Source organism: Diabrotica virgifera, chromosome 6 (genome assembly GCF_917563875.1).
Source record: "Diabrotica virgifera virgifera chromosome 6, PGI_DIABVI_V3a".
Classification (NCBI taxonomy): domain Eukaryota; kingdom Metazoa; phylum Arthropoda; class Insecta; order Coleoptera; family Chrysomelidae; genus Diabrotica; species Diabrotica virgifera.
The window spans coordinates 196,647,817-196,719,905 of record NC_065448.1 but is presented as its reverse complement, the minus strand read 5'-3'; positions in this window follow the sequence as shown (position 1 = coordinate 196,719,905).

Here is a 72,089-nt window from a genome sequence, read left to right as displayed (position 1 = left end):
TTTCGATTCTGAAATTAACATTACAATAAAATTAAAATGTTTTATACAGGCGCTTGAAGCATGTAGGCTAAATTATATGCATACAGTGCCTCCATAAATGGACCAAGAGCTAGCAACGTCGGGAAAAAATTATATATTTTAAGACAACTGGTTCTTTAATATATTATTTCCTATGCTTCCTTGAACACCGTACCGGCCATCTGCTGATACAGGTTGCGTTCATTACTTCGCATCACATTTTGTACAGGTAGACATATCGAATAATTTAAAATTATTGTAAGACGAAAAATATTTTGTCATTACTTTTTAAACATTATTAGAAATATGAACTATAATTGCCAGACATTTTTGTGGTTTAAAAAGTAATGACAAAAAAATGTTTCGTCCTAAAATAATTTAAATTCAATATACTTGATTGATGAGTGTGATAAAGCTCAGTAGATCCGCTATAATAGTAATATGTAGATAGCAATAAAAGTTGATAACAAAAATTGTAGCCAACTTGCAGCTTTACATTAGGGAATTAGTTAGAATGTTACAGGGTGTTCGACAACATAGTGGCAAACCAAACTTTTGTTTTTTTAAATGGAACACCCTATATTTTATTTTATAGTCGAAATTCTCTTAACTTTCCCATCACAAAAATATAAAGGTTTGTTATGTTATATAGGGCTTTTACAAAGTTATAACCAATTTTTTATGAAAAACGTAACAAGTTCAGCTCCCTGTGTAAATAAAAATAAGCACAACAGCAATGGTTTATTGGTGCTATATTTTTTGTTGATTGTCAAAATTTATAAAAATTGTTGATATTGCTCATTTTCCTTATCGAATACAGGGTGAGTAAAAACGCAAATACATTCTTTTCTCAGAAATTTTAAATGGAACACCCTGTATTTTATATCACCATCGAAAAGTATCATGACCGTACTTTAATTTTTGTATAATATTCCCCATGCCTAAATTTGTTAGTTTTCGAGATATTTTCATTTTTCTATTTAAAATTACTGAGAAAATAATGTACTTGCGTTTTGACTCATCCTGCCATTTTCAATCAACCATTTTTATAAATTTCGAAAATCAACAAAAAAATATGGCACCAATAAACCATTGCTGTTGTGCTTATTTTTATTTACACAGGGAGCTGAACTTATTACGATTTTCGTAGAACATTGGTTTTAACTTTGTAAATACCCTGTATAACATAACAAACTTTTATATTTTTGTGATGGTGAAATTAACAGGATTTCGAATATAAAATAAAACATAGGGTGTTCCATTAAAAAAAATATAAGTTTGGTCTGCCACTATGATATCGAACACCCTGTAACATTCTAACTAATTTTGTAATGTGAAGCTCAAAGTTGGCTACCAGTTTTGTTATTAACTTTTATTGCTATCTATTATTATAGCGGATCTACTAAGCTTTATCGCACTAATCAATCACCCTGATTTTTTATTTACCTTTACAGGTGTGCTGCGCAGTAATGAACGCAACCTGTATCAGCAGATATTTGGCCGGTACGGTGTTCGAGGAAGCATAGGGAACAATATATGAATGAATTAGCTGTCTTAAAATAGTTTCTCGAAAACGTTGCTAGCTCTTAGACCAAAAGTAACGCATATATTCATTATTTCGTAAACCGGCGACTTTAAGGAAAAATCCCGAAAAAGGTCGATTTTTATTTTTAAATTACGATTTTTTGGCATATATATCATACTAGTGACGTCATCCATCCGGGCGTGATGAAATAATTGATGATTTTTTTAAATGAGAATAGGGGTCATGTGATAGCTCATTTGAAAGGATATTTAATTATATATTCACTAATATAAACGTTAACATAGTTGTTTATACAGGGTATTTAAAAAATTTGTTTAAATTAAATTAATAGACAAAAAAAATAAATATGAACCTATGCAATTTGTATAATTATGAATAGATTTTACTGCTGTCAGAAAACAGAAAAATGTTTTATTTAAAAAATAAACATTGATTTTCGCTTAAATGTAATGTTCAAATTTCCAAGAGGCAGGTTGGTGGCAGCTTTAACATTGAATTTAAGCGAAAAGCAATATTTATTTGTCAAATAAACATGTTTTTCCTGTTTTCTGACAACCTTACAAAGTATTCTGGATTAAATAAATTACATACATTCTTCTTTTTGCCTCAATTAATTTAATTAAAAAAATTGTTTGAACACCCTGTATAAATAATTATCTTCATGTTTATACTAGTGAATAGAGAATTGATTACCCTTTCAAATTAGCTATCACATGACTCCTATTCTCATTTAAAAAATCATCGATTACGTCATCAAGCCCAGACGGGTGAAGTCACTATAATAAAATTCTTTCATTCAATTTTAAAAATATTATTTTTTCTATGGATGCTATACAATGTGAAACTTCTCTCACTACTTACATACATTCAAAACTAACAATTTCTCAGGCTGTGAGAAAAGTCGGCCATTGCAGTGAGAAATATTTTTTCTCACGGGTTCCATACGTAGAATCGCGGTTTCCATGGTAATATGCACAATACAAACACAAATATTTTTGTCAAGTAAAATGTGTCAAATCAAAACTTACCAGGAATTACCTTTCAAAACTGTTCAAATACAACTGGTAACTATAATTTTAAACAAACAAAATTATATTAATAAATAAATATTAAGAATATCAAATACCTACATATGTGTATAATACCTATGTATTTTATTTCAATTTTGGTATATAATGTACATAAAAGCACCTAAATTATTTAATTTTGAAGTTTGAACTCTTAACAAAAACGCATCCATAGAAAAAGTAGAGTGTACAACACGTGAGAAAACGACATATTTCTCCCTCGCTTGATTTGCAACAAAGTTCTGCGCTCGTGAGAAATATGTCTTTTTTCTCTCTTGTTGTACAATATACTATTGTTTAACTTTTTTTATCGACGTATAATATGGAATTATATTTATATTTCACAATATTTTGTTTACTGTAAATAACTGATCCCTACTCTAAATTATTAAAACACTATTGATTATAATTAACAGCAAAAAAATGTACTACGAAGTAATATAAGCATTGAATTTAATTTGGGCTTTAATTAAAATATGAACGCTTTTTGCTTATATTAACTCGGAATACCGAATCTCCAAATTTTAATCATGTGGTTGAGAAGAGCTTATGTTTTGGTAAAGCGTATCGTGGAAGCGAGCATAGTGTAATCTTTATTTAGTTTTATTAATGTTAATGTCCAGAAAGCCACTGCGCATCCGCTAAGAAAAATATTCTGATTCGGATTTTTTGCACAATGTTACTCAAAAAGGACCCCTTTTACAAATTTGCATGTTGCCAGGTACAAAAAGTGGTCAAAAATTTTTTAAACGTTCTTTTTTTTTTGTTTTTTCCTAAAATTATTTCTTTTGCATGGAAAAAAGTTTTTTAGGTTTTTTGGACCATTCCAAACAGAAAAGATCTTTGGTGATTTTTCTGTAAAAATGATAGTTTTTGACATATAAGCGATAAAAAATTGAAAAATTGCGAAATCAGCCATTTTTAACCCTCAAAAACTATGTGAAAAACTCAAAATTTGAATATTGCCAAGATAGGTAGATATTATTTAAACATCGATTGATGAAATCCCGAACAGTTTTTGCAATACAATATTCAAAACTCCTTTGTTTTTTAATTGCCAATCAAGCGTGCGCGACACTATTTTCCACCGACAGTATGATGCAAATGAAAGGAATAAATTCGTTATTTCGTAAACCGGTGACTTTAAGGAAAAATCCCGAAATAGGTCGATTTTTATTTTTAAGTTATGATATTGTGGCATATATGGTATACTAGTGACGTCATCCATCTGGACGTGATGACGTAATCGATGATTTTTTTAAATGAGAATAGGCGTCGTGTTCTAGCTAATTTGAAAGGTTCTTCAATTTTCTATTCAGTAATATAAATATTTACATAATTATTTATACAGGGTGTCCAAAAAATTTTTATTAAATTAAATTATTTGACAAAATAAGAAGTAAAAGGACACCCTGTATAAATAATTCTGTAAATGTTTACATTACTGAATAGAGAATTGAACAACCTTTCAAATGAGCTACCACACGACTCCTATTCTCATTTAAAAAAATCATCGACTACGTCATCACGCCCAGATGGATGACGTCACTAGTGTACCATATATGCCACAATATCATAACTTAAAAATAAAAATCGACCTGTTTCGGGATTTTTCCTTAAAGTCGCCGGTTTACGAAATAACGAATTTATTCCTTTCATTTGCACCATACTGTCGGTGGAAAATAGTGTCGCGCACGCTTGATTAGCAATTAAAAAACAGAGGAGTTTTGAATATTGTATTGCAAAAAACTCTTCGGGATTTCATCAATCGATGTTTAAAAAATATCTACCTACCTTGGCAACATTCAAATTTTCAGTTTTTCACATAGTTTTTGAGTGTTAAAAATGGCCGATTTCGCAATTTTTCAATTTTTCATCGCTTATATATGTCAAAAACTATAATTTTTAGAGAAAAGTCACTAAAGACCTTTTCTGTTTGGAATGATCCAAAAAACCTAAAAAAACTTTTTCCATGCAAAAAAAAATAATTTTAGGAAAAAAACAAAAAAAAAATCGTTCAAAAAATTTTTTACCACCTTTTGGTCCTGGTAACATGCAAATTTGTCAGAAGGAGTCCTTTGTGAGTAAGATTGTGCAAAAAATCCGAATCAGAATATTTTTCCTAGCGGATGCGCAGTGGCTTTCTGAACTAATGGAAACTACACAGTAACTCCGCCTGGAATGACTGTTGGGTGGATCGAGTAGCTTGACGGTCATTCTTGCCGGTCCCAAGCCCGGAAAAAGGAGGAGGGTTAGGTCGTAGGGCCAGCAACCCTACACCCGTAAAAAAAATAAACAAAAATGCTAAAACACCCAGAAATTGGCCTCTGAAATGGGACTGTTTTAATCAAAGACGAACACGGCAACAAAAATGGACATTGGATATTTTGGACTTTGATGACTAAGATCAAGATGACTTAAGCTATATGATACGGAAGCTAAATGAACATTACCAACAGGCAGGATTAGTAATAAATATGGACAAGTCAGAATACTTCATAGTGGGAAACGAAGACATTGAAAACCTACCATTGGAACAAGGACATATTGTTGGTGTGAAACAATGCAAATATTTGGGAGCTATATTTAACAAACGAGGAAATAGTGAAGATGAAATACAACACAGAATCAATAAAGGTAGAAGCATCACTAGATCCCTCAATTCAATTTTATGGGACAAAGATACCAGGAAGGAAACAAATAGAAGAATATATGAAAGTATAATGAAGAGCTCTACAATCTAAGGTGCAGAAGTTTGAGACATAAGTGCAAGAAATAAAAAGAAGCTACTTACTACAGAAATGGACTTTTTGAGGAGAAGTCGTCAGGTCTCAAGATTAGAACTCGTAGGAAATGAAACAATTAGAGAAATGAAGGTGGAAAAAATATAATAGACGATATTGAAAGGAGACAGCTGACATGGTTCGGTCACGTTAAAAGAATGAATGAGACTCGCTGGTCGAGAAAAATATTAGAGTGGGTCCCACCGGAGAGAAGAAAAAGAGGACGACCACGGAGAAGCTGGAGGGACAATATTCAGGAGGCAATGGATTCGAGGCAATTTGATGAAGATATGTGTTAGATAGAAAAAGTTGGAAGCTGGGTATGGAGAGGCGGCGACAGCCGTAGAAATCCATTATATTTATAAACTACATAGTAATATTTTCTGATGCTTAGTGTGTGTTGATGATGTAATGATAGCAAAAAAGTCAGAAAGAGGTTTAGAGTAAAAATTGAAACAGTAAAGATGAGCACTTGAAAAGGCCTATAATTTAAAAGGCTTAAAAAAGTAGTACGTATAGGAGAAACTAGAGTATCTGCAATGTTCATTTAAAGATAAAGTTATAATAATTTTTAAGCAGATTTATGCAGTACGGTTAGTGCATGTATAAAATAGAAGGGGGCAAGTGGTGAGAGGTGTTGTGTCACAGAAATATTCTATATTCTAAGAACAATAAATGCATGTAATAAAAATGAGAAAGCTTAGATGAATAAGTGGAGTGGCAAAAAAGAAAACAATTAATAATTATTATACATACTCCTTAAAATGGGATATGTTAGATGTACTGCAGCCGGTATAACCGGCAGCTAGCAAATAGATGAAAATATTTTCATTTAATACGTAGTTCACCATTTAAAACTTCTTAATTCCAATTTTCATGATTCAGTTACTTTTAGTTCTCGAGATATTTCTAATCTGCCTCACCCTATACAACATTGGCCAGATACTGGAGAGTTGGTTAATATTTATAATACCAAAACACGCGAAAGCTAAGTCTTACTACATTAATTAATTTTATAATAGTGTTACTTTTCTTCATCAGATAGTTGAAATGCTATCGTAAATTTCTTAGATTAATGTTCTAAGCCAAATTAATAAGTAATAAGTTTTTATTTTCAGAAAACAGTACAACTCTGTCTAAAACCCAATAAAAGGAGAAAACCGATAGGTTTGTTTGAAAACAGAACCTCTGTTTATTTTATACCATCTTTTACATTTACTTTAAAGACCGTTTTGTCCTAGATAATGTCCCTCATAATAATAAAATATACGAAATCGATTCTACATAGGGTTGTGTATTCCATAAAAAATTTTCCAGATTTCAATGCTATCAGAATTCTCAATAAAAATACTCGTGAATAACATTATCATACTTCTCACGTCAAATCCTTGAATTGCCAACATATTGGCATTTTGATAGGGTAAGTTTTTGGCTATTTGTGAATAAGGAAAATATAACCAACATCTTAAGGCAGACACAGATTGGGGAAAGTTGTGTAGGTTTTAGTTTCTAGTGTAAGTAGGTATAAAGAAATTATTTCGAATGTACAGTTGTTGTAGATTAGTGGAGTCAATGAAGGTTTTCACCTCCGATTTCGTTGAACCTCCATCGATTTTCATGAAAATTGGTAAGTATGTAGAGGATACCTCAAGAAACAAAGGTGACATGGTGCCAACTTGCGCTTTTGCCCTGGGGGGGGGATGCCACCCCTTCTCGGGGGTGGAAATTATTTTATTAAAAATAATACCACTAATCGATAGAGGGACAAATTATAAGTAAAATTTGTTATATAAAGTTATTTCAATAGATCAATAGTTTTTGAGTTATTAAAGATCAAAAGTTTTTTTTTTCCTGAAAAAAATCCATGTTTTGAAGCAGTTTTTCATAAATAACTCAAAAACCATAAGTTTCTTCAAAAAAGTTGTTATTACCAAAATCGAAGATAATATAAAAATAAATAAGCTCCTTATTCGAAAAATCCTTTATTACATATACAAAGTGAGTTATATGCAATTGAATGTATATTTTTTTCCGCGAGTACTCAAATCTTAGTATTCAAGCTTAAATAACAGGAAAACGATGCACTTTGTTAAATATAGATATTAAACATTTTAATAAAGTACTTAAAGGTAACTATCAAAAAGCTATATAAGAAGTCGATAGCATCAAAATTAAGCAAGTTATGAAGGAAATAAGAGGACCCTTTCAGATTTTTTAGGGAAGAATGAAAAATGAAACATACGTCATTTCCACAAAAATTAAAATTTATAGTAACCCATTTAAAACTTTATTTATTTTAACATGAGTAATAACTTCACCAATTTTGACCGGTTTAGAATGCATATTTTAAAAAAAAAAATACGATTAAAAAAAATTAGAACTTTTCAAATTTTCGTGAATTTCATTTTCTTTTGATAATAACTCCAAAAATACTCGATATACTTAAAAAATGGTAGAGGACAAAATTTTAGTTTTAACTTTATTTAAGCTTTTTCTTTTTTTAATATTTTTTTACGACAAAAAATAACCGAGATAGAAACATTTAAAACCTAAATTTTACTGCGAGAACCATGTAACCGGGGCCCTTTCACCTTGTATTTAAAAAAAAATAAAGGATTTAGAAAATTATGTTTAATACAGTGTTATAGAACTTTTACTTAGCTTTGTAATGGTTTTTGGATAAATCTCATATTTCAAAATTTAACGGAGTTATTTTAAAAAAACCAATAACATTTTCTTTGAAAAAATTTTATAGCGGAGATTTTGTATGTATACAGGTTGTGGGAAGTCCAATTAGTCGTTTGTTGTAGGAGTTACAAGAAAAGTTTATTTAGGTGAGATTGGGGCATAGATAATATCAGAATTTAAATACATTTCCAAATATACAGGGCCACCCATATTGACAGGGTGAAACAAAATTATCTTTTGTTTAATGGAACACCCTGTATATTTTTACATTTTTGGATTCTCCTCTATGTTTTATTTCTTAAAACATCAGGTTTTGTGATGTTATACGAAGTAGTTTAAAAGATAATTACGTTTTTATTTTCAAATTTCATAGCAATATTCACCCCCTGTATAATTGTAGTGATTTGAGATCAGAAAATCAATTTATGTTCAAGTGATTTTTAATATAATCTATTATTGTTAAAAATTATTAATCTAGCAAAACGTTTAATTTTAGCTAATACAGGGTTGGTCGAAACTGAATGAGTGTTTTCTCAAAGTTTGAGAGAATGAGTTTTCTCAAACGGAGCAGCCTGTAATGTCTGTAATGAGCATTGTAATGAAATGCTATTGTATGGTACTTTATTATTTCCCACCCTGTCAGTGAGAACTGAATTTATTTTTGAAATCCCTAACTTTATGTCTTTAATTATTTTAAATATTGTAAACGATTAAAAAACAATCAAATTAAATTGAAATGAATAACCAGTGTATATCTTCCACATTTACTTCATATTTAACGTAGCCTGTACCATAACATTGCACAGATTATTATCCCTGTATAGCAACGATATACCATGAATGTGAATTCATACTTGAGAAATGTCCTATATCCAGTCTCACAAAAAAAAGGGATTCGTCAAACATAACATATATGCAGACAAAATCAGCCAAAGTGATTTGCGATATCTAATTAAAGGCCCTACCAAGTTGGTTTTGTTGAATATAGCATGGAAGCACGACGTTACTTTAGTGATAAGCGTATTTTTCGTAGTAGCTATAGTATGTTGTTTTATATTATGTATTACCTATATTAAATTAGTTTTAGTATGTTTCGTTTATCTAAAAAAATGTAAAACAAACAAAAATTCTGTTTTTCTTGTAGTTGTTTTTTCGTATAGATATTGTTTTATATTGTAGTAAATTGAATTTAGTTTTAGTATGTTCCGTTTGTTTGTAGAATTATATTTAATTAGATTTGCTTTAATTACTAAAATAAATAAATTTTCAATTATATTTTATGTATTTGTGGAAAAGGAAACCTAGCATTAGCGGCCACATTTCTATAACGGCCAATTGTTTTCTATTTTTAGTGGCCGTTATTGTCAGGTTTTACTGTACCAATAATATTTTATTAAATTATGAAATATTATTTAAATAAAAAATTTATAAACTTGATAAAAGAAAGTTTGCTTAGAATTTTCTCCTCTATCTAATTATGGGGTTATTTTTAATAAAATAGTGTTCACCCATGAGAAGGGGTAACATCCACCCCCAGGATAAAAGCGCAAGTTAGTACCACATCATTTTTGTTTCTTGAGGTATCCTCTAACTACTTACCAATTTTCATGAAAATTGATGGAGGTTCAACGAAATCAGGGGTGAAAACCTTCAGTGACTGCCTTTTTGGAAATATAAAAGATGAATTTTTTTCGTGATTGTCGATTTGCTAATTTTTTGATTTTTGGTTGCTATAAGGTTTAAAAAATTAATAAAAATTATAAATCATGCACATAAATGTAAAAAAATATTTATTTTACTTAATTAAACGAGATTGCTTGAGCCAGAATGCTGAAATCTGCATTTTTATCATTAAAAAAAAAGGTGGATTTCACCCATAAAATGCAGAAAGCGCAACTTGGTGCCATATCACTTTTGTTTTTTGAAGTATCCTCTAACTAATCAACAATTTTCATGAAAATCGATGAAGGTTCAAAGAAATCGTGAGTGAAAACATTCAGTGACTACACTTTCAGAAATATAGAAGAATAAGGTTTTCGTGATTTTCGACTTGTTAATTTTCGAATTTTTGGTTGCTATAAGGTTTGAAAAATTAAAAAAAAATGTAATTCATGCACATAAATATAAAAAAAATATTTATTTTTCTTAATCAAACGAGATTACTTGCGCCATAATGCGGAAATCTGCATTTTTTACAATTTAAAAAGTAGGGGTGTATTACACCCCTAAAATGCAAAAGCGCAAGTTGATGCTATATATCTTCTATTGCTTGAGGTATCCTCTAACTACTTACCGATTTTCATGAAAATCGATGAAGTTTCAACAAAATAGAAAGTGAAAACTTACAGTGACTGCACTTTCAGAAATCTAAAAAATAATTTTTAAAAAAGAGGTGTATTTCACCCCTAAAATGCAAAAAGCGCAAGTTGGCACTATGTCACCTTTGTTCCTTGAGGTATCCTTTAACCACTCACCAATTTTTATGAAAATCGAGGGAGGTTCAACGAAATCTGAGGTAATAACTCATATCCACCTTCATTGACTCCACTAGATGCATTTAATGATATTTTCTAAAATAAATAGAAAATAAAAAGAAAAGGCTGCATTGCATCACCGATACTATTTCATCTATATGGAGAGAGTATAGGTACCATAAGAAAAGTCTTGCATGAATAATAAAAGGTTGCAAAAATTTGCTAGAGCAAATTTTAACAAAAAGGCACAAATGCTCTGCACAAGAGATTTGAAGTTGGAGCTAAGAGTTAGGTTGGTTAGGTGCTACGTTTTCTCGACTGTTTTATGGAAGGTAAGCTTGGAACTTGAATGCAACATCAATGAAAAAACTAGAACCATTCGAGCTGTGGATGTACAGGAGAATTCTAAAAATATCGTGGACAGAACACGTCACAAACAAAGAGGTTCTGAGAAAGATGAATAAAAAATGGAAATCTGGAAATAGTTTGAAAATCTGTGTCGGATCTGGTTTCTTGCCATTTTTTATATAATTTTCCCTTCTCTTTTATTTTTCCTTTTACTTCATCTGACCACCACCAAGTCTCTTTATCCTCTATCTTTTTCCTGACGTTTTCCCAAGTATTTCAATAGCAGTCTCTGTAATACTACTGGCCATTTTTATCCAAATTGTCTTAGGGCTTCCTTTTATGTTCCGACATATTTTGTCTACTATTCTTTCCCTGAATAGGCCTTCCTTCTCATATTTCAGCATCCGTCACTTGATTTTTTGTAGTCCTCTCCGAAATTTTGATTTAGCTTCCCTTTAACTTTTTTTCCCTTTGGGAGAGATACAATTGATTATGCAAGGAAAAAGTCAAAGAAAAAGAAGCATAGGGTGACGCAGAATATCATGGCTGCACAACCTGAGAGAATGGTACGGATGTACATCAAATGAACTTTTCAGAGCAGCCGTCTCTAAAGTCTGAATAGCTAGGATGATTGTTGACCTCCGTCGCGGAGATGGCACTTGAAGAAGAAGAACATACTTGACACATAGCGAGAAGAGCAGAGACATAAAAAAATGATCACCGAGTTTAAAATAAAAATGGTAAACGTTTACCAGCAATCCCTTCCACACGCTGAGTGTATTAAATCAGAGTAATTATTGGCCATTGTCAACAAACAAAAATAATACTGTGAGGGTAATAATGAAACAATCGGTTGAATGGAACACACCTCTATACATGGTTTTTGTTGATTTCGAACGTGCCTTTGACAGCCTATCTCATGCTGCTATATGGAAAATTTTAGAGCTAAGAAACATTCCACATAAAATAATTTCGATTATAAAGTCGCTGTACACTGAGGCGACGTGCAGCGTGAGACATAATGGGATCAACAGTGACGAATTTGACGTACTTACTGGAGTCAGACAGGGATGTGTGCTTTCCCCGTTTCTGTTTAACATAGCTCTAGACTATATTCTCTCCAAACTAGACTTCGACACAAAAGGGATACGATGGACGTTAACCACACGCCTAAGTGATCTGGAATACGCCGACGATATCTGCCTGTTAGGACAAAGGTTCCAGGATGTGGCCGACCAATTGGAAACACTATCCACTGAGGCCAATAAAATAGGTTTAAAATCAATATTAGTAAAACCAAATCCATGAGAATAAACGCAAGGAACAACACGCTATTTAATATTGACAACATGCAGATTGAAAATGTGGAAAACTTCACGTACCTTGGAAGTGTCATAACAGAAAGCGGAGGTACAGAAAACGATATTCGTATGAGGATACGAAAAGCTCAACAAGCATTCAGCATGCTTAACCCTGTTTGGAGGTCTGGAGCATATACTACAAAGACAAAGATCCGAATATTCCAGTCAAATGTTATATCTGTTCTACTCTATAGATGTGAAACCTGGAAAGTGACAAAATCCCTTACAGACAAATTGCAGGTCTTTGTTAACAAATGTCTACGAAGAATTGTGCGTATTTTCTGGCCAAACACCATTAGAAACGAAGATCTGCTACACCTGACCCAACAAAATAGGGTAGAAAATGAAATAAAATCCAGAAAGTGGGGGTGGATAGGTCACATACTCCGAAAAGATAGTTCCAGTATTGCAAAAACTGCCCTAGAGTGGAATCCCCAAGGAAAAAGAAAAAGAGGTCGCCCAGCACAAACTTGGAGAAGATCCATCATGGACGAGATAAGAAGTCAAGGAAAGTCTTGGAATGAGGTGAAGGCCCTAGCGCAAAATAGAACCCGATGGCGCGTTTTCACTGAAGCTCTATGCTCCACTTAGGAGTTCAAGAACATTATATATACAACAAACAAAAAAAAAGTATCCTATATTTTTGCGGTTAGATTTAAATTAACTATAATTGCTGTAAGTTTACTGTAGAGTGCTTCTTGCGCTCTCTAAATGAGCTGAAGTGTAAGGCGGCTTTGGCTTCGTGTTGCAACGAGATGAAAATGATTATTCATTTTTATTTCTATTAGTATTACTCCTATATGAATATGTAGAGTTCCATTTTCGTTGGTATTTTTCTCCGCTGGGCAGATGGGATGTGGATTGCAAATTATAGAATCCTCTCATCTTCCTTGCTCCAGCATCCGCTTGACTTGCATTTTTAGAAGCCATGGAGGTGTAACCAGAAAATGGTCCGAATAAAGTTTTTAATTTAATATTGTTTTATATTTTATTACGTTGAAAATTTTGACTTGTAACTGTAATTATATTTATCAATCGACAATAATTTAGCTAATTGAACCAACCTCAGTGATAATTAGATAAACAATTTCCCAAAAATCTATCTTTCAAAGTTAAACCATTTTTCAATTCCACTGACACCGCTATATAATAAATTGTACCTGAAAGACGTCTTGTTTATTTTAGCTAATAGCTTCATCTATCATAAATAAAAGGGTAGTGTTACGTTATAAGCATTTATTGATTTTTTAAGTGACTTGACGGTTACTGGGTTAGGGCGTGATAATATAAAATCCTTTTTAGCCGCTTTCTAGAGGTAAAAAATTTTCAGCTTCATACGAGTTATCGACGGTCTAATAATAATTGATTTGCAAAATGTTGATGGTGGTCTAGAAACTAATCTTAAGGTGATGTGTAAATAATTTTTTTGTCTAGTTACATCAGCGTTTCTCAACCTTTTACCCTTTGCGACCCAATCTTCCATAATTATTTTCTCCGCGCCCCCCCTAGTTCAATAATTTTGACAAAAAAACAATAAAATCTTACTTTTTAGTATTAAGTGCTCTTTATGATTATAACTCCTATTCAGTGTTCATGTGTATTTTATTTTATATTTTGTCAGATGTTTGTTTTGCTTTGATTTTAGTAAATTAGTTAATGATGTTGGTGTATTTTTTTATATGTTCACGCCCCCCCATTACAAAAAGCGCGCCCCCCTAGGGGGCGCGCCCCACAGGTTGAGAATCACTGAGTTACATACTACCATTAATATCCTATTTTAAATTTTAGTTTATCTTAGTTTATCTACATACTGCTAGCCGTATATCTGAATTAAGTATTTTTTATGGGAAATAAGCCACAATTTTACTAAAAAATGAATTTATTAACGTTTCGAAGCCCTAATCGGGTTTCTTTGTCAAAATAAAAAATACTATTAAAATAAACAAAAATGTTGTTGCTAAGTAAAAAAATTCTTCTATAATTTATTTAATCTGACTCATTTATATTGGCAGTTCAGACGTATATTATACATTTTAAAGTAGAAGATTTTAAAATGATATTGCCAATATTTATGAGTTGCGTTCCTGTAACGACTTTACTAAAAGATAGTTCATTCATTCGATTACATGAAATCAATCCCAACTCAAGAATATCCAAGAAGAGGCTCTAATTATGCTAAATGACACCAATTGTGTCGCAAATACCTCGGTAGAATGCAGTAGGATGTGGTTACCCATACTGAAAGAGGAAGTCAATAGAAAGAAAATACCACGATTAGTAAGTCAATAACATATCGAGTTAGTACAAATTTTATATTTTAGTATTACTTATTGTATATCTATGTATTATTAATATTATTTATAGTTTAAACATATTAAAGTCAGAATTTGGTATTAGTTTTTTGAAGGTAAATTAAATGTAAGACCAAATACTTACGATGTCGGGATAGTGTCACGAGGTTTTTTCCTGGTTTTCCCTCGTGATTTACTATGGAATCTCTAACGCGAGAATTTTACTGTCATCGTTGCATTTGGTTGTCTTTTTAAAGACAGATCACATGCTATGATTTTCTTGCGACGGATATTCTTGAGTTGGGATTGATTTCATGTAATCGAATGAACTATATTTTAGTAAAGTCGTCCCAGGAACGCAACTCATAAATATTGGCAATATCATTTCAAAGTCTTCTACTTTAAAATGTATAATATACGTCTGAATTGCCAATATAAATGAGTCAGATTAAATAAATTATAGAAGAATTTTTTTACTTAGCAACAACATTTTTGTTTATTTTAATAGTATTTTGTATTTTGACAACGAAACCCGATTTGGACTTCGAAACGTTAATAAATTCATTTTTTAGTAAAATTGTGGCTTATTTCCCATAAAAAATACTTAATTATAAAAATGCCACAAGAAAATAGCTTCAGAACAACGTATATCTGAATATTATCTGAATATACTATCAATTGATAATTATTGCTGTTTTATATGGGTCAATCCATGCCAAGTGGTCCAATATAGATTAAGCTGGTTGCTTGACTTTTTTTAATATTTTTTATTTTTCTATCTTATAAACTTCTGTCTATAGATAGTACAAAATCGCATTTATTGTATTAAAAAAAAAATATTTTGCCGATCACGTCCATTTTTGTTAAAGCGGATCGATAATTTTCACGGAAAACATGGATTCGCGCTTTAGCCAATATTTTCACTCACGTTTGTCCTAGAACAATAAATGAAAAAACAAACTTGTTAGAAAAGTATGTTCTAAAAAAACGGACTGTAGCATTATTTAATTTCAAACTACCCTTAAAACCTTAAATGAACCTCAAAATTTGGCATAAATGCATAGCATAAGGCAAGCCAATAATGGTTTGTAATTTTTTTTTGAAATAGATATACGTACATACTTTAAATAAAAAAAATTTGAGCTTTAAGATTTGAGTAAATATTTTCAAAAAAAAAAAACTCAAAAATGTAATTTTTTGCAAAATCTCAAAGTTTAACCCTTTATATCGCTGATGGGCACGGATGAAAAAATTTGAAATTTGGCTGAATGTTACGCCCTAGCAAGTAGAATAAGGAGTAAAAATTTGGAGTTGCAGACGTACGTCATACAGGAGTTACAGCCCTGAAAAAATGACAGGGGGAACACCCTGTATAATTCGTAAATCATTTTTTGTTCGACTATAGCGCCATCTATCAACAGCTAGAATAAATGTCAGAAATGACTGTAATCACGGAAGTACGTTTTTTATGTCACTTCCAACTTAATGCGCTAGAAAGGAATCGAAAAAACTGTGACGCACTGAAAAGTGCCTATGAGAAAGGGATTACTACTGTCAGAAAATAGAAAAGATGTTTATTTCACAAATAAACATATCTTTTCGGTTAAATTAAATCACAAGCAGCCTCCCACCTACATCTAGACAGTTTGAACATTTAATTTAAGCAAAAAAGCAATATTTATTTGCCAAATAATAATTTTTTTTCTATTTTCTGACAGCAATAAAATGTATTTTGAGTTATCCTTCCGATGACCAACCTTTTTTTGTTACACGGATGACCAAGGGGGGAAAATGACCCCAGGTCAAAAATGACAAAAATGAAGTCTTTTTTATGGCATGGACTTTATGTCATTCAGCCAGTCACAACATGAGTATTAGTGTCATGTGTAGTGTGTATGTTGAGTAGGTGTCTTGTTACTTTGCAAAGTCGACGTCATTAGCGTAAAACTACTTGGAATTACACATAATAGACGGTATTTTACTAAACATCAACTTCAGAATATATTTTATATTCGTAAAATATAGGGAATTTTTTTTATTTCAAAATATGAGGATATCTAGAATGATATTAAAGTCAAATAAAAAAATAATGAGTTAAAAATTAAAAATACTTTTGAATTTATTAAAGAAAAACATACGCTGTGGTCACAATTTCCCCCGCTTGGTCATCCGAAGGTTAAATAAATTACATACATTCTTCTTTTTGTCAATTAATTTAATTCAAAAATTATTTTTTTGGCCACTCTGTAGAAATAATGATATTATTGTTTATATTATTAAACAGAGAATTGAACACTCTTTCAAATGAGATAACATACGACCCTTATTCCAATTTAAAAAAATCGTCGATTACGTCATCACGCCCAGATGGATGATGTCACTATATACTATATGTATGAAATATATATAAAAAATTGTAATTTAAAAATAAAAATCGACCTGTTTCGGCATTTCCTTAAAATCTAATAACTGCCAAATATCGACGTGGACTCTTTTCTTTGACCCACCCTGTATAAATTTGTATTAATTGTGAAATCTGGTGAAAAAAGATTAATTTTTATTTCATTAGACAGTTTATTGGAATTTTAATTACCCTGCCCGCAAACGCTCAAATTTTTACCATTTTGATTTTTGGCCATTTTTTCAGGCCTGTAACTCCTATATGACGTAAGTCTGCAACTCCAAATTTTTACTTCTTATTCTACTATCTAGGGGCTAACATTCGCCAAATTTCAAATTTTTTCATCCGTGCTTATCAGAGATATACGGGGAAAAACTTTGAGATTTTGCAAAAAATTACATTTTTGTGATTTTTTTTGAAGAAATTTACTTGCCTCAAATCTTAAACTTTTTTATTTAAAGTATGTACGTGTATCTTTTTCAGAAAAAAAAATTACAAACCATTATTGGCTTGCCTTATGCTGTTAAAAAAATACTGAAAATGACATTTTATCAGTTTACCTACATAGACAAAAATGGAGAAAATTATATTTTATACAATTTTGATCTCTAAAGTTTTTTTGGTAAAATCACTAGTTAAAGTCTTCGGTTCGTTTTTGTTTGTATTATGGCTTGCTGCTGATGACGTCAGCGTCTACGGTTCGTTAATTGATTATGTCTAGTTAGGCTTGTTATAGGCGTAGGTTCCTCAATGTTGATTGTGTAATATTTAATTCTCTCTATTTTTGTTTAATTAACTTTATTCATTTATGTTGTAAAGTTCATAATACATAATATAATTCAATTACTATACTTAGTTACTATTTTCATCTAACTCGGAAAATATAGACCGGACGAAAATATTTGGAAGTAAGACATTGTAGAATGTCACAATAGCAACAATTTAATTTTTACAATTTTATCGAAGCGCTTAAAATGACCAACACATTGAACAAAAACAATTCCTATATAACCATTTCCCGCAAGGTCTTACGTTTGCGATTTTTCCGCAGTCGTATATATTATCAGTTACTCGTTTTACCCTAAGGTGTACGAGAATTACTCCCAGGGTTACCCCTAAGAGATTACACTTAAATTTCATGTACAAATTTTCCCCACTTTTTTTGTCTCTTGCTAATATTTTTGCTTCCGTCCACGTTTTTCCTCTCTTCTTAAGTGTGTCTCCAATCACGTCATCCCATGTTTTCCTTTCCGCAGTCGTACGACCTCAAATATTGATTTTAGCAAATAAAAAAGATGACAGCACAAAAAATTGTAAAAAAGAAATTGTAGAAAATGGCATTTGCAACAATGTCAGTCCGTGCTATTTCAATCGAAAAGTTGAAAATTGTGGAGATATTGAGCAAAAACGGCTCTTTACAACGGTCTTTAAAATCAAGATGGCGGCTAACGCAATTGCGCAATTCAGTCGCGATTTTAAATTTAAACTACAATTGACCCCCCCCCTCCAAGGATAGAACACAGAATAAATACCCACACAGAAGCGAAACTCCTGCCGAAAACGGTAATATAATTTTCATGCTCATATGTCAACGTAACTGGTGTAACCTCACTTTTGCGACTGACGTGACAGTTGTTTATAGTTAAATTTTATATTTATATATGTTTTATTTTATATTTTATTTATATTTTATAGTTAAATTTTATATTTCATATTTAATTAATAACAACTTGTCAAAAATATTACCTAATTTGGAATGGTCTATTCCTTAGAACATCAAGTTCTATTCTGTAACTGGTGCACAAGGTCAAATATTTCGGTCCCAACAAAATCAATGGAAACGACAGTCAGATCCGCTTCTGTGTGGATATATATTCTGTGGTTAGAATAACATAATTTCTGGCAGCTTGCCATGTAAGGTTAGGCCTTTTTTTCGTCTAAACCGACTGTACTTAACTTACGTGCATAGAAATTGGCCCACTTAAAAATCTGATCATTTTTGATATCTCATATTTCCTAAACCTGTTGGCCGATTTAAGTGACTTTTTGAACATGTTATAGCCTGATTCTTTATCAATACCATTGTAATAATATTGTTGCTAAACAGGTAAATTTTTATTGTATACCGGGTGTACCAATCAAACTGTGTTTTTTTCTCAAAGTTTGCATCACCCTGTGGAATATTCTAGCATTTATAAAATACTGAAATTAAAACACAACTATAGCATCAGGTTTTCTTAACATTCTGCTTTTTGGTTCATTCGTTTATGTTGGATAATAAAAAAGTTAGATACTTTAACAACTAGACATGTTCTTCATCAATACACGGTGTTTTTAAATAAGTGCGACAAACTTTAAGCGGTAATTCTGCATGAAAAAATAATGACAGTTGGCTTTATAAACGTATGTCCGCAAATGTTTCGTTTCCGAGATACGGGATGTTGATTTTTTTCTTACAAACTGACGATTTATTTATTGTTTTAAAACCAGTTGAGATATGCAAATGAAATTGGTAGGTTTTAAGAGCTAGTTATTGGTGATTTTTTGACATAAAATTAAGAATTTTATATTCACCATTAGCGTGCATACGGGTAATATGATCGGTCATATTACACGTATGCGCGCTAATGATGAATATTAAATTCTAAATTGTATGTCAAAAAATGTACAATACCTACGTCTTAAAACCCACTTAATTTCATTGGCATATCTCAACCAGTTTTAAAGCAATAAAATAAATCGTCAGTTTGTAAGAATAAATTCAACATCCCGTATCTCGGAAACGAAACATTTGCGGAAATACGTTTATAAAGCCAACTGTCATTATTTTTTCATGCAGAATTACCCCTTAAAGTTTGTCGCACTTATTTAAAAACACCGTGTATTGATGAACAACATGTCTAGTTCTTAAAGTATCTAACTTATTTACTCTCCAACATAAAAGAAATTAATCAAAAAGCAGAATGTTAAGAAAATCTGATAGTTGGGTTTTAATTTCAGTATTTTATAAATGCTAGAATATTCCACAGGGTGATGCGAACTTTGAGAAAAAACACAGTGTGATTGGTACACCCGGTATACAATGAAAATTTACCTGTTTAGCAACAATATTATCACAGTAGTATTGCTAAAGAATCAGGCTATAACATGTTCAAAAAATCACTTAAATCAGCCAACAGGTTTAGGAAATATGAGACATCAAATATGACCAAATTTTTAAGTGGGCCGATTTCTATGCATGTAAGTTTAGTATGCTACTATTCATTGCCTATTAGTCCATGTGGTGAGACCGCTCCCGTCTGAAAAAATTTCTGATTCGGTTTCTTTGTGGATTCCTATTCAAAAATGTCCCCTTTAAACAAATCTGAAGGGTGCCGGGCAGAATTTTTGGGCAGAAATTGTTTAAACAATTTTTTTAAACAAATACAAAATATGTTTTTTTGCACTGGAACATATATTTTTAGATTTTTTGGGTCAATCTAAACAAGAAAGGTATCTTGTAATTTTTCTCATAAATTGACAGTTTTGGAGTTATAGGCGGTTTAAAATCTGAAACATGCGAAAATACGCATTTTCGAGGCTTAAAAACTCATATTTAAATTATTATTTTTGAGGTTTCCAGATACTTAGATTAAAGACAGAACATTCAGCTTCAAGATTCTGAAGAGTGATCGCGTCTAACTTTAATTTATACCGTTGTTTTTTAATTGTTAAATATGCGTGTTTATCCGATGTTTTTGTTGGTGCGGCGCGCTCCATTTCAAAAATCTCCTATTTTCATCCGAAAAATATTTTTTCTAGATTCTTTGGGACATTCTAAATAAAATAAGTTTCTTGACATTTTTCTCGAAAGTTAATAGTTTTTATGTTATAAGCGATTGAAAATCCGAAAAATGACAAAAAACGCATTTTCGGATTTTAAATCGCTTATAACTTTAAAACTATTAACTTTTGAGAAAAATGTCAAGAAACTTAATTTATGTAGAATGTCCCAAAGAATTTAGAAAAAATATTTTTCGGAGGAAAATAGGAGATTTTTGAAACGAGGGACGCCGCACCGGCAAAAAAATCGGATAAACACGCATATTTAACAATTAAAAAACAACGGTATAAATTAAAGTTAGACGCGATCACTCTTCAGAATCTGGAAGCTGAATATCTAGTCTTCAATCTAAGTATCTGGTAACCTTAAAAATACTTATTTGAATATGAGTTTTTAAGTCTCGAAAATGCGTATTTTCGCAGTTTTCAGATTTTAAATCGCCTATAACTCGAAAACTATCAATTCTTGAGAAAATTTACAAGATACCTTTCTTGTTCAGAATCACCGACAAAACTCAAAAATATATGTTCCGGAGCAAAAAAACGTGATCTTTTGTATTTGTTTAAAAAAATTGTTTAAACAATTTCTGCCCAAAAATTCCGCCCGGCACCCTTCAGATTTGTTTAAAAGGGACATGTTTGAATAGGAATCCACAAAGAAACCGAATCAGAAATTTTTCCAGACGGGAGCGGTCTCACCACATGGACTATATGTTTATATCCCACTCACGTTAATTCTGATGTAAATATGTATATAATTCTTTAGGATATAAAAAAACTTTTTATTATCTATAAAAGTACCTGAAATAAGAAATCTAAAAACGAAAATCGTTAGGAAAGCAGTTTAAAAAATAAATGATGCGTGCTTTCTATTATAGACGGGTTTCTGTCACTAAAATCTGGAGTTATTACAATTTATGAGATCCCAGAGGACGAAAGGACCGCCTGTGTCAATGGCGAAACGTAACTTTTGACTTAATCGTAATTTACAACTGTTTTGTAACGAGATATCTTTCTATTGTAAATTATGGTCCTATTAGATTTCGTGATAATGAAATTACTGAGGGTGACCTTTGTTTGTGTAGCAGTATCTGGATTTATTATTAATGAATAAACATTTCTACATTCAGTAATAAATTTCATTTAAAAGCAGCGGCAAGTTTTTAATGTGTGTAACTTCCAGTTTCTCTATACCTTCTTAAAGCTATTTAAACGCTGGAATGGTGGATTCCCACATCAGCAACATATTGCTGCGATCGTCCATCTCCAATTAGGTTTTGGCTACACGGGTGATTTTTACGGCGGCGTAAGAGCAGTAAGCGCCGTAAAATTACGCGGCAGTAAGCGCTGTAAAAAGCATGGCCACACGTGGATGTAAATTACGGCGTGTCGCGAGATGAAAATACAGGTTTTGGGTCGTTGTTTTGGCTAGGGCGTGGTCTCACAGTGGAATTGTGTTTTCGATAGAACGCCTTCTCAACATTTTCAAAAAGTGAAAACGTTATTATTATTATTAAAAATTTTTATGGACGTACGATTTGATGGGAAAAGACACTCAATGGCAAAACGTGAAAAGCAGAGACCATGCCAAGGAGAAAATTGTAAAGCCAAACCACTAACATACTGTGGAAAATGAAAACAGGAATAGATGTAAATAAAAATTTTAATTCTCGTAACTGTTTTAAACTCATTCATACATACTTTCAATATTATGATAACTATAACGCTGAGAGTCCTGTTTATAGGATTGGTTATAATTCAAAAAGTAAAATAATTTCATGAATATTTCTTTATTAAGAACAAGATTACTGATAATTATGTCTAAGTAAAATTTTAAAATTTGAAAACAAAATAATTCCGGCGAAATGGGTTTAGTTAATTTTTTAACGAAAATTTAGCTCGCAGTCACACACGCTTGTCTGACTACGCACAACGCGACGAATGAATTCGTCCTTCGTTTGTGATACGACGCCAAAGATGGCCGGTTCGATGTTGCTGGGCGATATTTTACAGCTCAGTCTGGCCATCTATTATTCTCACCGTGGGACCCATTTTCGCGCTTATTTTTACGGCTCTTACGGCGCCGTAAAAAATCGCCCGTGTGACCAAAGCCTTAAAGCAACGATTAGAATTTTGCTACTTTTGGCAATTTTCACTCGTAATATCGATAGTTTTTATTATAATAATATATGTTTTGATTATTTTAAAGATATGAAAATTGTTGTGAAGAAAGAAGATAAAAATAAACAGGTGATGGTTCGAAAATTATGATCCTATTGTTTATATCTTTTCCGCAAACGCCGGTCAACTTTGACCGATTGTATCTCAGGAACCACTCATCACAATTAAACGTTTTTTTCTTTGAAAAGAAGTGTCCTGTCGCTCTTTTTCCAAGACCGTTTTCATGATTTAATTTAATTGAATATTTCCCTATTTGTTTTTAAGACAAAAAATTGTTTATAATTTTAAATTATTCCTGAGGCCGCTTAAAGAGTCCAATTTCAATTTTGTAAGGTACAGTGTCTTTTTATACAAAAATCACAGTTATTCTTATGTATCATAATTATTGTGGATATTATAGCAACCGAAAATTTTTAATTAACAATTCCATTGTTACTAAACTGTTCATTCAATTTCCATGGGCTTCTGGAATCATGATCTATACGAAAAGAGCTTTTATGGTACCAAGTTATTTAATTATTGATAAACAATTACTTATAGTCTGTTCGCTAAACTCAGACGCAACTGCCTACATAGTTTAGTCGATAATTTTTTTGTTTTTTGCCAATTTAGCAAAAATTGGCGAAATTACTATTTAGTGATTATTAACTATTTAGTAATTATTTTTTTCCAATTTTACTAAAATTGGCAAAATTACCGACTAAAATAACTAGAAAGTTGCGTCTTAGTTTAGCGAACAGACTATATCTAAAATTTTAGTTGAAAATTATAGATTTTGTTGGAAAACCGGCATTTTCCGGGGAAAATTTTCGTCGAAGTAAATCGGGAAAAACACGTCTCTATGCAGAATTTAATTACGGTGAATTTTTATTTGAGTGTTTTTGGTGTAAAGTTAAAATCTTTGGAGTTATAGAGCAGAAATTGAAAAATTTGTTTATAAACAAAGTAGCACACTATCTGCGGACTTTGCATACCTATATTATTCATATACAGGGTGAGTCATGAGGAACTGTACATACTCCTACCTCGGATGGAGGCCCCTATGGGGAATAACAAATGACCATTAAAAAGTGTCTGCTCCCATTGTTTAATAATAAACAGGGTGAGTTTCGCATTTTGACAGAAATTTGTATTCGTCATAATTTTTGAACAGTCAGATCGATGTGTCTCTTATTTTGGTCAATCGTTACACTATTACCACCTAATCAACTGATTTATTCAAACTAGAAAAAATCAGGTCGGGCTTTAAAAAAATTAGTTCGTTGGGGCCTTAGAACAAATTTCACCCTGTATACGCTTTTTGAAAACTCTAATATGAATTTTACAAATTAGACAAATAGGCAATTAAAATGGCATATTTATTTTTTTCTGCACACGATTGCTTAATTTTTTATAAAAAAATCAAATTTGACTATGAATTAAAAGTTTGGCAAAGTGAACCATAGATTTAACAAAATTAACTTTTATTACCAAAATTAATTTTTTTTGAACATATATTTAATTTATGTTACCACCCAATCAACTGATTTAATCAAACTAAAAAAAATCAGGCCCGGATTTAAAAAATAAGTTCGTTTTGGTCTTAGAAAAAATTTCACCCTGTATACGCTTTTTGAAAACTCTAATACGAATTTTAAAAATTAGACAAATAGGCAATTAAAATGGCTTATTTATTTTTTCCCCACACGATTACTTAATTTTTTATTAAAAAAATCAAATTTGATTATGAATAATCAAAAGTTTGGTAAAGTGAACCATAGATTTAAAAAAACTTACTTTTATTACAAAAATGAATTTTTTTTGAACAAATATTTAATTTATGTTACCACCCAATCAACTGGTTTATTCAAACTTGAAAAAAATCAGGCCCGGAGTTAAAAAAATATTTCGTTTGGGTCTTAGAAAAAATTTCACCCTGTGTACGTTTTTTTAGAAACTCTAATATGAATTTTACAAATAAGACAAATAGACAATTAAAATGGCATATTTCTTTCCCCACACGATTACTTAATTTTTTATTAAAAAATCAAATTTGTCTATGCATAAAAAGTTTGGCAAAGTTTTTGCATAGATTTAAAAAAATTAACTTTTTTTACAAAAATTAATTTACAAAAACAACGTTTTTCTTAAAATTAAAAGTTTTAACATTTTTTTCTCTATGACACGTCTAGATCTAAAACTCCCATAACACTTCTTTTGGACTTTATAGTTTAACATTCATAGACGTGATCAAATAGATAAATTTTAAATTTTTTCACTTCATTTTTGCGATTTAGCTTTGCAATTCACGAATCTGCACCTTTTATTTTAAAAATTCATAACTTTTACGAGAAGAAGACTGAAAGTCTACAACAATTTTCATAGTCTTCACAATGGTACGAGATATGTGCTGTAAAAATTTCAGAAAAAATATATTAAAATGGAACAGAGTTGTAGCGAGTTAAACCGTGATTTCATTTTTTTGTTTCATTTTTAGGTTAAAATTCCGACTTTGACACATTTTTTTTAATAAAAAATTAAGTAATCGTGTACGGAAAAAAATAAATATGCCATTTTAATTGCCTATTTGTCTAATTTGTAAAATTCATATTAGAGTTTTCAAAAAGCGTATACAGGGTGAAATTTTTTCTAAGACCAAAACGAACTAATTTTTTAAATCCGGGCCTGATTTTTTTCTAGTTTGAATAAATCAGTTGATTGAATGGTAACATAAATTAAATATTTGTTCAAAAAAATTTATTTTTGTAATAAAAGTTAATTTTTTTAAATCTCTATGGTTCACTTTACCAAACATTTAATTCATAGTCAAATTTGATTTTTTCTAAAAAATTAAAGAATCGTGTGCGGAAAAAAATAAATATGCCATTTTAATTGCCTATTTGTCTAATTTGTAAAATTTATATTAGCGTTTTCAAAAAGCGTATACAGGGTGAAATTTTTTTTAAGACGCAAACGAACTAATTTTTTAAAGCCGGACTTGATTTTTTTCTAGTTTGAATAAATCAGTTGATTGAATGGTAACATAAATTAAATATTTGTTCAAAAAAATTAATTTTTGTAATAAAAGTTAATTTTTTTAAATCTATGGTTCACTTTACCAAACTTTTAATTCATAGTCAAATTTGATTTTTTCTAAAAAATTAAAGAATCGTGTGCGGAAAAAAATAAATATGCCATTTTAATTGCCTATTTGTCTAATTTGTAAAATTTATATTAGCGTTTTCAAAAAGCGTATACAGGGTGAAATTTTTTCTAAGACGCAAACGAACTAATTTTTTAAAGCCGGACTTGATTTTTTTCTAGTTTGAATAAATCAGTTGATTAGGTGGTAACAGTGTAACGATTGGCCAAAATAAGAGACACATCGATCTGACCGTTCAAAAATTATGACGAATACAAATTTATGTCAAAATGCGAAACTCGCCCTGTATATTATTAAACAATGGGAGCAGACGCTTTTTAATGGTCATTTGTTATTCCCCATAGGAGCCTCTATACGAGGTAGGAGTATGTACAGTTCCTCATGACTCACCCTGTATACAATCATAAGATTCGATTTCAGCAATAAAATTGCTGGTAAATAACTAATCCCAAAAATGGCCTGTTCTCCGATAAAATCTGCCCCGACTAAATGTAAAAAGTCGATAGGTGCTGTATTTAAAAATCGATATATTTTTCCCAAATGCCCTGGTCTTACTTCGATGAAAGTTCGAAAGCAAGTCCCCAATAATAATTATTGCAATATTTTAATTAATTATTACATCGTATACATTCCTCTTTAAAATAAGTAAAAAAAGTGTTTAATAATTCTTGTTTGAAATTAGATAAATGGGCGTAGATAAAGTATATAGTCGAAGCAATAAAGCACTGAACCTAAAAAAAAGGACAAGACGGATCTTAACCTTTAACTTCCCGCGCATCAAGTTATAACATAACTACACGCCTGGTGTACTTTATACGCCACAAGAAAATACACTTAAAAACAGCGGATTTTTTTTTTTGAAAAACTACACTTAGTTGTTTGTTATAAACCTTATTCGGCATCAGTGAATACTTGGAGTTCCTTCTCAGTAAGCCAATTGGGATTTATAACTGGAATCATCGAATAACCGGATTCCATGATAAATAAAATTACTAATAAAAAATTTTTAGAAATGTGATTTTTTACAAGAGAAAAAGTATTGTTTATAAAGAAAAATATATTTTGTGTCATAATGACTAAAAAACAATTGAGATATGTACTTATATTACTACTTATATTAATATAATCGTGGCGTATATTGTCCACCACCGGAAACAACAAATAATAAACTGTAAATTACGATCTTCCCAGAACGCCGATTATAACGAAACTAAAACCAAATTGTAAAGCACATTCCAGTGATAGGTTAGAGAGATAAACAAGGTCAAAAATTAAATTTTTAAATATACTTGCAGTAGAATTCTTATATCTGACGTACAAAATACGCCAGCGCGTGTCGTTAAAGGTTAATAATTCTTTTTGAATTCGATTCGTGAATGCGCCAGGAAACTTTGTGACCCTGAGCCATGATATAATATTGAAAAACTGCATACAAAAAATGCATTCTTAAAGTGCATCTCAAACAGACAATAAAAAAAATTCAGAACTCGTCAATTACCATCGGAAATGAGTTCAATTTTGTTAATCGAGGGTTTTTGGGGTCGCTGAAAACGAATATGACGTCAAAAGTGATCTCCGGAGTACCTGGCGCCCAGGGTACCCACTGTGTACTTCGTCTTGTGGAGTGTTCGGCAAATTCATTAAACATTCGTCAAAAATCATTACTCGCGAGTTTTTCGGGCCGCTAACGACGAATATGACATCGGAAGTAATTTCCGGAGTACCTGGTGCACAGGGTACCTACTGTTTACCTCATGTTGTGGAGTTTTCGGCAAAAAAATTATTAAAAAATTAGTCAAAAATAATTACTCAGGTGTTTTTGGGGTCGCTAACGACGAATATGACATCGGAAGCGATTTCCGGAATACCTGGTGCCCAGGGTACCTACTTCTTATGGAGTTTTCGGCCAATTCATTAAAAAATTAGCCAAAAATCATTATTTGGGCTTTTTTGGGTCGCTGACGACGAATATGACATTCGAAGTGCTCTACCGAGTATTTGGTACCGAGGGTACCTACTGTTTACCTCGTTTTCTGGAGTTTTTGGCAGATGCATTAAAAAAATAGTTAAAATTCATTACTTTGGGGTTTTTGGGGTCTCTGACGACGAATATGACATCGGAAGTGATCTCCGGTGTATTGTCGAAGCGAAGATCGGTGGAATATGCGCATTTTATCAATGAAATTCGATATTTTTAAGATATTCCAGAAGCCGCTATAGATAAAATGTTTTAACGACCTATTAATCATTTATAATTACTCAACGGATATTAGTACAGTTAAAATAATTAAGACGATAACCGGACAACATTGATTTAATGAGTAAAATTTAGTTTTTTTTATTTTAATGACAAAAAAAGCAAGCCCATTAGCAGAACCCAATTAAAAATTATTTTGCACATCATATTTGAAACATTATTTGGTTGAAAAATCTCATTTTTGTTGGCAAAAAAAATATATTAATTTGTTTGGACTAAATTAACGTTGTGCTTATCTTAAAAAGGATATGCTAGTATCAACATTCGCACAGTGTTGCCAAACTGAATTTTGTTATTTTGGGTGTAAATTTTTTCCACGGATCTCCGAGGGTACTATACCTGGTGTCCATGTTACCTACTGTTTATCTAGTAACTAATGAAGTTTGACTAATTTTTTAATGAGTTTGGCGAAAACTCCAGAAAACGACGTAAATAGTACGTACCCTGGGTACCAGGTACTCCGTAGATGACTTCCGATGTCATATTCGTCGTCAGCGACCCAAAAATCCCAAGTAATGATTTTTGGCTAATTTTTTAATGAATTTGCCGAAAACTTCCTAAGAAGTAGGTACCCTGGGCACCAGGTATTCCGGAGATCGCTTCCGATGTCATATTTGTCGTTAGCGACCCCAAAAATCCCCGAGTAATTATTTTTGACTAATTTTTTAATACATTTTTTGCCGAAAACTTCACAATAGAGCTAAACAGTAGGTAACCTGGACACCAAGTACTCCGAAAATCACCTCCGATGTCATATTCGTCGTTAGCGGCCCCAAAAACCTCCGAGTAATGATTTTTGACTAATTTTTTAATGAATTTTAATGACGAGGTAAACAGTAGGTACCCTTGGCAACAGGTACCCCGGAGATCACTTTTAACGTCATATTCGTTTTCAGCGACCCCAAAAACCCCCGAGTAACAAAATTGACCTCATTTCCGCCGATAATTGACGAGTTCTGAATATTTTTTATTGTCTGTTTGAGGTGCACTTTAAGAATGCATTTTTTGTATGCAGTTATCCGGTTCACAAAGTTTCCTGGCGCATTAACGAATCGAATGCAAAAGAATTATTAAGATCCGTCTTGTCCTTTTTTTTTTCTGAGATAAGGCCGATTTTAGAGCTTTATTGCTTAATAGTACGTAATACAAGTTGTAATTAATATATTACATATTCGTGAGGACTTATGTAATTCCGTAACCTTTTGCACTCCTACGTAATATACCACTTCAAACTCTTATACCACGTAATGTGCTATTACGTAAATCCACATTTTAACTTTATGTACAGCCAAGTTTCACATTTACGAGTTAGTCCAGTGAAGTAAGATTTTTCTCCGGAACTTACTCCGGAAAATAATCTAGGTATTATAGCTTTGCACATGGATGAAATTATTCACGAATTACTTTTTATACTAGGACTCTTTTTTACTCACAGAAGCTAATATGGCAAAATAAGACCACTTGTCCATAGAAACCACAATACGTTAAATAAAGATAAATAATACGGCATGTTTTTGATAACTTGTTTACTATGAATTTTGGCGTTTTCAGTGACAGTAACATTAGCGCATTTGTTGTGTTTATTGGAATTTATAACTTATATTGTGTTTATTTTATAAAGTTATATTGTGTTAAATATAAACATAGTTAAATATAAATGTACAAAATATAATGTACTTTATAAAATACGTCCAACGATAATAGCCACTTTCTAATTATTATTACTTTGACGGTACATATCAATGATATTACATATCGACGTACGCTTCACTTAATGTTCTGATTTAACTTGTTTGCAATTCAATCATGTCGTTTGTGCAAATATACAATGGAACAACTATATCTGACAACTTTTTTAGATATTGGAAATCGATAGAAAAAAAAACCTACCAAAAAACAGTTTGGTGTAAAAAACGCGATTTTTTTAAATTTTTTGCACCCCATTAAGAGCTAAATAGTTGACATAAAAATTCCAAATTTGATTTTTTAGAGCATTGAAAAAGCTTTAAAATGGCGATATTTAAAAGTTGAAAAGTCAATTTGTTGCTTCACAAACTGCAAAATAAGTGAAAATCGTTATTTCTTAATAACATTTATTAAAATTAACGTAGAACTTTAGTGTTTCACCCAACTTTATGTATTAGGGAACAGACCCTCAAAATTTGAGACCGATCCATTAATCAGTTTAAAAGTTAATCTACATATTATTCGTTTTTCCCAGATACCCCTTTTTTGCAATAACAAGATAGACAATAGTAAAGTTAGGACAAATAAGCGGGTGACAAATGAAAGTAGGAAAGAACATACATATATTAAAAGAATATTAAAAAAACTATCTATCATAGTCAAAAATCTTAATGCAAAATTATGGTAGGGGAGACCAAGCGGGGATTTTTGCAGTTACTCGAGCGCGTCAGATTATTATATGGGGAGAAACCTGGTACCCTGCAGATGTACCTCTACTATATATTGGCTCTTAACACGGGGATGTTCGTTAAGATTGTCAGATTAAGATAAGGTAAGTTAAGTACATGCAAAATAGTAGTCCTGTCGCCAGGGGGGTACAACGGCCTCCTTAATTCAGATGGACTTACCCAAGTTTTTTTATGTATTTTGACCCGTAGAATATGAATTTTTTGGGTAACAGTTGATCCGGATGTCGATAAGTTTGTTATAAACAAAGAACTTGAGGAATTACATAACAGCGATTTTTTTGTATTTTTTGGGTGATTCTCAGCAAAAAATGGCCTTACAAGTTTTTTCGTAGGATGCATAGTTTTAGAGATAAACGCGGTTGAACTTTCAAAAAATCGAAAAAGTGCAATTTTTGAACCCGAATAACTTTTGATTAAAAAACAAAATAGCAATTCTGCTTACTGCATTTGAAAGTTCAAGTCAAATTCTATCGGTTTTGATTATTTGCATTGCTAAAAATTAAGTTTTTATTTGTTAAACAAAGCCATAAACACATAGTGTTTCCCGTGCACAATGCATGCGTTTTAATATACGTAATCTAGGTAGAAATTGGCTGTATGCGCTCCTACTCGTTCGATTTCAAATGGGAAATGCATTGAAAACATCATTCAATCACTATGTGATTATAGCATTGTTTATCAATAAAAAAATTAATTTTTAGCAATGAAAATAATCAAAACCTATAGAATTTGACTTGAACTTTCAAATGCGGTAAGCAGAATTGCTATTTTATTTTTCAATCAAAAGTTATTTGGGTTCAAAAATTGCAATTTTTCGTTTTTTTGAAAGTTCAACCGCGTTTATGTCGAAAACTATGCATCCTACGAAAAAACTTGTAAAAACATTTTTTGCTTAGAATGAGCCAAAACATACAAAAAAATGTTTTGTTTTGCGAAAAATTGCTGTTATGTGATTCCTCAAGTTCTTTGTTTATAACAATCTTATCGACATCCGGATCGACTGTTACCCAAAAAATTCGTGTTTTACGGATCAAAATACATAAACTTGGGTAAGCCCAACTGAATTAAGGAGGCCGATGTACCCCCCCTGGCGACAGGACTATAGTGTATATTTCAAAAATCTGACGATTTGAGCGGGTAAGGAAATGGATGAGTCAAAAAGTTTCACAAAAAAGCGAATATTTCGCAAAATGAACGTCAGATCGAAAAACTAAATAATACGTCTTCAATATTTTTCAAAAATCTATCGAATGGTACTAAACATGACCCCCACGGAGAGGGGTGTGGGGTAACTTTAAAATTTTAAATACAAACCCCTCGATATTTCGCAAAATGAACATCAGATCGAAAAACTGAAATACACACTTTCAAAATGTTTTTGAAAAATCTATCGAATGGTACCAAACACGACCCCCCACGGAGGTGGAGTGGAGGGTTACTTTAAAATCTTAAATGGGATCGCAAAATTTTTATTCCAGATTTGGATTCTTTGCGTCAAAATAATTAAGTTTTATTCGAGACATTTTTTCGAATTATGGATAGATGGCGCTATAATGGGAAAAAAGGATTGTTGGAAATGGAAAATTAAATTAGAAAATGGAAAGTCCCCACTAAAATGGAAAATTTTACTTAACTTTTTTGGTTTTAGAACCTAATAATCACAACCCAATAGGTCCCCATAACGCTCGAGTGACTGCAAATTTTGCATATTTTGCTCTCCTACCATATTGAGATTTTTAGCCTATAACATTTAGGATAACTTTAAAAATATTATCCGTATAAAGAAATCTTTTTACGTACTCGAAAAGCTAGTATTTTTACACGAATTTACAAAAAAAATTGACCTAGGTCAATTTGGGCCAAACTTATCCATTTTTTCACAGTTACAGTCGGAAAAATGAAAGAATACCCATGAACGATCACATCAATCACTTATTTTGTAGTTGCTGTCTTTTTCTATAAATAACAAATGTTAAATTTAAATTTCCCGCCAAAAATTAAAAAAAATTTTTCGGACAGAACTGTTTGAAACTTATAACTTTTTTTGTTTAAAGGTTTTCGCTAGCTCTCGATGCGGCTGAGATAAAAATAAAAACATAAAAAGCCTAATTAAGCTCTAGGTGGGTCACGTGACCACCTAGGGGGCTAAAAATTTCAGAAAGTAAGTTTCTCTATATATACAGATAAATTCATATTTAAAGGGAACATACAATTTACATGTAATTCCGCTCCACGCAGTTGGACAACATAAAGTTGTCAAAGAATTATATCATAAAAATCAAATACTCAAGCGGGCTACTGGATTCTGAACTATTTCAGCAGAATCGTCAGTGAAAGTCGAATAATGTCGAATGGTACAATGTTGCCAAAATTATCGTTTTTTGTTGGAAATGATTTCTTCAACTAAAAATGCCAATCTATTTTGTATTATAGTAACAGAGATAATAGTGATCTATTATAAATAGTAATATTATCGTAATAATAATTAGTCCATGTGGTGAGACCGCTCCCGTCCGAACAAATTTCTGATTGGGTTTCTTTGTGGATTCCTATTCAAAAATGTCCCCTTTAAACAAATCTGAAGGGTACCGGGCGGAATTTTTGGGCAGAAATTGTTTAAACAATTTTTTTAAACAAATACAAAAGATTACGTTTTTTTGCTCTGGAACATATATTTTTAGGTTTTCTGGGTCATTCTAAATAGGAAAAGTATCTTGCAATTTTTCCTAAAAATTGATAGTTTTCGAGTTATAAGTGATTTAAAATCTGAAAAATACGAAAATACGCATTTTCGAGGCTTAAAAACTCATATTTAAATTAGTATTTTTGAGGTTGCCAGATACTTAAACTGAAGATTAAACATTCATCTTCAAGATTCTGAAGAGTGATCGCGTCTAACCTTAATTTATATCGTTGTTTTTTAATTGTTAAATATACGTGTTTATCTGATTTTTTGCCAGTGCGGCGAGCTCTATTTCAAAAATCTCCAATTTTTCTCCGAAAAATATTTTTACTAGATTCTTTGGGACATTCTAAATAAACTAAGTTCCTTGACATTTTTTTCAAAAGATAATAGTTTTAAAGTAATAAGTGATTTAAAATCCGAAAAATGCCAAAAACAACGCACTTTTGGATTTTAAATCGCTTATAACTTTAAAACTGTTAACTTTTGAGAAAACTGTCAAGCAACTTATTTTATTTAGAATGTCCTAAAGAATCTAGAAAAAATATTTTTCGGAGGAAAATTGGAGATTTTTGAAATAGAGCGCGCCGCACCGGCAAAAAATCGGATGGACATGCATATTAGCATATTTAACAATTAAAAACAACGGTTTAAATTAGGGTTAGGCGAAATCACTTTTCAGAATCTTGAAGCTGAATGTTTAATCTTTAATTTAAGTATATGGCAACCTCAAAAATGCTAATTTAAATATGAGTTTTTAAGCCTCGAAAATGCATATTTTCGCATTTTTCAGATTTTAACGCCTATAACTCGAAAACTATCAATTTTTGAGAAAATTTACAAGATACCTTTCTTGTTTAGAATGACCCACAAAACTTAAAAATTTATGTTTCGGAGCAAAAAAACGTGATCTTTTGTATTTGTTTAAAAAAATTGTTCAAACAATTTCTGCCCAAAAATTGCGCCCGGCACCATTTAGATTTGTTTAAAGGGGACATTTTTGAATAGGAATACACAAAGAAACCGAATCAGAAATTTTTCCAGACGGGAGCGGTCTCACCACATGGACTAAATTTATTTTCATAAAAAATAAAAACAATACAAAATAATAAATAACCATCAACTTTTTTAAAAAATATGAAACATAATATTAAAACTTATTTAAGAAATAACAAATGGGTGCTACTGTAGTATGCGGTCTACCGTGGGATGCGGTGTATAAACCCCATATGTTTCAATGCCGACAAAAAAATCTTTACAAAGTGAACAAAACGGATAAATCATAAGAATTATTATTTTAATTTTACAAATTAATACTTAATTTAAACCTGGATCATGAAGGTTAACATGATGAACAAATTAGAAGCCTTTGAGATGTGGTCGTATCGTAGAATGCTCAGAATATCTTGGGTTCAACGCATTTCAAACAGAGAAGTCTTAAACAGAGTAGGTCAAGGCGAAGGTGACTTAATGAAGATGATAAAAAAGAGAAATCTTGAATATCTGGGGCATATAATGAGAGGTAGGAGATACAGGATGCTGCAGTTAATACTCAATGGAAAGATCGACGGAAAAAGAGGAATTGGTTGGAAGAAATATTCATGACTCCGAAACCTTCTTCAATGGACTGGCTTATCAGCAGATCAATTATTAGATGCCGCACTAGATCGAGAACGATATCCGCAAATTGTTATGGAAGCTACCCACGCCTAAAATTTGGGCACGGTACTTAAAGAAGAAGAATACTTAATAATAATAATTTAATTTGTTGTATTAATTTGCTATTTTATTTCGGAAGAAGCCAAATTTGTGGCTAATTCGCAACTGAACTAGTAAATTGGTATGACAAAATATTAATTTGTAAAATTAAAATATTAATTCTTCTGACTTTTGCGTTTTATTCATTTTGTAAATATTGTTTTTGACGGTACTGTATACGTGTGCGGCTATTTACCATAATATTTTCTCAGAAAGGTTTACACCTTTGAAGGTAAAATGTTTATTGATAAGTACTAATAAACATTATACTACCTACTACTATTTAGGAATATACAATAAACTTTATGCGAATGTAGTTTCTTTACCATTATGTAAATAACACCGTACCTACTTTATGCGAATTTAGGTTCTTTACTTTTATGCAAATAACACCGTAATATTTTCCCAGGGTATGCGTAAATATCAACCCCTCTTTTCAAATAAAATGGCCTGGTAGATTTAAAAAAATTAGTTAAGTCTTGACTATCAACATCACATACAAAAAAAATATATGTAACCTGATTAGTTCTAAAAGATAAAGCCTAATTATTATGAAGTAAAAATTAATGGTTTTTATTTCAGAGAGAAAAACAGTCAGTGATCCTTGCATATAAGTAAAGAAATAAGTTTATTGTATATTCCTGATTATTTCATTCATAGGAGATTCTGACCAATAGAAAGCTACAGAAATAAAAATTAAAGTGATAATTTTTGATAATATTCCGTCGTCAAGTATATTACGTCAGATGCCCTTCGTTGCAAAGAAAAAATACATTCAGTGACATTAATGACAATGTTTTAAAAATTATAAAAATGATGACTTTCAACCGTCAAATATTTAGTGTCAAATATAACAAGTGCTTGGTTAATTGTATTAATTTGTACTTGCATAAATAAATTACAATAAAATTTTGGTTTGAACAGTTTTATTCACGAAGTAATCGCAGCAAATTGCACTCGATCTCTAAAATTATTATTGAATTTTTGCCCTCGTGACACTTTGACATAATTTCACTCCCCTTCGGATCGTGAAATTAAAACTGTCAAAGTGCCACTCGAGAAAAATTCGATAATTTTAGAGCTCTTGTGCAATTACTACTGAAAAGATTTATTAGGTACTACGTAGCAATAAACATTTTGCCTTTTTATTGCCTTTCGTTATTGTGTGCAAACTTTTCTGAGAAAATATTAAGGGGTTTTTTAACCGCCCAGGTAGACCGCAAGCTATAACATAATGGCGACGGTAGACCGCATAGTATAGCGGCACCAACAAATGAATAATGATAAAAGACAAATATGGAACAGGGCATACTTTTATTTATTTTCAAAATGAATGGTTTTGGTTTACAATAGTCCTTTTCAAATCCCGAAAAAACTTGAAAAATTTAAACGCAGAATGAAAGATTACATTATTACCGACGGCCCAAAGTTCCTTAGAATAAACAAAAAGTCTCTTTTCTCTTTTTTTCTTCAATCCCGTAAATTATTAAAATAAACATTATAGAAGTTTTCAGGGACTTTTTGCTTTCGGTCACAATGTAATCTCTTATTCTGCGTTAAAATTTTTTAAAAATATTTATTAGGTTTTTTAGGATTCGAAAAAAATATGCATTTAAACATTAACCCGAAATTTTATGCACACGCTCTTTATTTTGAAAATGCAGAGACTTTAGAGAGACGTGACAACCCTGTTAAGCGATCAGTGTACGCTCTTCGGCTACTTTCAGGCCTTTCGGCCCGACTCGGGCGAAAAGGAGAGGGCTTCGCAAAAGAAGCATGTTGTTTGCTGTGTGTTAAATAATTTATCGTTGCTGTATTTGTGGTGTCGTGTCGAACTTTTAACTGGTCCGCTGTTTTAAATGTAGGTTCGAGGCCCTGTGTATGAGCTCGCTATGTTCCATTTAAATGTGAATCTCTCTGTACATGTGTATGTGCTAAACGGTGACCTATATGGAATTCGAATCGAGTTGGGGGCATTTTTCATCATCTTATGTCTAGGCCCTTTGAATACAAACCAACTGAATAAAGCATACGAACTTAACGTCTTAATTTTTGAAGCAGAAAAACTAGAATAATTCTTGCAATTTTTAATTCACGTGCAACGATCGACTGAAGATAAAGGCGTCCACGAGAAATTAAAATTTATTCTTCTTCATGTACCTCATCCTTTACAGACATTGGCGATTGCATTGTCGTATTTTACTCTGTCTGCAGCGGATCTGAAGAGTTTTATTGCTATTTTTCGTCTCCCTGGTCCTGGTTCTCTTCTTTTTTTCCTTCCACTTTCCCACCATTCGCATCAACTCATATTTTTCATTTCTTAGTATGTGACCAAAGTAGCTCTTTCTTTATTAGTTTTGAGTATTTCTTTCACTTTTTTCATCTTTCTTAATGTTTCCGTATTTGTAATGTGTTGTGTCCATGATATTTTCCACATTCTTCTATAACACCACATCTCAAAGCTGGTAAGTCTTTGTTCACTTGCGTTCTTATGTGTCCAGGTTTCAGCTACATATAAAAGAATAGAGAATACGTAACATCTCAATACTCTAGTTCTAGTTTATCTTCCCAGTTGTCAATTGCATAATACTATTTACATCTTATTGAAAGCGCTTCTGGCCATCTCATTGCGTCGTTTTATTTTAAGGCTGCGGTCCCATTGTTCATTTAGCTCACATGCAAAGTAATTGAATCTGTACGTTCTCTAAAGCTTTTTCTTTAACGTAGATTTTTTCGTCTTCAATCTTGTTTTTACTGACAATTATGATTTTTATTTTTTTGTGTTCAGAGCCATTTCATACTTCTTGCAGCACTGTGTAGTGCGATCAACCAAACTTTGCAGCCCTCTCTCCTGTCCACAAGGAGTATTGAGTATTGTATCGTCTACATGTCTGAGATTATTCAGTAGTGAAGATGTATTACCTATTATTTAAATTCTTACAATAAATTATACAAGTAATTTTAATTCTCATAATCCTAACTGACCTCTAATATAAGTATTCCATAGTTAATCCAGCCAGTATTGATGGAAATTCAGTATAAGCGACAATATTTTAGTGTAGAATGGAAATTGAAGTCCTAGATTTTCGTAAATCTTGCACTAACCGTTGGATAAATATGAATAATCAGTCCTGAATAATTTTAAGTACCAAACCACAAAAAATCAACAGTTTTCCATAATTAGGTATCATAATCCACTGAATATCTTTATTTCATAACTATCTTTTCCATACATCAAAGACATAAAAATACCGATTAATTATATTACGATTCCAATTACTGTACTCTAGTGACGTAATCGCGGGCTTAATATTCATTGGTTAGTCGAAGTAGACAACCATAGTAAATGTCTTATAACTGTGAAAATTGTCAATAAAATGGAACATAAAGAACAAAAGATTTTTCGAAGACAGACCCCACTGATACATTAGCATTATACTGTCATAAAGGTCTCTGTGAGTTTATGTCAACTATTTAGCTTTGTCTTAGGGTGCCAAAAATCAAAAGGATCGCGTTTTTTACACTAAATTGCTAATAATGAAAACTATCTCTTTACACGAAACAGATAGGTTGTCTTGGTATAAAATAATTAAAAAAAGTTATCAGATATGTGGCGACACACTTCAATTACTATTTTACTATTTTTTTAATTGCTAATTCTAAATATTAACTTTCCTTTCTAAACGGAATAATATGGGTCATTTAAAATTCACATGTGTTTCGTTCCTAATATACAAAATCAGAATGTATAAAATTAATGACTTTTGCATGGGAAACACAAATTCCATAATAGATTACGGTACCAGATTAGCCACCCTCTTTATGTCAACTTCTTAAAAACCACAGAAATGTTTTCAGTTTTGAAAACGCCAGATCTAATAAATTGTCGTCTGTCTGACCATATGGTAGAACCAGATAATGACAGATTAGTGCTTGTGGTCTAGTTCAGTCGATACACAGCCTCCAGCCCGTTCACACAACCCAGCAGGCCTCGGTCAGTCATATACACCCTCGCTGGGCTAAATAATAACAACCTCTTACGAGATATAAAAAAGCACGTCTTTTTCACCAAAAATAAATAAATATATTATTGACAGTTGTTTGCGTTTTATTAATATTATTTTATTTATGTGTTTCCGTGAACACCACGGAACAGATATCAGGATTCTTCATAGTCACAAACATGGTCTTTTTCGCTTATTTCCCTGTAATAAGTATTACTTTTTTCCCTGTATTTTTACTGAAATTCGCGTTCATTAATATTTATCGAAATATTATTTTTTTCAAATCTAGTTGTAGTAAAATTTATATCCGTTACAATAACTTTTAACCCTACACCATTGTATGGTAGAAGGGATATGATTATATATATACACTAACTTTTTGTTTAACTTTTCGAATTTGATGTTTGCATTTTCAGCGCATTTGTTTTTATGTTTCCTATTATTCATACTCTGATAATACATTTGCTATTTTTTGTTAAGTATAATGTGTATATTTAGATAACAACTGTAACATAAAAATCGATGCAATAAAGTCAATGCGGTGCCTAAATACCTGTTATGCAGTAATGAATGGTGTATATCAATACAGGTTTGAATATTTGAAAGTCATATCAACGATGTTAAAAAAGCAATTATTGCCAAAAAGCACGTCATACAACTTTAAAATTTCCACGCATCTTTACTTAGGAATTTTAAAATAATTCAGTGATTTAGATGGCATCAAGTGACGAAGAACTACCCCCATCTATTCGCGACGTCGTCAATAATCTTGATTTGTTACAGAAAAAATCAGCAAACAGATACAAGAAAGAAAACAAGATTTTTATGAGTTGGTGTAAAGAAAAAAGTGTAAATACGTATGTAAATTCAGTTCGGAAAAATAATGCGGAAAAGTAATGCAAAAAAGTAAAACTTTCTAAACCAAAACGCGTGCAAAAAAGTAGACTTTTTTGCACGCTCGTAGAAAAATTTGTTTTTCAAGTTTTATTTTATTTATAATTAGTTAAATGATTTATTATTATATTTATGATATATATGTATTATTAAATAATTTATATGATATAATTATGTAAGCTTCTTCCTTTAACTTTCCAGAAGAAAATCATAAAAACCTTATAGCCCAATAAATGACCGTTTTGGAGTGTAATTTCCAGGGGCAACTCCGAATTGCATGAAAATTTGGATTTAGGTTTTACTTACCCTGTACTTCAAAGTTGAATTTTTGCCGTTGGTTGCTTTTTCTTGGGGGGTGACATTTACCCCTTCTCGGGGGGTGAAAAACGCGTGTTTAAAATAAGGCCGGAAATGGATAAATTGACTTATTTTATGCACCTTTTGTTCTATAAAGTTTTTTACGTAAGCCAATACTTTTCGAGTTATTCGCGATTTAAAATGTTAATTTTTCGACAAAAAAACTACGTTTTTAGACCGTTTTTCCCAAATAACTCAAAAAGTAAATATTTTATCGAAAAAAATATTTTTAGCAAAAGTGTAGCATACAAAAAAACGAAAAATATGGTGTACCAGTAAAGTCTACAAATTGAGTAGAAGCAAAGTTGTAGCTCATGAAAAATACGTTCTTATTCGTCTAATTCCCAATCGAATATTTCAACGCGAAATCACCGAAGAAAGAAGCGTTTTTCGGGAAAACCTTATTAACATTTTTAAAGTGTCGAAAAAAGCTTATTATTTGTTTTTTACAACAGTTTACAGCATCAAAAATAAACGAGTTACACTGAAAAAAAGTTGGCCCCTTTTTTTGGTAAAAAAAATCGTGAAAACCTCCCTCTATTTAGCACCCTAAATAAAATTAATCGTTTGGCTTTACCATCTATTTTAATTGTATGTGTATTGCTTAATATGATCTGTAAGTTTGATTGGTTTGAAGTGATTATTTTTGAAAACATTTGGTTTTATAGTAAAAAAACATTTTCTAAAAATTTTTGAAAAATTTAATTTTTTCAAAATAACTTAAAAAGTATTAGTGATAAGAAAAATCTTAAACAGTAAAAAATGTAGGTTTTGCTATTATAAATATGCTTGTTTCATTTTGTTTCTCCGTAAGACAAAAATTGGTTAAGATATGGCTGTTCAAAATTTGCATACACTCTTGATTAGTGACCCATTCAAGCTTTCTCAATTATAACGCTTTCAAAAATAAACACTTTAAACCGGTGAGACTGACAGATGATATACAAAATAGATAGGTAAGTAAATTGTTTGTAAAGCGGTAGCGATTAATTTCATTTGGGGAGCTAAATACGGCAAAATTTTCATGATTTTTTATAAAATAAAAGAGGGCCAACATTATTTTGAGCGTAACTCGCTTATTTTTAATGCTAAAACTTTTATTAACAATTAAAACAAAGCTTTTTGTAAACACTTTAAAAAAGTTTAAACGGGTTTTTCCTGAAAAGTGCTTATTTTTTCGCTGATTTCACTTTGAAATATTCGATTTGGAATTAGACGAATAAGAACGTATTTTTCATGAGCTACAATTTTGTTTTTATTTGATTGATAGACTATACTGATACACCATTATTTTGATATTTTTATAAGCTACACTTTTGCTAAGGACATTTTTTTCGATTAAATATTTACTTCTTGAGTTATTTGCGAAAAATCGTCTGAAAACGTAGTTTTTTGTCGAAAATTCAACATTTTCAATGGCAAATAACTCGAAAAGTATTGACTTACGTAAAAAACTCTATAGAACAAAAGTTGCTTAAAAAATCAGTAAGTTTATCCATTTCCGGTCTAATCTTGAATATATGTTTTTTCACCCCCGAGAAGGGGTGACTGTCACCCCCCAAGTAAAAGCAACCAACTGCACAATTTCAACTTTGAAGTGGAGGGTAAGTAGAACCAAATTTTCATGCAATTCGGAGTTGCCCCTAAAAATTACACGGTATCGACGAATTTTTCGTTCATTTACTGGGCTATTAACAAAAACATGAATTACTCCAGCAGTTAAAAATGTAAAATTTGTGCGAAATGACTCATTTTTCATTATTTACACAATGATCCCGTTATATAAATCATAAACTTTCTTGAAAATATCTTTTGTTTTCACCTAACTTTGATATAAAATTTGTTTTCATCGTGTACCGGATTACATTATTTTGATTTACATGAATTGTAATTTTATTTGGTCAGACTAAGCGGTTTTCTCTTTTCAAAACCACACAATTTTTGACAATAGAAAAACATTTCACTCATTCAAAGTATTGTAATATCAAGTTGATATAACCATAAAGCAGAACAGCCATGTTGACAATAGATCTCTAATCTTAGCGAATCTACTAGGGCGTAAAATAATGGAGATTGGTTAACTGATGAAAACAGAATTTAGCACTTTATATGAGTATCTAAAATATAATTTTCGTCCTTACAAATACCCCTTTCCCACTAGTTTAATTTCAATGAATGGCGGACTAAATATAGCCCAGGCCTTAATGTTCTCTATATCTACAAATCCAGACCGTGTAATATAAGAACAATCCAGATACCTAGCTTCTAGTAATTAACACATACGTAAGAGTGAAGGTCGATTCATATTATACGTTTTCGGCACGTAGCGTAGCGTTTCCGAAAAATATTGTTTTTATGGTTTTAAATGAACCATTCATACTATACGGAGCGTATCGTATCATACACTTCTTTGTTAAAACAGGTTTTTATATTTTTCGGAAAGGCTGCGCTACGTGCCGAAAACGTATAATATGAATCGACCTTAACTCGCATAAGAAACAGGTTTATTTAAATGAAATTTTACCGCACGGTTTTATTTATTTATCGTATAGCAATTCCAGCATACAGAAACATTTTTCTATCACTTAAAACACAGGTATATGAAAAACTTTAGTCAGGTCCAAACAAACATTAAATGAGTTAATAATACAGAGAGAGTCTGTAATTTGGAATAAATTCAATATCTCAAATACTAATTGTTTTTTTTTGAAACATGCTTAGACCCGTCGATTAGTATTTCAAATTGTCCTTTTTGACATACAATAATAATGTATACAGGTTGTCCCAATTTAGAGATATGACGTCATCGTTGATTTTCTTAAATGGCAACACTGTCATTTTGATAGCTATTTTGATAGGGTGTGTAAAGTTATATACAACTGCAAAATATTAAATTTTTATTCTTTACCATTTACAAGTTAATAGAAAATAACAAAGTTATGTCTTTAATTTGGAATAAATTCAATAATTAAAATACTAATTGTTTTTTTGAAAAATTCTCAGACCCGTCGATTAGTATTTCAAATTGTCATTATTTACATAAAATAATAATGTATATTCTCCTTTTCATGAACATTTTTCAGTGCGTGACAAATTATAGAAAAAAAGGTAAGTCCGTGATAATACACATTTATGACATTTATTCTAACGTGATATTTTAGTTAAATCTGACAGTTGTCAAATTTTATTTTCAATTTGGAATAAAACCAAATCAATTGTGTCTATTGCATTTATAAAATGGTATTTTCTTTCATTTGTATAGTCTTATAAATTGTACAGATTATATTGATAATAGTATTATTTTATTTAATAAATAATTCTTTTTTGATTATGGCGCCATCTATCGACAACTAGAATAATCACCAAACTAGAATAATTACCAAAGTATTCACAGACGTGCCTTTTTTTCTGTCACATACAATTTAATGCGTTAGAGAGAAATCGAAAAACTGTGACGCACTGAAAGATGATCATGAGAAAAAGAATACAGGACGTCCCAATTTAGCGATATGACGTCATCGTTGATTTTATTAAATGGCAACACTGTCATTTTGATAGCTATTTTGATAGGGTGTGTAAAGCTATACACAACTGCAAAATTTCAAATTTTTATTCCTTACCATTTACAAGATAATAAAAAATAACAAAGTTATAAAAAAAAAGTAATCAAATAATAATTAAATTTAATTATTTCAATTAAGCAAATACTCATAATGATCCCCTCAATTATTGTTAAATTGTCAATGGGCAACGTTATGAGCATTTGTTTATTCGAAATCATTAAATTCAATTATTATTTGATTACTTGTTTTTCATAATTTTTTTATTTTTTATTATCTTGTAAATGGTAGGGAAAAAATTTTCAAATTTTGCAATTGTGTATAACTTTACACACCCTATTAAAATAGCTATCAAAATGACAGTGTTGCCATTTATGAAAATCAACGATGACGTCATATCTCTAAATTGGGACACCCTGTATACGTTATTATTGTATGTCAAAACTGACAATTTGAAATACTAATCGACTGGTCTAAGCATTTTTCAAAAAAACAATTAGTATTATAATTATTGAATTTATTCCAAATTACAGACATAACTTTGTTATTTACTATTATCTTGTAAATGGTTGAGAATAAAAATTTGATATTTGGCAGTTGTGTATAACTTGATACACCCTATCAAAATAGCTATCAAAATGACAGTGTTGCCATTTAAGAAAATTAACGATGACGTCATATCTCTAAAATGGGACACCGTGTATACATTATTATTGTATGTCAAAAAGGACAATTTGAAATAATCATCCACGGGTCTGAGCATTTTTCAAAAAAACAATTAGTATTTGAGATATTGAATTTATTCCAAATTACAGACTCTCTCTGTATAAGATTTGTTCCAACTCGATACAAAACCGTTCATAAACGGTTACGAGTATGCGCAGTAACGAAAAATGTGTTACTGCTCATAATTATTCGTCATTGCGTATGCGCGTAACGATTCAAGAACGGTTTTGTATCGGGTTGGAATAAACCTATATTCTACTAAGATAAATAGGGATAGCATTTTATATTTGGCTTAGACAGTCTGGGGAGACTCACTGAAACTTACGTAATAGATGGAGAGCTAGAGTCGAAAAATCATGGTCATAAGTAATATGGAGATTTTTCTGTGAAATGTGTCCATTGTATATTGACAATTATGACCCCTTTCAGGCTGACACCTCAGTGGATACAGGAAGTGGCAATAAGGGGTGAAAGGGGAAAACTAGTGCAGTAACTAAAGGTTTTCACCTACTATTTTGTTGAACCTCCATCGATTTACATGAAAATTGGTGAGTAGTTATAGCATACCTCAAGAAATAAAACTGATATGGTGCCAACTTGCGCTTTTACCCTGGGGGTGTATAACACCCCTTCTCGGGCATGAAAATTGTTTTATTAAAAATAACCCCACTAATCGATAGAGGGACAAATTTTAAGCAAAATTTGTTATATCAAGTTATTAAAATAAATCCATACCTACTTTCTGAGTTATTAAAGATCAAAGATTTGAATTTTTCTTAAGTTGAAGTTTTAAACCTTCTTCCTCCAGAGCTTGTCTCCACTGTTCCAGTTTTTGTTCTAAGTCTCTTTCACTATTTCCTATTAACACTACATCATCAGCATACATTAGACACCATGGAATGCTACCCTGTAGTTTCGCTGTTATCTGGTCCAAAACTAATGAGAATAAATAAGGACTAAGCACCGAGCCTTGGTGCAATCCTACTTTCACCTGAAATTTATCAGTCTCTCCCACACCTGTCCTAACACTAGTCGTTACTCCCTCATACATATCTCTCACAATCTTTACATATTCGCCAGGGACTCCTTTCTTATTGAGTGCCCACCACAGAATCTCTCGAGGAACTCTATCATATTATGCTTTCTCAAGATCAATGAATACCATATGAGCGTTGGTCTCTTTATTCCTGTATTTTTTCATCAGTTGCCTTACAATGAAAATTGCTTCTGTTGTTGATCTACCTTGCATAAAGCCAAATTGATATCGGTAGCCTCTCTGATGAGGTCTGGGAAGACTGAAATGCACGTAAGGGGATGATTGATAATCTCTGAACCGAAATGAAACATAAGCTGTCTTTCATTTAAAAAACTTCTGTTGTAATTGGTTTAAGTATTTAATTAAAAATTAAACTAAACATCCAAACGGATGATAATAGTTATTCAGAACTGACGTTTTCGTACTTATCAGTCCATCTGTAGTGAACTTGCACTAATAACTGCAAAACCAAACAATGATTGAGTTTAAATTGTCAATTACATACACTTAATAGTTATTTAACCAACAAGTGTATTAATAAGGGCGATAAACAATTGAGATATTTTAACGCGTGAGCGGCGCGAGCGCGTTAATGTTCGAGATTGTTAATCGCCATTTTAATTCACGAGTTCGCTAGAAAACTTTTCCGTCGACCGTACTTTTCAGAAATAAAGATATATCCATCTTTTGATTTTTCAAATGATTTTAAATTTTTTAGTGGGAATATAAATAGGCATATGTTTGGTTGCCTACACCACAGGTCACTGCCAATCACAGAGCGTTTAATTAATTTATGCAAGCAATGTATGTTGTGTTGCCTATAATGGAATCGTTCATTCATAGAAAGTCATTCATTAATAGGGGTCATTATCAATGATTTTAAGGGTGTTAAAGTTGATCATAAATGGACGGTCGACGGAAAAAGTATTAAATTAGATGACATGAAGTCATCGGGAATTACATGTGCCTCTACTTGAAATGAAAATTACATCTGTATTAGACCACAATAGACTGTGTGTCGTTTAATTTCATTTTTGATTTACATGTTTACTCCGATTGGAGTACGAAGGAAACCATTCTCGTTGGAACTTTACCGCGCTGAGCAGATGGGACGTGAATTATAAATTGTAAAATTCCCTCATCTTCCTTAGTCTCAGCATCCGTTATGGCTTGCAAATTGTAGAAGCCTCGGATGTGTTACCAGAGAAGGTTCCCATTGTTTTCAGTCTGGTAGGATGTAGAATAACATTTTTGGATGTTGTTTTATGTGCTATTAGATTGAAAACTTAGTTTTTTGATAGCAGTTGCCGCAAGGCATCCCTGGGATTTCGTTCGTTGCAATCCGTGACTGCATGCCGGGGTTTGTCCTAGTTGGGTCAGAGAGAGCAGCATATGTGCCTCCTGATGAGAGTCTAATAAGTTTCGAAACCGGTAGAGGTGCTTGCTGCACTCTCTGATTGAACTGGAATATTGATGCGGCTGTAGTTTAGTGTTGCAACGAAATTGAAAATGGATATTCATTTTTGATTTACATGTTCACTCCGATCGGAGTACGAAGGAAACAATTCTCGTTGGAACTTTACCGCGCTGAGCAGATGGGACGTGAATTATAAATTGTAAAATTCCCCCATCCTCCTTAGTCTCAGCATCCGTTATGTCTTGCAAATTGTAGAATCCTTGGAGGTGTTACCAGAGAAGGTTTCCATTGTTTTCAGTCTGATAGGGTGTAGAATAACATTTTTGGATGTTGTTTTATGTGCTATTAGATTGAAAACTTAGTTTTTTTCATTCTGGCGGCTATGCGCTCATTTTATTGAAAGCCTCGTGAATTATTCTTGTAATGTTTATATGTAGGTGGGTTTCTAGAATGACAGAATTAAATTGTTTATGATCTTTTTATATTCACGTACTTGCCAACTCATCATACATTTGGAGGCAGCATGTGACTTAACACTGAGAGCAATTAAGTGGGATGTAATGTCCCAGTTATCATCCTCACCGAAGTTTGCAGTTGTTTCTCGACCTTTTCACGTATGAGCGGTGTAACCAAATTCTTCTCTTCTTTATGTACCATGTCCTTTCAGAACGTTGGTTACCATCATAGCTATCTTAATTTTATTCACTGCCACCCTAAACAGCATGCTTGTATCAACACCATACCAATCTCGCAAGAGTCTTGCTGAGACGTTCTAGTATTGTGGAGTTTCGAATCTTCTCCACTCAGGAAACTTTTAAAATTCTTCTATAGCACCACATTTCGAAAGCCTCAAGGAGATTTAGATCGATTTTATTCACAGTCCAGGACTCGACACCATAAAGTAAGACCGAGAACACGTAGCAGCGAAGTAGGCGGATCCTCAATGCCAATTTTAGGTCTCTGTTACATAACACCTTGGACATCCTTCTAAAAGCGGCTCTAGCCTGCTCTATCCTAGATCTAATTTCGCCGTGACTTTCTACGTTACAATTTAATTGCTGTCCAAGGTAAACGACTTTATCAACTTGCTGAAGTTTGATACTATTTACATATATAGACGGTTTTATATGCTGTTGTTTATTTATTACGAGTATTTTGGTTTTCGTATGTTCAGATCCAGACCTGCCTCCCTACAACTCTCAACGACACTATCAAGTAGTGTTTGCAGATCTTCTTGACTAGAAGCTAGGAGTACTGTATCGTCCGCATATCGCAAATTATTGATGACTTCACCGTTCAAAAGTATTCCTTCTTGTTTTTCAGAACCAAATTGGAGCAGTAACCAAATTGGAGCACAATATTAAACTGTCAAAAGCAGAGGTACCAGGGCAGTAGAGCGGAGAGTAGAAGCCGATGCTCCTCAGGTGGTACCGCAGAGCTTTTGTATAATATTGTTGTGCTCTACATACTTTTGGAAAGCTTTTGTTAAATTTTCTTTAAAAGATAGTGTTCTGTCTAATGTTACGCAGAGCTAGTTTTGTGTTTTGTTGTGGCATTTTCGAACCGTATCTTGAATTCCTTTCTGCAAGTTTATTGTTAAGGTCATCCTTGGTTTTGGAAGCATTTAATAATTGTAGTATTCACTTCTGGAAATACTAGTTTGGTATATTTGGGTCTACCTTAAGGATGTCTTCAGATGTTTTTAGTATTCTGGATATGATAGTCAGGACCCAGTCGTCTTCGAACATTATTTATTGTGTTTCCGGCATATCTACTCAGTATAAGCAAAATAGCAGGGAAGAGGTCACTGCCCCTTTCAGTAGGAAATTCTTAAGTTTCTTTGGTTAGCTGATATCAGTGTCCAACACTACTTGAAATATACGGTCGTTGAGCATGCTATTTTGTATATAACATCCTGTCTCCATACTGTATTTTAAGCAGCTGTGGGGTCAATAAATGCCGCTGAAGATTTAAGTCTTCTTTGGACCTGCTTAAATGGGGTGATTCAATACGTAAGCCTCTCTAGCAGCTTGCGGGTATCAGACAGAATCGCCATTGGTAATTAGCTTTTGCCTATCCGGAAGGTTATCGCGCTTTATAATGACTACTATCTTAGAGCGTTTTAGTTACATATATAATAGTCCGTCCGCTATAACTTTTCCCATGCGGTACGATTCATTTTCAATCAAATTAAGTCAAAACATAAATTGAAACGAACGTCGATTTGTATATACATTTTGTATACTGTATACTATATACTACACACATCGGCGTACGTTACACTTTCTGTTTTGACTTAATTTGATTGAAAATGAATCGTACCGCATGGGAAAAGTTATAGCGGACGGACATATATTAGCATATTTGCAGTTTTCATGATGTCTATAAAAAATTTAACCAACCACACATTGTATACTTTTCACAATTATCAGGAATTTAGGGTAAATATTAGAGTTCATTCCGTTGTTCTGACTGACGTTGTATAATCTAAAATAATTTTAAATTATAGAAATCTTTAATATACTTATGTCAGATTTGTTATAAATATTTTTTATATACAGGGTGTTCGGTAAAGAATGGGCCACAGCTTAACATTAGATTCTTGAGCTTAAAATGGGTCGATATAAGCTAACTTACTTTAGTACGAAAGTTGATAATAACCGAAATACAGGGTGTCAAGCTTAAAGTTTTATTTATTCTTGAATATTTCCTGACGGGCAATGGGATAAAAACACAAAATTTGGTAAGCGGGGTTTTTTTGGGACGAGAAATCTAAATTCGCTACCAAAATTGGAATATTACCCAGAGGGCGCCACATACGTCTTTCAGCGGTCATTTAATACGTTCAATTTTTTTTATCCCCCACTCTACATACTTTTTGATTCAAAACTTTTATTCCTTTATAATTTTTGCTTAAAAAAGATATATCACATTCATCACGGTAAACTCAACCGTTTTCGAAATAAACGCATTTCAAACCTGCGATTCAACGTAATTCTTGCATAATATCATTGTAGTTACACCTGAAAAATAAACTTAAAGCCATAATAATTTAAAAAAATGTATCGCAAATTTCTTCTAATGATGTATGCGATGCAATAACATAAATATGAGGACTTGCACAATTATTATGGTTTTAAGTTTATTTTCCGGGTGTAACTACAATGATATTATGCAAAAAATTATTTTGCATCGCTGATTTAAAATGAGTTTATTTCGAAAACGGTTAGGTTTTGCGGAATGAATGTAGTATATCTTTTTAAACTAAAAATATTAAGAGAATAAAGTTTTGATTTAAAAAGTATGTAGAGTGGGGGATAAAAAATTTAATGTATTAAATGAACACTGAAATGTGGCGCCCTCTGGGCAATACACCACTTTTGGTGGCAAATTTAGATTTCTCGTCCCAAAAAATCCTAGCTTACCAAATTTTGTGTTTTTATCACATGCCTGTCACGAAATATTCAAGAATAAATAACATAAAAGTTTACCCTTTACACCCTGTATTTCGTTTATTATCAAATTTCGTACTAAGGTGAGTTAGCTTAAATCGACCTATTTTCACCTCAGGAATCTGAGGTTAAGCTATGGCCCATTATTTACCAAACACCCTATATATGCTGCATAGTTTGGTCGTAACAAACGAAAACCAAAGTTTTTCGCACTCTGTATATATAGCCCGATCAAAGAACAATCTGACCCCAAAAAAAAATAAAGGAAGGATGAAAATTTGGGAATAGGTAGTTGAAATTGTCTATTATTATATAAGAAAAAGTTTACAATTCTACACACCCTCCATTTTTCAAAAATGGAGGGGAATATCCCCCTCTCGAATGTGAAAAATATACATTCAAAATAAGTCCGGAATTTGATAAAATCACTAATTCTAAGCAACTTTTGTTCCATAGAGTTTTTTCCCTAAGTCAATACTTTACAAGTGAATATGTTCATTTTTAACAGAAAAAACATGTTTTCGGACGGTTTTTCTGAGATAACTCAAAATGTAAGTATTTCAGCGAAAAAAATATTCTTAGCAAAAATATAGTTTATAAAAAACTGAAAAAAATGGTTTACGCTTGAGGTCTGTAGACCCAGTAGAAGCAGAGTTGTAGCTAATGAAAAGTAGGTTCTTCTTCATCAAATTCCAAATCGAATATTTCAATGTGAAATAACCTAAAAACGGAGCACTTTTCGGGGAAAGTTCATATCACTTTTTTTAAAGTGTTTAAAAAAAGGTTTATTTTTGTTTTTTAAAAAAACTTGTAACGTTAAAAGTAAGTGAGTTACGCTCAAAATATTGTTGGTCCCTTTTATTTTTTCGTAAAAAAATCGCAAAAATCATCCCCTAATTAGCATCACAAATAAATTTGATCATTACCACTTCACAAGTTACTTTGCGTATGTATTATTTATGTATATGATCTGTAAGTTTCATCGGTTCAAAGTGCTTATTTTTGAAAAAGCTGTAGTTAAAATGACTTGAACGAGTAACTTATCACGAGTTTAAGCAAATTTTGAACAGCCATAGCATAACCAATTTTTGTCTAACAAGAAAACAGAAAAGAAAAAATATTCAGAAAAGCAAAACGTACATTTTATTACTCTTTAAGATTTTTGGTATTACTAATAATTTTTAAGTCAATTCCATGAACAATTCCAATTTTTTTCAAAATAAAAAAAAATGTTTTATTTTAAACCCAATTTTTTTCAAAAATGACCACTTTAAACCAATGAAACTTATATATAATATAAATAATACATAAGTAAAGTAACTTCTTAAGCGGTAACGATTAATTTTATTTGGGAAGCTAATTAGGGGGTGATTTTCGCGATTTTTGTACCAAAACATAAAAGGGACCAACAATATTTGGAGCGTACCTCACTTATTTTTAATGTTAGAAGTTTTTTTTAAAAAACAAAACCTTTTTTTAAACACTTTAAAACAGGTATAACGAGTTTTTCCCGAAAAGTGCTCTGTTTTTGGGTTATTTCACATTAAAATATTCGATTTGGAATTTGACGAAGAAGAACTTACTTTTCATTAGCTACAACTCTGCTTCTACTGGGTCTGCAGACCTCACGCGTACACCATTTTTTTTTTCAATTTTTTATAAGCTATATTTTCACTAAGAATATTTTTTTTTTGCTAGAATACTTACTTTTTGAGTTATCTGCGAAGAACCGCCCAAAAACATGTTTTTTTTTGTTAAGAATGAACATATTCACTCGCAAATAACTCGAAAAGTATTATACGAAAAACTCTATAGAACGAAAGTTGCTTAGAATTAGTCACTTTATCCAATTCTGGGCCTATTTTGAACGTATATTTTTTCACTCTCGAGAAAATATTTTTCACCCTGTATTTCCCAATTTTTGTAAAATGGGGGGATGTAGAATTGTAAACTTTTTCTTATATAATAATAGACAATTTCAACTACCTATTCTGATCGGGCTAATAGCATAACTTTAATCAAATGAACTATTTAAATATTATAATAAATTATATTTAATAATTAGGTATATATAATATTAACAATTTTTATTTTCTGTAATAATTATAAATCTGATTATTAATTTGCAATATTATTTTGCTATAATTTCAATTTACATTTTAGATATTGTCTGTTTACACAAATATTGTATTTGTTTATAATATTCAATATGTTAAATAATAACGAACATGTTTACTGATATAATTAAAATTTCTACTATTGGCATATAATGGGAAAATTAGCTACACTGTCATTTATTTACTTTGATACTTTTAACAAAAATTACGATTAAATCAATAAATTGCCTACATGAAAATAAATTGAAAATAACAGTCAATCAAAGTAACTATCTATTGGAGCACATTTTTGTTACATCACATTAAATTAAAAAAAAACAAATCAGAAAAAGCGAGTGAAAAACAGACACCAGAGAAAAATAATCCTCGACATTTAAATCAATTATTAAATAGTATTAGCCCGTTCTTTAACGATAAAATATTGCAAAACCTCTAAATTTTAAAGAACCGCTTGGATTGACATGAAATTTGGCATACACATAGCTAACAAGTCAAAGAAAAAAGTGATATGGTGCCGATATGTGCTTTTGCCCTGGGGGTGGTTTTCACCCCCTCTTGGGTGGTGAAAAAATATTCGTCAAAGAAAGTCAGGAAATGGATAAACTGGCTAATTTTAAGTAACTTTTGTTCTATAGAGTTTTTTCACTGAATCAATACTTTTCGAGTTATTTGGCAGTGAATATGTTCATTTTTTCAACAAAATAACCACGCTTTTAGACGGTTTTTCGCAAATAACTCAACTAGTAAGTTTTTTGTCGAAAAAACATTCTTAGCAAAAATATAGCCTGTAAAAAATTAAAAAAAATTGTGTATATATCACGTCTCTACACCTAGTAGAAGCAGAGTTATAGCTAATGAAAAATAGGTTTCATATTCGTCAAATTCCAAATGGAATACTTTAACGTGAAATAACCAAAAATGAAGCACATTTCGGGGAAAACTCATTACAACTTATTTAAAGTGTTTAAAAAAAGCTTCATTTTTGTTTTATAAAAAAAATTTCTAGCATCAAAATTAAAGCAGTTACGCTCAAAATAAAGTTAGTCCCTTTTGGTTTTGGTAAAAAAATCGAGAAAATCACCCCCTAATTAGTATCTTAAATGAACTTAATCGTTACGACTTCACAAGTTTCTTGACTCGTGTATATATTGTTTATATGATCTGTAAGTTTCATCTGTTCAAAGTCCTTATTATTGAAAGGGCTGTAGTTAAAAGGGGTTGAACGAGTCACTGATCACGAATGTATGCAAATTTAGAAACACCAAATCTTAATCAATTTTTGTCTAACAGAAAAACAAAAAAATACATGATATTCAGAAAAGCAAATCTGACTTTTTTGTTTTTTGAGATTTTTGGTATCTCTAACAATTTTTTAAGTTATTTTGAAAAACTGCATATTTTTCAAAATTTAAATTTTTAAAAATCTTACTTTGAAACCAAATTTTTTCAAAAATAAGCACTTTGAATCGATGAAACTTACAGATCATATAAACACAACATAAGTAAAATAATTTGTGGAGCGGTAACGATTAATTTAATTTAAGTTGCTAATTAGGGGGTGGTCTTCCCGATTTTTTTTTGCAAAAACAAAAGGGACTAACTTTATTTTGAGCGTAACTTGCTTAAATTTAATGCTAGAAACTTTTTGTCAAAACAGAAATAAAGCTTTTTTTAAACAATTTAAAAAAGTTATAATAGGTTTTACCCAAAAAGTGCTTAATTTTTTGGATATTTCACGTCGAAATATTCTATTTGAAATTTGGTGAATATGAATCTATTTTTCATTGGCTATAACTCTGGTTCAGCGAGATCTAGAGACCTAACGCGTACTCCATTTTTTTTACTTTTTTATAGGCTACATTTTTGCTAAGAACGTTTTTTTCGACAAAATATTTATTTTTTGAGTTATTTGCGACAAACCGTCTAAAAATGTGGTTATTTTGTTGAAAAATGAACATATTCACTTGCAAATAACTCGAAAAGTGTTGACTTAGCGAAAAAGCTCTATAGAACAAAAGTTACTTAAAATTAGTCAGTTTACCCATTTCCGGACTTAGTTTGAACATATATTTTTTCACCCCCAAGAGAGGGTGAAAGTCACCCCCAGGGCAAAAGCACACATCGGCACAATATCACTTTTTTTCTTCGACATGTACGCTATACGTATACCAAATTTAATGTCAATCCAAGCGGTTCTTTAAAATTTAGAGCAAAAACCGTGAAAGAATGGACTATATTGATTAAACAGAAATCTGGAATCGCCTAAATATGTCAAAAAGTAAAACAAACTAATATAACGTTTCTCTTTTAAAATTTCGCATTTGACATTTGGTATTTCTTATAGTTCCTACAATGCAGACACGTAAAAAGTAGAATAAAATATCAAAAGAAATATCACAAAGTAAAACATTCTTTGTTATACAAATTATCTTCGGCAAATTTTTAAGTTTACATAGTACGAATAGGTAGAATTTAATTAAGATCATTTATACCTGTTGGTAGAATACTTGACGGATATTCTCAAATAAAGTTAAATTCATGTAATAAAATGAACATCCTCCAGTGAAGTCGTCCCATGAACGCACCTCAAAAATATTGACAATATAATTTTAAAGTGCTCTACTCTAAAATGTATAATACACGCAAAATTAAAGGAACACCTTAAAAATGGGACATGTTTGATGTCTCGAATTTCCTAAACCAGTTGTCCGATTTGAGTGATTTTTTAGTATGTTATAGCCTTATTATTTAAGAATATCGGTATAATAATATTATTGCTAGACAGGTAAATGTCATTTTATACCGGGTGTAACAATCATACTGTGTTTTTTCCTTAAAGTTCGGAACACCCTGTGGAATATTCTAGCATATATTGAAATTAAAACTTAACTGTAGCCTTAGGCTTTCTTAACATTTCATTTTTTGACTAATTTGCTTATGTTGGATAATAAGGAAGTTAGGTACTTTAACAACTAGTCATTTTCTTTATCAATACAGGGTGTTTCTAATAAACTGCGGCAAACTTTAAGGGGTAATTCTGTATGAAAAATTTATGACCGTTTGCTTTATAAACATTGTCCACAAATGCTTCATTTTAGAGACACGGGATGTTGAATTTTTTCTTACAAACTGACGATTTATTTATTTCTTTAAAACCGGTTGAGATATGCAAATTAAATTTGGTAACTTTTAAGAGGTAGTTATTACGCATTTTTTGACATACAATTAAGAATTTTATATTCACCATTGGCGTGCATACGGGATATATCTAAAATGTTTATACTCGTATGCACGCCAATGGTGTATATAAAATTTTTAGTTGTATATCAAAAAATGCGCAATATCTACTTCTTAAAACCTACCAAATTTCATTTGCATATCTCAACCGGTTTTAGAGCAATAAATAAATCGTCAGTTTGTAAGAAAACATTCAACATCCCGTATCTCCAAAACGAAGCATTTGCGGACATATGTTTATAAATCAAACGGTCATTAATTTTTCAAGCAGAATTACCCCTTAATGTTTGCCGCACTTATTTAGAAACACCCTGTATTGATGAAGAAAATGGCTAGTTGTTAAAGTACCTAACTTTTCCATTATCAAACATAAGCAAATGAATCAAAAAGAAAATGCTAAGAAAGCCTAAGGCTACAATTGAGTTTTAATTTCAATATTTTATATATGCTAGAATATTCCACAGGGTGTTCCGAAATTTAAGGAAAAAACACAGTATGATTGTTACACCCGGTATGATATGTACTTGTCTAGCAACAATATTATTACATTGATATTCTTAAATAATAAGGCTATACGATACTAAAAAAATAACTTAAATCGGACAACTGGTTTAGGAAATTCGAGACATCAAACATGTCCCATTTTTAAGGTGTTCCTTTAATTTTGCCGGTGTGTGCATATATCTGAATTGTCATTACGAATGAGGCGGATAAAAATTAAATTAGAATAAAATTTTTGTATTACCAAGTAGCAAATCAAAATAATTTGTTCACTTTGTATTTTGAGAATGATTTTTTGCTTTGTGCGAAGCGTCTGCAACTTTTTTCAGCAACCGTGTTTCTTATCTCGGTTGGGTAATTATTCTCCTTCGTTCTTCTTTTAATTGTCTTAGTGTTTCCCCACACTGCCTTCTGTAGATCTAAGTTTAATTGTTTTCAAGCTGAATTTCAGTTCTATTCTATTTTATAAATCATGTGCGAAACCTATCCAATTCGTATGATAGTGTACAATTTTCAACATCATAATTATTATTACATCGCTTCGCCGCTTTTAAGTCCGCATTTTTCGTCGTCTGTCGCTTGGGGACAAAAAACGCGACGTTTGTAGATGAAAAAAAAAATGAAACTTGAATAGAGTTTTTTGATGTATAAGAAAATACATTTACTTTCAGATAAAATTTGTTTAATAGATCAATGTTAAATAGTGTGTTATACAGAGTGGGTCTGTAATTTGGAATAAATTCAATATCTCAAATACTAATCGTTTTTTTGAAAAATGCTCAGACCCGTCGATTAGTATTTCAAATTGTCATTTTTGACATACAATAATAATGTATACAGGGTGTCCCAATTTAGAGATATGAAGTCATCGTTGATTTTCTTAAATAGCAACACTGTCAATTTGATAACTATTTTGCTAGGGTGTGTAAAGTTATACATAACTGCAAAATTTCAAATTTTTATTGTCTACCATTTACAAGATAATAAAAAATAACAAAGTTATGAAAAACAAGTAATCAAATAATAATTGAATTTAATTATTTCAATTAAGCAAATGCTCATAATGTTGCCCATTGACTATTTGACAGTAATTGATGACAAACGCTCATAATGTTGCCCATTGACTATTTGACAGTAATTGATGGCAACATTATGAGAATTTGCTTAATTGAAATAATTAAATTCAATTATTATTTGATTACTTGTTTTTCATAATTTGTTATTTTTTATTTTGTACATGGTGGGCAATACAAATTTGAAATTTTTCAGTTACGTATAACTTTACACACCCTATCAAAATAGCTATCAAAATGACAGTGTTGCCATTTAAGAACATCAACGATGACGTCATATCTCTAAATTGGGACACCCTGTATACATTATTATTGTATGTCAAAAAGGACAATTTGAAATACTAATCGACGGGTCTGAGCATTTTTCAAAAAAACGAGTAGTATTTGAGATATTGAATTTATTCCCAATTACAGACTCACTCTGTATACTTGTAGGTCTTGAGACCACACTTAAAAAAATCATGATTACCTGCCGATCTCATGAGATTTCGTTTGTTCAGTTATTCACTTTCTAATACGGAAGGGGGAAGGGGGCGGTGCTTGCCCCCCCCCCCCAAAACTCAGCAAAGTTATGGTGTCATAAAATTTATACCCTCAGGGCCGTCTTAACCCGGAGGTGCAAGGGGTGCGAAGCACCCGGGCGCCAAATCCAAGGGGCGCAAGCTGAACTCTTGCTAGGATCAAACTTGCGCTTCTTGTCCTCAAAAAAGCTACAAATAACAAAACTATACAAGTGCACTTTAGGTATTTTTTACAAAGGCATTCATGCTGACTACACCTACGATATGAAAATGAAATAAGAAACCCATTTAGATTAGAAGCAAAGTTCCGATTCTGCTGACAAAAGTATAATTATTGCGGTTTTGCGGAGCTATGTATGTAGGTAAAGGCGCCGCATTACTATGTAGTCGTTATTTTTTAAAGGTGGCGGTAGAATCCTTTATGATGGCCGAAGTTACTCAGTTTTTTACTGGTTACTGATACTACCGAACAAGGATTAGCAAATTATTTGTTAGAATGTTTGAAATTAATGAATATTGATTTAAATGATTTACGACTCCAAGGGTACGATAATGTGATAAATATCAGAGAAAAAAATATGGGCCTTCAAAAAAATGTTTAGCCTTAGATTAATCCTAGTGTTCTTATGTTCCTTGTGCAACTCATAGCCTTAATTTAGTTCTAAAATTGTGGTGTTAAATGTTCATTGGAAATAACAATTTGTTTTTTTAATTGTTCAAGAAATGTATGTTTTTTCCTCATCAAATTACGGTTGAATGTCATAATGAATAAGATACCCACTTTTACATTAAAAGCGCTTTCAAATACGCGATGTGGGAGTAGAATTGACTCATTAAAAATACTTCGTTTTAATATGGGGAAAATTTACGATGTATTATCCTCAATTGTTGACAACAATAACAACGACAATGACACAAGAAACATCGCAAGCTGATTGATGACAAAATTAAAGAAAATTAAGTTTATCGGCTCTGTCGTGACATGGTACAATATTTTAGCAAAGGTTTAATATTATTATCAACAAAACTTTGCAAACGAGCAATATTATTATTTCCGAAGCTGTCAAGATGCTTGATCAAGTCATTAAAGATTTAGCCAATAACCAGAGGAGGATTTGGAGATTTGCTGTCCCTGGGCCATCCACAATTTGCCGCCCTCCCCTCCGCATTTTTTCCTTTTTTGCCAAAATTTGCCGCCCCCTAAATTCTGCCGCCCTGGGCTATAGCCTATTCAGCCCATATGTAAATCTAGCACTGTCAATAACCACACTGACACTGTGTTTGAGCAGAAATTAATTGACTTATTAACAATTGCTAAAGAACTAGATTGCGAAACTAAATTTTCTGAAACTGTCCCGAAAAATACATCTCAATCTACAATTTACTTGTAATATTTTCCGACAAATTTTTAAGAATACTCCAGTTTTCGGACGCTTCAAAGTTGAGGATTTCGGAAAGTTGTCCGACTCGATATGAATATGAATAACTCAATAAACGAAGCCTCATTAGCGAGGTAATCATGTTTTTTTAAGTGTGGATCCAAGGTCTATTGGTATGCAGATACAAAATTAAAAAAAGACGCCAGATATGTTAAAGTGTTCACCCAATAATTACATAGTGCAAAAATCCTCAGAGGCACATATTTATGGTTGGTATAGTCGGTTAGCTAAACTCAGACACAACTGGCTAGTTTTTTGTTTTTGTAAAATTTTGCCAAAATTCGCAAAATTACTAACTATTTAGTAATTATTAACTATTTAGTAATTATTTTTTTGCCAATTTTATCAAATGGGCAAAATTACTTACTAAATTCACTAGCCAGTTGTGTCTGAGTTTAGCGAACCGAAAATACAATTGCACGTAATTAGTGGTAATTATCTGCGTCACAAATATGTTTACATTGTTGTCAAATTACAAAAAAATTCCGAAATTCATTTTAAGTCAGTTATAATTGCAGAAGTGGATTTTATAATAAAACAAATTAATATGCAATGCAAATAAATAAAAACATTAGAAATAGAAAACAAGAAATAAGTAATAATCTTACGTTAAAGTATAAACAATAAATATAATAAATATAATACAACAAATAGTGATGGTAAATAATAAAAACAAATCTGAAATGCCAACACCACAACTGTCAAATAAGTGTTACCAATTTATGACAAAATGTCACCTTTGTTCGATCGCAGTTAAAGTGTGATTCGGATATGTGTGCTTCATAAAAACGCTTTATAATCTACACACACCGGCAAAATTAACGGAACACCTTAAAAATGGGACATTTTAGATGTCTCGAATTTCCCAAACCTGTTGTCCGATTTGAGTGATTTTTGAAGTTATACTTTAAAAAAAGACTAAGTTTTCACTCTAATGGCATATAGAATAACATAATGTTACTCCACATCCCACCAGACTGAAAACAATGGGAACCTTCTCTGATTACACCTCCGAGGCTTCTACAATTTGCAAGCCATACCGATGCTGAGACTAAGGAAGATGAGGGAATTTTACAATTTATAATTTACGTCCCATCTGCTCAGCGCGGTAAAGTTCCAACGAGAATGGTTCCCTTCGTACTCCAATGAGAGTAAACATGTAAATCAAAAATGAATAACCATTTTCAATTTCGTTGCAAAACGAAAATACAGCCGCACCATATTCTAGTCCAATCAGAGAGTGCAGCAAGCACTTCTACCGGTTTCGAAACTTATTAGTCTCTCATCAAGAGGCACATATGCTGCTCTCTCTGATCCAACCAAAACAAACTCCGGCGTGCAGTCCCCGATTGCAACGAACGAAATGGCATAGATGCCCTAGCGGCAACTGCTAGCAAAAGACTAAGTTTTCACTCTAATGGCATATAGAATAACATAGTGTTACTCCACATCCCACCAGACTGAAAACAATGGGAACCTTCTCTGGTTACACCCCCGAGGCTTCTACAACGAAGAATAAATTTCTCTAACCCTTAATGTGCACCGTGCTGTATATATTTTCCTAAATTTTCCTCAATATAAATATTTTATCGCAAATCACTTCCAAAGGTTTACATTCCAAGTAATAACTAAAACTTATTCAATAGACTTGAATCACCATCTATATAATTTTGCTTTCACTACATTTTCCGTACCTACTTCACCGAATCGAAGCTCTTAGAATAGTAACAATAGATATTGAAACTAATATTACTTGGATTCGCCAATGACATTTAACTCCTTACCGACTGTACAAATTCTCTCCCATTTATAAGGTTTAGTATGCGAGACTTTAGAGGCATTCAAATTCTCCTAATTATGAGGTATTGTATCTCTTTTGTCCCGCTGTCTCTAGTCTGGGCTTGAGAGAACAATAGTTAACCACGCTTTGGTCTTTTCGTAGCATTCCAATTAGCTTTGCAGTAATAGTGAGAGATAACTAACATACCCTACCACTTCTTTTACTTCGACAATATCCCATTTACTGTAGTTAGGTATTGTTCGTTATTCTACTTGAATTACGAAAATGTTACCGATCTGTACGTGATTTTTACAGTCTATATTTTAAATAAGTTACTAAGAAATATTACTAAGAAATACAGCCGACCAACGAGAAAAATTACCGAAACAAGAATCACAATATCACAAAAAAGAAAAAAGGTAGACAGAGAAAAAATGAATACATCAAATAGTAGATGCGGAAAGCTTAAACAGAAAACGCTTGAGGAAATGAAAATAATAGCACAAGACAGAAAAGCATGGAAGAGATAAATGAATATGTAGCATAACTAAACACAAATCCGACACCTAAAAGGGTATAAGGAAGGCGAGAAAGAAAGAAAGCATCTCTTTCGTCCCGCTATGTCTAGTCAGGGCTTTTTAAAACAATAGTTAACCACGCTTTGGCCTTTTCGTAGCATTCCAATTAGCTTTGATGTAGTCAATACTTTTTTCATTATTTCTTTGTTTCGATCATATTTACATTTTTATAATCTTAGTAGTGTCAGTTAGCATTGTGTTCTAACTGTATAATATCTAGGTATGTATGCTTAATAATATGTTTAGTATAGAAACTTGTATAAGTATATTCCACACAAATAAATTATTATAATAATTTATCTGAAAATATCCAATGTAAAATGTTAGCGGCGTTTTGCTAATAACCCGTTGTCCTAGGTGAACGACAAACGCGACAACGCGACACGACGCGACGCGACGCGAAAATATCAAGTAATGGTTGTATTTGTGTATGTCCTACGTTTTCGGGTTAATCAGTCTACAACAAGACGCGACGAAGTGCGAACTTGATTTGTTCGCGACGAGACACGACACGTGTGACGCCCCATTGCTTTTTTCAATTCAAATTATGCTACGCAATAGTTTATTAAATAAATAAAATCTAATAATAACTATATAGTACCAGTGTTTTTTCATTAACATACCTTAAAGTCAGTAACAGCCTCTCCTCAATAGAATTTGGTTTTTGAAAATTACTTATTGATAGTTATTGATAGCTCAGTTATTAATACTGAGTTTAACAGCTGCAATGATATAATTGAAAGTGAATAAGCCACAATACTCTTTAAACCAACGTGGATTATTTCATTAATTTCGGATATAAATGATTAAACTCTCCAAATTTACTCTTTCTAAATATATGACATTTGTTGTCTTTCTTGTTCGTTTATGGAATTTTTTAGCTAAGTATTTAAAATATGAACTTTCTAGTAACACTGCCGTATACTACCCCACACTTAAGAATAGGAATGAATAATAATTAACATCTTCACGTTTGTCCTGGTTTGGTGATGGAAAGCGACGCGATGCGACGCTACATAAGCCACACGTCGCGTGAATTACTGGTCGCATCGCATCGCAACGCATCGCACCGCGTCGCGTCGTCTTCCGTCGCTCACCTAGGACAACGGGTTTAACCGAGCGTGTAGTCGCGCTAAGGGAGCGTTCAAGTATTACGTAACGCGATTTTTGAAGATTTTTAACCCCCCCCCCCCCTACGTAACGCACTATTATGTGAGTTTAAGTATTGCGTAACGCAATTTTTGAAGATTTTTGATCCCCCCAACCTGCGTTACGTAATACTTGAACGGTCCCTAAGTCGGATGCAGCAAATTGCTAAGGGACGTGTCTTCTTGTCACATAAAACGAAAAACAAGAGAAAAACATTACCAATTTTAATACTGAATACTTAAAAACTGTTGAAATAGAATTTACACATTTAAATAATATTTGGCTAATTTTAAGCCTCTTTACTATACTATAGTCTAAGAGCTGGGAGCGGATTTTGTGCGTGATAAGTAATATGGAAAAACTATACGGGGATATGTTGAATTAGTTGTGTACATGACTTTCATTAACGGCCGGAAACCAGAGTGGGGGCAGAGGGTAGTTATAAGGGGTCAAAGTCGCTGTTTTTATTATTTTTTTTATGAAGCTCATGGTATACTTATTCCCAAATTTTGGTGCACTATCTTAATCACGAACGTCGCAAAAAACCCCTTATATTTTTTATATTCACCCCCTACCCCTACCCCTTTGTCGGCCACGCAGCGTTGCGTCCCTAGAGATTTTATTTAGGCACGTCATGACCTACTTATTCCCAAATTTTGTTGCACTATCTCGATCATGAGCTTCATAAAAAAAATAATAAAAACAGCGACTGACCCCTTATAACTACCCTCGGCCCCCACTCTGGTTTCCGGCCGTTAATGAAAGTCATGTACACAACTAATTCAACATATCCCCGTATAGTTTTTCCATATTACTTATCACGCACAAAATCCGCTCCCAGCTCTTAGACTATAATATAGTAAAGAGGCTTAAAATTAGTCAAATATTATTTAAATGTGTAAATTCTATTTCAACAGTTTTTAAGTATTCAGTATTAAAATTGGTAATGTTTTTCTCTTGTTTTCTCAATCTCAATCTAGCACGTCACAAAAAACCCCTTATATTTTTTATATTCACACCTACCCCCACCCCTTTATCGGCCACGCAGCGTTCCACCCCTGGAGATTGTACTTAGTTACCTCATGACCTACTTATTCCCAAACTTTGGTGCACTATCTCGATCTTGAGCGTCACAAAAAAAAAATAATAAAAATGGCGACTTTGACCCCTTATAACTACCCTCGTCCCCCACCTCGGGTTTCCGGCTCTGAGGATTTTACCTAGTTATGTCATGGTCTACTTATTCCCAAATTTTGGTGCACTCTCTCAATCAAGAACATCGCAAAAAACCCCTTATATTTTTTGTATTCACCCCGGCCCCACCCCTTTGTCGGCCACGCAGCGTGCCACCCCTGAAGATTTTACTTAGTTACGTCATGACCTACTTATTCTCAAACTTTGGTGCACTATCTCGATCATGAGCGTCACAAACAAAATAATAAAAATGGCGACTTTGACCCCTTATAACTACCCTCGTCCCCCACTCTGGTTTCCGGCTCTGGGGATTTTACTTAGTAATGTCATGGTCTACTTATTCCCAAATTTTGGTTCACTATCTCAATTACGAACGTCGCATAAAGCACTTTATATTTTTTATATTCACCCCTACCCCCACCCCTTTCCAGAGTGGGGGCCCCTCGGCCCCCACTCTGGTTTCCGCCCGTTGCTGAAATCCCGCACAAAATCCGCTTCTATCTCTCCGACTATATAGGGTGAAGCAGATAACTGGCCTATTAGAAATATCTCGAGAACTAAAGGCAACAGAATCATGAAAATTGGAATGTAGGGGTTTTGAGGGATGATCTATTAAATGAAAATATTTTCATCTCTTTTACCGGAAGTTGCTTATAGCTTGGTTTTTTTAAATGGGACATTTTTGTATTCTCCTCAATATCTTCTTTCTTAAAATATGAGATTTTGTAATATTATATAGGGTATTTTAAAAGATATTTTCGTTTTTTTATGAATTTCGTAGCAAAATTCACACCCTGTAGAATTGTAATAGTTTGACATTAAAAACTCTGCTTACATTCAAGTGATTTTTAATATAGTCTATTATCGTTAAGAATCATTAGTATAGCTAATTTTGAAATATTAGTATACAGGGTTGGTCGAAACTCGGAATGAATATTTTCTGAGTTTTCTTAAATAGAACACCCCGTATTTTAGTATTGTAATGAAATGATATTTCATAGTACTTTTTTATTTTATAAGTATTCCCTATACCTAACTGCTTTAATTTGTGAGTTATTGGTGATTCAAGCTAAACATTAATTGCAACAAAAAATACGTAAAATTTTATTAGGTTGGCCATGAAAATATTCAATCACAAACAATTTTTCAGAAATAAATGCATATTAATCCAGACCGATCCTTAAAATTACCAATAATGGTTTAGCTATCAAAATAGCTACGTAGTTAAGATTGTTGGTGCGACTAACAATTAAGCACAAATTAAAGCAGTTAGGTATAGGGAATGCTTAAGAAATAAAAAAGTACCATAAAATATCATTTCATTACAATACTAAAATACAAGGTGTTCTATTTAAGAAAACTCAGAAAATACCCATTCCGAGTTTCGACTAACCCTGTATACTAAAATTAAAAATTTAGCTATAATAATGATTTTTAACAATAGTAGACTATATTAAAAATCATTTGAACGTAAGTAGAGTTTTAGTTGTCAAACTACTACAATTCTACAGGGTGTGAATATTGCTACGAAATTAATAAACAAACGTAAGTATCTTTTAAAATACCCTGTATAACATTACAAATCCTCATATTTTAAGAAAGAAGACATCTAAGAGAATCCAAAAATGTAAAAATATACAGGGTGTCCCATTTAAAAAACAAAGTTATAAGCAACTTCCGGTATAACCGGAAGTTGCAAAGAGATGAAAATATTTTCATTTAATAGATCATCCTTCAAAACCCCTGTATTCCAAATTTGATGATTCTGCTGCTTTTAGTTCTGGAGATATTTCTAATAGGCCAGTTATCTGCCTCACCCTGTATAAGGAGGCAAATTGCCACAGCGCGTGTACTTTGTAAAAAATATGGTGCGTGTAATAGCGTGTTAATTAAGTTTTATGCTATTTTTATTTAGTTTGAAAATATTCTTCCAATCTTTTGTTTATTTTTATTTCAGAAATTCTCATGTACGATCATAGAAATAGTACCTATGCTAATACTTACATGCATATCTAACTTATCAATCTCGGAAAGGACCCAGCCTACAGAGCCGTCTCCACTACAAACTAAAATTCGGAATGGATCGAAGTGTCTAAAAAGTTTAAGGCCCAATCGCGGGCCCGTAGATATGAGGTCAAACACCTGCGCAGGATTCAGTAACTGTTTGAACTTTCGAAGGAATTTGACACCCTGGTTATCACCTGTAAACAAATTAATAACTTAAAACTAAAAACTAAAACTTTTGTTAAATTTACTATACAGGGTGTCCAGAAACTCTACCGACAAACGAAGACAGGAGATTCCTCTGATAACTTTAAGACAATTTAACCCGATTCATCTAGTCCGAAAATGCTTCCTAAAGGAGCTAGAGCTATTTGAAGATGGCGTCTGGTAATTAGTTTTTCTTAAATATCTCCAGAAAGCTTATATTTAGAAAAAAAAATGGTACACATATTTATCTTCTAGAGATAAATTGAGAATGAAAATATTGAAATCAATAATGAAAAATTGAGAATGGAAAATATCCTACATTTCGAGCATCTACAAAAAGGGGAAACATAGTAATCCGTCTAATTACAGAGGCCTTAGTGTTAACAGTACTATTAGTAGACTATTTAGCAGAATAATAAAGAACAGATTAGACGTAGAGACAAGAGGGAGAATAAGTGAAGATCAAAGTGGTTTTACTGCGGGACGATCATGTGTGGACAACCTTTTCGTCATCCAACAACTTATAGAGAAAAGGACGAGCGTAAATGAAGAAACCCACATTGCCTTCATAGACTTGGAAAAGGCATATGACTCCGTCCCGAGAAACAAGTTGTGGCATGCCCTTGTTGAAATGAAAGTTAGTCCGGCTATTATACATATTATCAAATCATTGTACAGCGATAATGTGGGATATGTCAAGATTGGCACACAACTATCTGAAGGAATAAAAATAGAAAAAGGACTGAAGCAAGGGTGTAGCTTATCACCGTTGCTATTTAACATATACTTGGAAGTCGCTTTAAAAGAATGGAAAAGAAGTTGTGGACTAATGGGGATCATGATCGGAGATGACTGCCTGTTTAACATCCACTTTGCTGACGATCAAGCAGTACTGGCACAAGATTCGTATGACATGGAATTCATGTTAACTCGCCTGTATTCAACCTACAAAAAATGGGGCTTAAATATAAATATAGAAAAAACAGAATATCTAGTCGTGAATTCTGACGCCCAATTTGAAATCCTAATAACAGAGAATACATCAATTAAACAGGTTGAAGAATTCAAATATCTGGGAGCTGTAATAACCAAAGAAGGCCTAGGCAACAAAGAAATTCAAAGGCGAGTTGAACAAAGTAGGAAGGTAGTAGGTTGCTTGAATTCCGTGTGGTGGGATAAAAATATATCCAGAAATACAAAATTAAGAATAGGGAAGACATTTGTGGAATCGGTACTCATGTATGGAAGCGAAGTCTGGACATTAACAGCAGAGTCCAGAAGAAGGATCAATGCTGTGGAAATGGACTACATACGTAGAAGTGCTGGAATCTCCCGATTGGACAGAATACGTAACGAAGAAATAAGAAGAAGGATGCAGGCACACGATACAGCGGTAGACAGGCTCGAGAGGAGAAGCCTAAAATGGTTCGGTCACTTACTTAGAATGGACGACCAACGATGGCCAAAGAAACTCCTGAAATGGAAACCCCCAGGTAGGAAGAAAAGGGGAAGACCAAGACTATCCTGGAATGACACGATAAGGAAGGCCATGGAACACCGAGATTTGGAAGAGGAAGACGCCCAGGATAGAAATAGATGGCGGTTAGGTGTGGGGATGCGGCGTCAGCCGATATGATACCCCGTATATATATATAGATAAATTGAGGCGCTCTGTGGACAAACGGCGAATACGCCAAATGGGCATTTTGAGAAAAACGCGATTAAAGTTGAAAAAGTGTTTTTAATTCAATAAGGGCGAATATACACGTCATCAAAATTTTGTAATGCGGTTAGGTAAAAACTATTTTTTTTATAAAAAGTTTTGCTTGTTAAGCAAATAAGATCACCCCATCTAAACCAAAATTATAATTCAGGATATTGAAAAAAGTTTTATTCAAAGGATATGATATGAAAAACATTTTTTAATTAAAAATTGTTCTGTTTAAGATAAATCAAAAACTAAAAAAACACCAAACAATAAATTATTAATTCAAGCAAAAATCCATAACATCATCCTGACTTTCTCCAGTTAGCGTTGCCAAATTGGTTTGTGATTCTTGGAGAGAGATCAGCTCATCAAAGAAACTCCTATGATGAAGCGGTATGTATGGAAGAAGTGACTTGATGTCTTTTATTTTTTCCTCTGAAAGTTTTATAGGCTGTTGGTATTTAGGAGACAAAACTGCGGCAGATAAATCAAACAAATGGCGTTGATATTCTCCTACTTTTCCTTTCTGCAAAACAACTTGTTCGGACAAAACATTTTGGTACGTTGGTTTTATGGAAAACCCTTGTTTGAACAACTTGGAGTAAAGAAATACTTTACCATCTTTAAAACTAGCAGTTGATTTTCTTTTTGTAATTAACTTCTGAAGAGCAGTGAAATCAAAAAACATTGATGATGTCATTTTTACTACTTTGAATGGTCTGACCTTCCTTGATGAACGAATTAAGTCAATATAGTGGTCTTCAGAATAAACATCAATATTTCGAAGCCTTAACTCAATGTGACCAAAATCCCTGTCACAAGGTAAATATGAATGTCCAGGAATCATAAAGTAATGTTCTATGAAATCAAATTTTAATTCATGAATTTTTTTCAAACAAGCTAAAACAATGTTCATATTTTTGTTCTGGCCCCCACAATTGTCACTAAATAGCACAACTTTTTTGACTTGATGATCCATAGAATCAAAGTAATGGGACAAGCAGCTTGCTATTTCACATGAACCACGACCTCCAGTACTTTCATTCCACATGTACATAACACATTTTCCAGATTTAACATCATGGACTGCAAAATTGTAGGTCCAAAGCTTCCTTTTGTAATACTGTACAGATGTCGTCAGTTTAGGGGTAGGGAGAGTTTGCTGCAGATCTATACAAATTGCTGAAACTGAGTCTTCATTATTACTTTTATAACTTTTAAGTATTTTTTGAACTGCTTTGGCTCGTCTTAAATGAAGTTCCTTGGCAACTTGCAATTGGTTACGTTGTAAATCATCACAATTTGAAAGTTCCATATCTGCTTTGTCACAAAAATTACAAGTATCCGACTTAGGAGGGTTGAAACCAATATTGAATTTTTTATTAAATGTGTCACGATAGAACCGTGAGCTGACAGGGTCAATTAAAGGGTGATTTTCTGTCATCCACTCACAGTACAGGTCATACAACTTGTTTATGTTTAAGTCTGTGGAAAGGTACTTTCGGTAAGGGCTTTTTGCTCTGCTGTAATGGCTTGAACATTTGGGTAAACTATTTACATGTAACATTACAGTTTCTTTCATTTCTACACTTACTTTGTTAACTGGATTTTTATTTCCTCTTCTGTCCAATTCTACAGTGCCACTTGTGGATACTTTATTCAAAACAGTTCGAACCCTCTTTTCAGTGACACCATGAATCGCATAGAATGCTTTTCTGCAGACTTTAAATTCATTGCTTTCAAAAAGTACACTGTACTCAATACTACGCAACTTTCGACTAGGTCGATTTTTAATGCGACAACGGTTGACAGAAACAGATTTCACTCTTTTAGATAAGTAAGCGTTTTGTAGGTTATACTCAGATAATTCCCAAAAGTTTTTAAAAATTATACTAATTTTCTCCAAACCTACTTTCTCAAAACATCCACAGGAACAGGGACTTCCCACAGTCCGCTTAGGCACAAGTTTTCTGTTTTTAATGGTGCTGTATTCTTCACCTGAGTTTCTTTTAACTTTATTCACATTCTTTTGCCACGTGTCTTCAGTTTTCGACCTTTTTCTAGTGTAGCCTTTGTTTTGGTCTTCTGTAAACTCGCTTTCTGACATTGTAGCAGTAAAATTTTAACTTTATTAGTAAAGTAACTCAAACTATTCAAACTAATCAAAATAAAAACTACTTGTTTTGACAAGCAAAACGACACTGTAGCTTAAAACGGTAAAAATAAGACGGAAATCACGGAAATTTTATTCAGAAATTTGGCAAGACAGAAGTGGGAGGGCTAGCTGTGTACCGACGTAGCGGTGGCGTATTCGCCGTTGTTCCACGGAACATTTACCATACTTTTTAAGATTCATACAGTTTGCTTCCGTTAAGTCAACCTATTATAGTTCTGAATAGAAAGGACGAATAAACCATGTTATGGTGGTACATTGTTCGAATAATGATCAGGCTATCCATTGCATTAAAAAAAAAACTGTAACTGGCGTATTCGCCCTTTTTCCTCGGAGCGCCTCAATTGATTCCATCCGTTTCAAATTTCTAGTACCGGTCTTAGGCGTCCGTTTTGGGTAGGGCAACAGTTATATTGCCGCAAAACTTTTTAGTTTTTAATTTTTAAGCAGTTTTGAGTCTGGATTATTAAAATGTAGGGTATTATAGTACTAAAAGGTACTCTTACTTTAAGTCGATAGAATACACCGTTTTTCTAGAAAAAAAAAACTATTTAGAAAAACGAAAACTGGTACGTTTATTTATATTCCGGAGATGAATCTATTTCATTAATTGCGAATTTCTAGTACCGGTCATATGCATCCGTTTTGGGTAGGTCAACGGATATTTTATCGCATAATATTTTTGTCTTTAACTTTTAAGAATTTTTGACACTAGATTATTAAATTATGAGGTATTCTAGTACTAAAAGTTACTCTTCCTTTAAATTGGTAAAATACACCGTTTTTTTTTGAAAATTTTATTCAAATTCAGGAAATGAAAAATTTTCAAATCGATTTTTCTAGAAAACGGTGTGTCCTACCGACATAAGGCAAGAGTACCTTTTAGTACTAGAATACTTTACAATTTAATAATGCAGTATCAAAAATGCTTTAAAATAAAGAAAAAAAAGTTATGCGATAAAATAACTGTTGCCCCACCCAAAACGGGCGCCTATGACTGGTACTAGAAATTCATAATGGATGGAATCGATTTATCTCTGATAGATAAGTATATGTACCAATTTTCGTTTTCTAACTAGAAGCGTTCTGGGGGTATTTAAGAAAAACTAATTACCAGACACCATCTTCAAAGAGCTCTAGCTCCCTTAGAAAGCATTTTCGGACTAGGTGAATTTGATTAAATTGTCTTAAAATTATCTGAGGAATCTCCTATCTTCGTTTGTCGGTAGAGTTTCTGGACACCCTGTATACAGTGCGTCCATAAAGTAACGCATAAATTTATTATTAGCTAAATAAACAACATTATAAGAAATTCCCGAAACTGGTCGAATTTTATTTTTAAATTACGATTTTTAGACATATATATCATACAAGTGATGTCATCCATGTAGGCGTGATGACGTAATCGATGATTTTTTTTTAAATAAGAATGTGATAGCTCATTTGAAAGGGTATACAATTTAGTCCATTCTTTCACGGTTTTTGCTCTAAATTTTAAAGAACCGCTTGGATTGACATTAAATTTGGCATACGCATAGCTTACATGTCAAAGAAAAAAAGTGATATTGTGCCGATGTGTGCTTTTGCCCTGGGGGTGACTTTCTTGCTCTGGGGGTTATAGAACAAAAGTTACTTAAAATTAGTCATTACGTATTTTTTATGGGAAATAAGCCACAATTTTACTAAAAAATGAATTTATTAACGTTT